The 60,948-nt window shown below is 38.0% G+C and overlaps 3 protein-coding genes across 8 annotated transcripts; all 3 read left to right on the top strand.

Moving 5' to 3' along the window:
* Window positions 1–564: 564 nt before the first annotated feature.
* LOC5522219 (G-protein coupled receptor 54) lies at window positions 565–37,647 on the top strand. 6 transcript variants are annotated; one of them, XM_048722633.1, is made up of 4 exons: window positions 565–1,723; window positions 11,989–12,087; window positions 35,822–36,156; window positions 36,393–37,647. In XM_048722633.1, exon 4 carries the CDS (start codon window positions 36,520–36,522, stop codon window positions 37,600–37,602), a length of 1,083 nt encoding a protein of 360 aa, XP_048578590.1. In that variant the 5' UTR covers window positions 565–1,723; window positions 11,989–12,087; window positions 35,822–36,156; window positions 36,393–36,519; the 3' UTR covers window positions 37,603–37,647. The 6 variants fall into 6 exon arrangements, with proteins under 6 accessions (XP_048578590.1, XP_048578591.1, XP_032223560.2 ...); XM_032367669.2 differs by lacking the exon at window positions 565–1,723 and adding an exon at window positions 5,871–6,184; XM_032367667.2 differs by lacking the exon at window positions 565–1,723 and adding an exon at window positions 10,025–10,769.
* An 11,687-nt stretch (window positions 37,648–49,334) lies between these two features.
* On the top strand, window positions 49,335–51,269 carry LOC5522350 (neuropeptide Y receptor type 1). Its single transcript, XM_032367418.2, has one exon. The coding sequence runs from the start codon at window positions 49,749–49,751 to the stop codon at window positions 50,808–50,810; it is 1,062 nt and encodes a 353-aa protein (XP_032223309.2). The 5' UTR covers window positions 49,335–49,748; the 3' UTR covers window positions 50,811–51,269.
* Window positions 51,270–55,372: 4,103 nt separating this feature from the next.
* Window positions 55,373–58,010, top strand: LOC116604731 (pyroglutamylated RF-amide peptide receptor-like). Its single transcript, XM_032367476.2, has one exon. It carries the CDS (start codon window positions 56,202–56,204, stop codon window positions 57,384–57,386), a length of 1,185 nt encoding a protein of 394 aa, XP_032223367.2. The 5' UTR covers window positions 55,373–56,201; the 3' UTR covers window positions 57,387–58,010.
* Window positions 58,011–60,948: the final 2,938 nt, after the last annotated feature.

The following is a 60,948-nucleotide window of genomic DNA, read 5'->3' on the forward strand; positions in this document are numbered from 1 at the left end:
TCTCTCTTTTTTTTTTTTAATTTAAAATAGTAATAATAATAATTATTAATTATATTGTTCTTAGTGTGTCATGACATCAAAAAAAAAAAAGGTATAGCGCCTTATGTACCCTCAGCATCTTGGATGTGTTTTATCTCTTCTGCACACAAGAAAATATCTAGAAAGGAATGCATTCACGAGTTGGCTCACACAGCCTTTGATTACACTAGGTTACTGAATCTCTCTGCAAATGTATGTGTTTTTTTGTGGTTATGGGCCTATATGTCCTGTGTCCTTGGAGATTGATTTAGATATAGTTACTAATTAGGGTAGACTACTTGTAGGAGTTGGAATTTTTTATTTTGCATGAAAACCCGGAAATCGCTATTTGGCCGCCATTTTGGAAAATACGGACGCAGAGGAGTGGGGCGAGCGATTTTTTCCCAAAAATGGCTATACTTTTGGCAGTTTGCAGAGATGACCTTTTTAAAATAGATTATAGAAACTCGGATTATATGCATATTTGCTCTTAGAATTGGACATTCAGAAGTGAAATTAATTAACAGTCATAGCTTTATCAGACATTACTTCACGTTGGTAATTTAACCGGCTAAAGCCAAATCCACATCTTTTCAGTTTAAACTTAAATCATAAATCTGGTTTGCTTTTTAAATTGGAATTTTTAAAATACTGTTTAGATGTACCGAGAAATAATACGTCAGTCTTCGTGATCCCTCGATCACTAACGACGTAATTACTTTAAAATACTTCAACGGTTCGTGATCAGAATGACATTTATAGATCCATAACAAGGGACCATGCAAGGAGGAGACTCGGAAATGTACGAACGACACATACAGCGTAACAAGATCTGAAAAAGAGTCGCAACTAGTCAAATGGTTTTGTATGGGGATGCAATAGCTGTAAGTATCGAGTTTTAGTTTCTAAAGCATCCGAACGTGCTTTTACTCTTAAACACCGGAAAAAATATTTGATTGTTTGCAACCATTAGCGAAAGGCAAATAGCACGAAAAATAGTACTCCATTTACCAAACTCACTAGAAAATAACTGAATAATTTCTTAAGATCAGCCTTATGGAAATTTAAATTTTCGCGCACTATCTTTCTAAAAATGGCAAAATGACAGAACACCTAGATTCCTAAATTTTACGGAAAGAAATTATGGGTGGAATAGCTATAATTGAAATAGAGGTGTATAAAGAGAGTGGGGAATCTAACAAAGGGCCGTGTTCATGTCGTATTTATGATTCGTGTGTTGCCTTTTTTCTGGTATTACGTGAATGGGCTAAAAGCGGTTGCTAAGCGGGTTTGTAGCTATTGCCGAAAGTATGGCTGTATTGTATTTGAGCGGCGAAAAAATCAATCCGAGACTGATAATGCATATTGCTTTGTCATGCCGAATGCGTACATGAAACATCAATAGCATGCTTTCTGCTTTTATATTGCTCTGTCTAGCCGAATGAGTAAACACCAATAGAAAGTAGTACCGTTTCCAAAACGAAAGGAAAAATTAGTGCATATATTTTGTTTATGGTGTGGGTCCTTCTGACGGCCGGTACAAGCCGGTTGAGGTGTCAATGTGTTAAGAAAATGTGAAGGACTAGAAACAAGCTCTTTGGAGAAGGGAAGCAAATGTTATAAAACATGACATGGCGCCTTTAAAAATTATCAAACATTTTTGGTGGAATGAAAGCAAATAGCAAGGTCACCTACGGATTTCGGGGTCGGCTTAGAAATGTACTAATGTACAATTTTTTTTCGGAATTTGTATTTCTAGATGTTTTTGTTACCACCATCACCATTTTCGGGAGATTTTTACGTCCGACATGCTTTTAAAAAGGAACCCTAGTATTTTCGGGAGCGAATATACAAGGGACATTACCTAAAAATTTCGCTTAAGGATCTTAGAATCGCTAGGAGTTTCATATGCCTCGGGATGAGTAACTAGATTTTTCGGATGGCTGTTATTTCGCCTAGCAAATCCGAACAGATAAAAAATATCTAGGAAAGCACTATAATGTTAAAAAAAAAAATAACTGCAAACAAATAAAAACGGTATCTTAACTCATTTTAGGCCGGTTGTGAAATTTTAGTCGTTGGGCGCCCTTGGGACATAACTTCTTAAAAAATAAAACAGCGTGAAACATAGACTAGAATTAACATGTTTCTGGTTGAAATGAAGCAAATATAAAACGGAACATGACGCCTTTAAGAGACCGTGAAACATGAACTAGAAGGAAGAGAAATCAAATACAGCAGGACATGACGCTTTTAGAATTAACGAGAGTTAAATTAGCACGTTTTGCGCATTAAGCATTACAGATAATGGTAGCCTTTAATAGTCCCGGCCAGGGAGACCACAAAAAATTCACTGAAATATAACACGCTCGAATCATCTCACAAAATTATGATGTACGCCTCTGTGAACAAATAGCTTTCAGCTGCGCTGACGGTTTCGGGAATTAGCCCTTCATTTTAGCAAAAAAAGGTGTTCTATGTGGGCTAGAAGTCTTGGGCCTTGCCATGCACAACCACATAGAACACTTTTCTTCTTTGGCGGAAAGTCCAAAAATTAGGCACTACAAAAGCGTGACTTCTGGACTATCTCCGAGCGCTCACCTGATCTAGAGGGAAACCTGGTCCCAATAGGGTTTCGCGCCTTTTGTGTATATTATGGTTATTACGTACTACGGACGCGAAAAAACAGACTGGCTAGCAGGTTTGCCATGCCCTGTACTCTCGATGAAAGGGTCAATGACCTGTTCTTCTTCTCCCTTATTCCTTTTTTTTTTTTTTTTTACAGAGGTGTGCAGCACATCAAGGGTAAGCGGGGGTTAATTTATTCCACCACGACCCTGCAGACCAATTAGTTTTTTTCTACAGTTTGTTTGAATTCTTTATTATATATATTCAATAACAACAACAACAAATCACAAAATAGAGTTATTTTATGAGATGACTCAGCATTTTCAACCGTCAAATGACAATCAAATATTTTTTTATCCTGTATAAGGGATTTCGAACGTTTGACTAAGTAGAATTAACTGGAACGTTTATCAGTCGCTGCTTTTCACTTATTATATATATATATATTTAAAATATTCAATAAAGATTGATTTTATTGTTTCCATCATCAACGTTTTCTAATAATAATCATTTTTCTCCATATAACGGACCTAAAGTCAGTATATGAATATCAAAACACTTAAAACCTTCAAATAGCGGACTATTTTAAAGCCCCTATATCCTTGCTAGACAAACTATGTCAATTTTAACTCTTTCAAGCAGACCCTTTATTAGCGGAAGACGAAGGCGCTTCAAACTCTCTGTATTTTTTACCCCATATAGCGAACAAATGAAGTGAAATATTTGTGAGTCTAATAAAAAATGATGACTAATATTCTTTTTTATGATAAAATTATGCGCGAATGTTTAGCATTATATAGGCGTGAGAGGCACTCGCCTCGAAAAAAAACGTAATTGGAGATACTATCTTCGTAAAAAAAGAAAAACATACAATAATTTTTCTGCAATAAGTTATATTTTTCTTGTTATTTTTGAATACCAAGAAACTGGATATCTCTTGAAAGGTATTTGATTTCTTTTTCTGGTTATGGTTCATATATCCTCTGTCCCTGGGGATAGATTTACATTGGATTTTTTTTATTTGGCAAGAAAAACCGGAAATCGCTATTTGGCCACCATTTTGGAAAATACGGTGAGGCGAGCGATTATTTTCCAAAATGGCTATACTTATGCCAGTTTGGAAAGATGGCCCTCTAAAGTGGATTATAGTAATTCGGATTATAGGTATATTTGTTATTAGAATTGGACATTTAGAAGTGATACAAATTAACTGTTATAGCTATATAAGACATATTTATTCACGTTGGTAATTTAACCGACTAAAGACAAATCCACATGTTTTCAGTTTAAACTGAAAGCATTAATCTGATTTGTTTTTAAAATTGGAATTTTTAAAATACTGACAAATGGTCAAATGGTTTTGTATGGGGTTGAAATAGCTGTAAGTATCGAGTTTTAGTTTCTAAAGCATCCGAACGTGCTTCTCCTCTTAAAAACCGGAAAAATTTATTTCATTGTTTGCATCCATTAGCGAAAGGGAAATAGCACGGAAAAAGTACTTTATTTACCAAACTCACTCGAAAATAACTAAATTATTTTCTAAGATCAGCCGATGGAAATTTATTTTTTCGCGCACTATCTTTCAAAATATGGTAAAATGACAGAACACCTCTAGATTCTTTTATTCTACGGAAAGAAATTATATGGGTGGAATAGCTATAATTAAAATAAAGGGGTATAAAGAGAGTGGGGAATCTAACAAACAGCCGTGTTCATGTCGTATTTATGATTCGTGTGTTGACTTTTTCTGGTATTACGTGAATGGACTAAAAGCGGTTGCTAAGCGGGTTTGTAGCTATTGCCGAAAGTATGGCCACCAATCTAAGCGGGGGTTAATTTATTCCACCACGACCCTGCAGACCAATTAGTTTTATTTTCTACAGTTTGTTTGTATTCTTTATTATATATCATCAATAACAACAACAAAAAATCACAAAATCGAGTTATTTTATTCGATGACTCAGCCTTTTCAACCGACTAATGACAATATAATATTCGTCATCCTGTATAAAGGGTTTTGAAGGTTTTTACTAAGTAGGATAAAGCAATTAGTGGTAGAATTAACCGGAGCGTTTATAAGTCGCAGCTCCATGTTGTTTTCATCATAAAGACCTGATGCCAGTATATGAATATCATCAGACGGATACCCTCCATATAGCGGACACCCTCTAAAGACCTAATGTCAGTATATGAATATCATAACACTGACAACCTCCATATAGCGGACTATTCTAAAGCCGCTATATCAATGATAGACAAACTCTTTACCCCATATAGCGGACAACTGGTTTGAAATATTTGTCATATGAAGAAAATGTTGTCAGAAAACTTAGTTTCTTTTCAGGGACCTTCTCAACTAAGTAAAGATGGTCACAGTAACTGTTTTTCTCTTCTGGTTACAAGTAATTAAGTTTACGAAGCGACTCTGGGGTACGCTTACCTTAAAAATTACAAGAATCATGCAGATTTTCCAAATAAGGAATTTATTAGTCTCCTTATATGGAAGTGATCGCTTTAGGCAAAAACGACAATTTTTGGCTCAATTTTCTTGATATGGAAGTCCAATAACAAATGATGACTAATATTTTATTTGATGATAAGACTGCGCGAATGTTAAAAAAATGAAGCGTGCGAGGCACCCCCTCGAAAAAAAAAATCATAAAAAACGTTTTAACTTCGAGTTATATTTATCGTGGTTAGGGGGGGGGGGGGGGGAGGAAAATGTTTTCTCAAGACAACTTAAAATTTTGAAGTCCCCCTTTCATTGTAAACATTTTGACCTCTCCCCCTCCCACATAGAACCCCCAAATTTTCTTTCTCTTTCCCTTAGAGACCTTTTTTTTCGAAGACCCCCTCTTTTTGGTGGTTAAAAATTTTCAATTATGAGCCCCCCCTTCAATATCTTCCCTTACCCCCCCTCGGTGTATTTAATGACTTTAATGAATTTATCCTGTGTCCCAGGGGATAGATTTATAGATAATATAGTTATTAATTAAGAAAACCTATTTGTAGGAGTTGGAATTTATTCGGCGATAAAACTCAGAAATCGATAATTTTTTTTTCCAAACTGGCTATACTTTTGGCAGTTTGCAGAGATGACCTTCTAAAAATAGATTATAGAAACTCGGATTATAGGCATATTTCCTCTTAGAATTGGACATTTAGAAGTGATATAAATTAACTGTCATAGCTTTATGAGACATATTGCTTCACGTTGGTAATTTAACCGACTAAAGCCAAATCCACATATTTTCATTTTAAACTGAAATCATTAATCTGATTTGTTTCAAATTGGATTTTTAAAAATACTGTTTAGATGTACCGAATAATACGTTAGTCTTCGTGATCCCTTGATCCCTAACGACATAATTACTTTAAAATACTTCAACGGTTCGTGATCAGAATGACATTTATAGATCCATAACAAGGGACCATGCAAGGAGGAGACTCGGAAATGTACGAACGACACATACAGCGTAACAAGATCTGAAAAAGAGTCGCATCTAGTCCAATGGTTTTGTATGGGGATGCAATAGCTGTAAGTATCGAGTTTTAGTTTCTAAAGCATCTCCTCTTAAACACCGGAAAAAAATATTTGATTGTTTGCATCCCATAAGCGAAAGGCAAATAGCACGAAAAAAAGGAACTTCATTTACCAAACTCACTCCAAAGTAACTAATTTCCTAAGATCAGCCGATGGAAATTTATTTTTTCGCGCACTATCTTTCTAAAAATGGCAAAATGGCAGAACACCTTAGACTCTTTCATTCTACGGAAAAAAATTATGGGTGGAATAGCTATAATTTAAAAATTAAACGAGACTAACCTGTAAGTCGGAGTTTGATTGTAATTCTATCTCGTCATCAGTCAGGAACGAAGGAGTCACATGAGAAGCATGGCTTGCTCTACTAGCCATTCTTTAAAGTGCCAAATGTAATTAGGGAAAATTTAGGAACGAATGGAGTCCGAGAGGGAAAATACCAGGGTAGGGCTTGTGGCTCCTTCGTTCCTGACTGATGACGAGATAGAATTACAATCAAACTTCGACTTACAGGTAAGTCTCGTTTAATCTTTAAATTCTATCACGTCATCAGGTTACGTCACTACGGAGTCACATGAGATTTGAAAGCCCTAGTTACATGAGGCTATGAATCGAGTCGATTCAAGTCAATGAAAATCGGGTCGTTTATTGTAAGTCGTAAAGTATCAAGCAACAAACAGGCATTTACAATATGAAAAACAAATCATGTTCACGTAACTGGCGTGCGTTTTATATAATAATGACAAGCTGGTAATTTTACAATTGTCTTTTCTAACTTCCTGTACAAACAAAGTGATCTATAAGGGATCAGCCAAAACTGTTCTCTATTGGTTTGTCATAATACTTGGCAAATGTTTGTGCGTTTTACCAACCTCCCGCCTTAAGTATGTATCTCAATGAAATACCGCTCGCTTTATCATAAGAGACGGACGCCGGCCTATTACCCGAGAACTGTGTAGTATCTATACCGGAGCTTCTCATAACATGTTTTGTCCACTTTGCGATAGTAGAGCTAGTAACGGTTTTACGAGGCTTTACGTAGCTAATCAAAAGCTTGGTGTGTTTCCTAAGATTTTTCGTTAATTCCAGGTAACGTCTAAGATACGTTACAATACATAGATTAGGATTTGACGGGTAAGCCTTTAATTGGATCGGCTCTAGATGCCTACCCGGCTTGGTAGTCTTAAGTGTTTCTCTGATAGAAAAAATTACTTTGTAATTTTTTTGGTTTTAGCTTCACCAAAAACAGCGCCCCATCCTTCATTGGAGGCGTCTGTGGTAAGCTCGGCATTAGGAGGGGGCCGTGAGATCACGTTGAATGAGTTTCAAAGATTATCACACCACCACTGTAACTCTCTGCGAGAATCATGTGAGATGGTCATACATTTGTCAAAATCGCCTTTGGCAACTCTTAGGTTAACAGCCTTAGATTTTTCGAGCGTACGATAATGCAAAGGCCCGTACATAACACCAGGAAACGACGATACTAGTTTCCCTATCGTACATGCAACGTCTCTGATTTTCGGCTTCTGATGCCGTAACAACGTATTGCAATTCCGCAAAACACCGGTTGCTTTCTCTTCGGTTAACGAAACCGTCATGCTCACGGAGTCGATAATAAAGCCCAAAAATACTAATCTCTGTGATGGCTGGAAAACCGACTTGTCCAGGTGAATTACAAAACCTAGCGCGTCGAACAGATGAAGGGTTTCGCTTACGTTATCAAGGGTTTCGCTTATCGTTATCGCTTACGTATACCAAGGCAACATGCCCGGCTCTGTGCAACACCGTGAGCGGTGGCTTAAGCAATTTCAGTTGGGCAAACAAGTATATTGATACAGTTTGTCATTCCATTGAAAACGAAGAAATTTCCTGTCTTCGTTAGCAATGCCTACTGAGTAGTAAGCGTCTTTTAAATCAACTGACGCCATGAAACAATCTTTTTCGACCAACTTAAGGTAGTAGCACTGGCTTTTTGGGGGTTTGTATTTTGAAAGTTCAAAACTTCCCAACGTTTAACATTAAAATATCCATATTTCTACAAATTATAAAAGAGTTATAATATAATGGATTCCTGTTATTTTTGCAATGTGATACCCTCTCCTAATTGGATTAGCCCTACCCCCCCTGTCTTAAAATCACTCGTTCACCTTTTTCTCTTTAACCGCGTCATTTTCGACCAACTTAAGGTATAGCACTGGCTTTTTGGGGGTTTGTATTTTGGAAGTTCAAAACTTCCCAACGTTTAACATTAAAATATCCATATTTCTACAAATTATAAAAGAGTTATAATATAATGGATTCCTGATATTTTTGCAATGTGATACCCTCTCCTAATTGGATTAGCCCTACCCCCCCCCCCCCCCCCCCCCCGTGTCTTAAAATCACTCGTTCACCTTTTTCTCTTCAACCGCGTGCGCTATGGATATAATTATTTCGGTATTCTCAAGTAACCAGTTGCATTGACAATTTGTAACTTGCAAACTGTTTTACCCCTTTTAAAATTGGCAAAAAAAATCACTTCAAAAATGAAGTGTTTAAACAGTGTTTAAAGTATCCATTTTGAAATGAATTTTTTCTGTGAAAGCGTTTAATGCTTTGAGATTCAAAATTAGCCGGTGGCTACCATCTTATTTGGGCCGAGTAAGTATGTCAGATATGATCTTACCATCAGTGTGCCCGGTGGGCTCAATGACACCTTTCTTTAGGAGCTTAGTAATTTCACTATAAATAGCATGTTTTTCAACCTCGTTAAGCCTTGAGCAATAGACATTGTGTTGTGTTGGAAGTTCGGCAAATTTAATTCTAAGTCCCATTACTGTGGACAATACCTCCTTGTCGGAAGTTATTTTCTTCCAGGCGTCTATTTAAAATACAGCCTTCAAGAGACCGTGAAACATGAACTAGAAGAAAGAGAAATCAAATACAGCAGGACATGACGCTTTTAGAATTAACGAGAGTTAAATTAGCACGTTTTTGCATGACAGATAATGGTAGCCTTTAATAGTCCCGGCCAGGGAGACCACAAAAAATTCACTGAAATATAACACGCTCGAATCACCTAACAAAATTATGATGTACGCCTCTGTGAACAAATAGTTTCAGCTGCGCTGACGTTACTGGAATTTACTGGAAGTTACTGGAATTTTCGAAAAAAGCGATGTTCTATGTGGGCTAGAATTGGGCCTTGACATGCACAACCACATAGAACACTTTTCACCTTTGGCGGAAAGTCTAAAAATTAGGCACGACAATAGCGTGACTTCTGGACTATCTCCGAGCGCTCACCAGATCTAGAGGGAAACCTGGTCCCAAGAGGGTTTCGCGCCTTTTGTGTATATTATGGTTATTATTTACTACGGACGCGAAAAAACAGACTGGCTCGCAGGCTTGTCATGCCCTGTACTCTCGTCGAAAGGGTCAATGACCTGTTCTTCTTCTTCTTCCTTCTTTTTTTTTTTTACAGAGGTGTGCAGCACACCAAGGGTAAGCGGGGGTTAATTTATTCCACCACGCCCCTGCAGACCAATTAGTTTTTTTTTCTACAGTTTGTTTGTATTCTTTATTATATATCATCAATAACAACAACAAAAATTTACAAAATCTAGTTATTTTATTAGATGACTCAGCATTTTCAACCGTCCAATGACAATCTAATATTTTTTTTCCTGTGTAAGGGGGTTCGAAGTAGGATAAAGCAATAAGTGGTAGAATTAACCGGAACGTTTATAAGTAGCTGCACCATGTTGTCTTCATCATCGATGATTCTTAAAATCATTACTTTTTAAAGATAAAAATTGATGCGCTGCCAATTATACCCCCCCCCCCCCCCCCTGCTGACATGGGATAAGGGATTTAGCATTAATGCTGACATTAAACAGAGGCGAGTGAGGACGAAACCCACTCGGGTAACTATATTTCACCCTGCCAGCAGAGGTCTTTTTTCTTTGTATTTCGCAAACTGGTTTCCGCGAGAAAACACACCAAGCCAAGCAAAATACATAGAATAAAGTCATCTACTAATGTAGGGGATATTTTTTTCGACAAACATAACCAGAAAGTCTGGGTTTTTCCCTTATTTCCGCAGTCTCAGCAGTTATTCGTTCTTTAACAAACGATCAGCTGTTCTTTGCAATCCAATTTGAGTAAATATAATAAGACTTGTCATGAATAAAATCGCCCTCCAAGGCGATCGCCTTGTCTCTGTAGCTCAATGTTTCCCTTTAGTTGATTTTTCTTCCAAAAATAACGTTATTAAAAAATATATAATTCATCATGTCAGAGCCATCGGAAGCTACCAGATACGAATGTGCTTGCTGTTTTACAGAATTGAGTGAAAAAAGTAATTGGAAATGCTGCATTTATCAATTATTAATAGTTCCATATCCGTGTCTTTCTATCTAAGCGATATTCCTTACAATTTATTTTAATGACATCTGCGCGCGTAACCCGTGTCTTTAAGCCAATCTTTTAATGGCATTTTGATGGCAACGAGATAAACAAGGTGTAAGTAAATGGATAGTGAGCACAATACGACAAGCAAAGAATAGTGGATATCCCTGGGGCACCGAACGGCCCAAAGGTAAGCGCTTATTTTGTTGTCGCTAGAAACGCAAGTTTTAACTACGAAGGATTTCATAAGGCCCCGCTTCCAACAAGAGAGAAAGCTGGTTCAGATCCTTTGTTCTATAAGTATAGCAAATGCTGCTATAGTCAAGTTAAAGTCAACTGGATAATAGAAAATAATATGTGTAATGAAATCAAATTGAAAAAGTTAATAACCGCGACAAGATAAGAAAGGTAATGTCCCGATGGTTGCTTCTCTGAATTGTATCCCAGCAAAAGCAAATAGATGAACAAATCGCCTCCCATCGAAAACATTGAGAGCCATTTAATTCTAATCCGCCGAGCCGTTTTCGTTTTTTTCCCTTAAGATAATAAGGGTGCACTATTACTGTGTTACGGCTGCAAAAGCAACATTTCCGAAAGTGGATTCTTTAGATTGATCTCAGCGCCATTGAGTCTTCCTACTTGGAGCCAGAAAAAAGGGTATTGCCAACATGTTTTAACTAATATTAGCCATTCGTATTACTATTTTACAACTATAACTGGTGTCATGTACAGATTTCACAAACTATTTCGAGATAACTTGCTCTTTATGTGTCTTTTGGCAACTCAATAGTCAGACAGGATGAAAGGTCGTTTCGAGTGTGTAACCATCTGCTGTAGCGCTTATAGCATTGCCTATTCTAATGACTAAAATTCCAGGTAACATCTAGTCACTGAATTTTCAGAAGGTAAAAATTGAGGCTCAAATTTCCGCATACAAGGAGTTCCTCTGACCAAAAGCTTAATTCCAAATTTAAAAGAAATTTAGAAGATATGAAATTTAGATATTAGCCAGCAAAGCTGGCTTAATTTCTGATTAGAGCCCGTCTTCTTAACGAGGAGAATTTATACTTTGCACATTTGAAAATTGCACAAATTGCACTTCAAGTCTCATATCTCGAAGACGAATCCATTAGAAAAATCACTTTTTAATATGTTGGCCTACATAAATGAGGAAGCTCTAAGCAAAAATTTAAGCTTAACTAGGTGAACCAGACCTTATTTAGGAAAACTTGCCGTGTTTTTGTTCTGTCTTTCCATTTCGTTGCGCTTTTGGTTTAAAGTATCCCTGAAAAGATAGAGTGGAATTCCGGTGACAAATTGAGCCCCCTGTATTTTTAACTTTTTTCTATATATATATATATGAAGCATTATCCTACAAAGCTTATTATATGTATTAATTGATGTTTTAGTTTAGAAGGCTTCCAACAGCTGAACCGAGGGCTTCCTGTGGTTAGCTTCCAAGAGACAACAAACCTAGCATCGAAGCCATGAAATAGAAACCTTCTGAGGTATCTTAATATTATGGTAACGCTTTTATTAGGGGCTGCTAACTAACATTTTGCATTATACATTTTTTTTTTTGTAAAAATACTCTCATCTACTTATCTATTCCTTTGATCTAAATCGCGGTTACGCTTTTTTTTCCAAGGGAGGGAGATAATTCTGACCCTCCTAAGAGTTTCTAGGAATTTCTGCCACACAGTCTGAAGTGACCATTAACCCCTGAAACGCCCAAATTTTTTCCAGATACTGGCACTTTAGCATTACGATATTATCCCGACTTTTAGGAGAATCCAGGAAAATTGCTGAGGATTTTGGGAGTTCCTAGAATCTTCTAGGAAACGGAATTACCTTGAGGTATTGAGGTGTACAGTATTTAGCTTCCATATTTTCCTAGAAAATCGCAATATGGATTTACGAATTTTATGAGAATCCAGAATATCATGGGAGATCTTGGAGCTCCCAAAATTATTTCATTTCGCACGGGTATAAACCATCCTTACAAGCGATGTATAATAAGTAGTTAGAACTTGTGTTTTGAACTTATGCATGGCAGCTTTTAACCACTTCTTTGGAGAACGTGTTGATGTATCAATTCACTAAAAACAAATAAGATTGTACGGCAAAAGACAAAATAGGACAAGAGTAAACAGTTTGAACGTTTTAAAGGGCATTTGTCAAATACCAAATATAAAACCTTCCTGATTGTTTTCTTCTTATGTAAAGACAATATAAATTATTAAAATTTAGAAAAAACATCTTATAAAAGTTTTACATTTCAGTAGCCAAATTTAAACAAAAATATCCCAAATCTTTATCTTAATCAACAGATCGATATGGATAGCTTTTTCAAACTTCCTAGAATGGCAAAATGGCGGTTGACAGACACTATGACAAGAACTTTGAAAAAATTATCAAAACATTAATATTAACGTGAACTTCACGTGAACATTCACAGAACTTCATTATTCAAAATTCCTTATTGTCAAGATTTAGATCCAACCACATTATCTTAAGTGTAATTAACAAGTGCTTCATCTGTTTGACATTCGTTGCAAGGTTTCTCTTTAGGTCAGTATTCACCAAACAGAAACAAGCTACCCTAGTATTTTATTCATTCTTATGTTAACAGGCGCGCATAAGGGAAGTTTTGTATAAATTGATTGTAAAACTCATCATATCAAACATGGCCTAATGGATAGTGTGCTTTAGTATTGCCTTATAAGCTTTATATTTCCCATATAAGTATATGTTTAATGTTGTACCTAGGAGACATAGCGGGAAAGCTGATCATATTATATACTAGCTGCAACCAAGTCTCTTAATTCAGTGTTTATTATGCTTAAATACCAAAGCCAACACCAAAGCTCTTGGATTTGGAGGAAGTAATTGATCATTATATCGACCACCTTCAGGATTCCTGAACCAACGAGGAACGCCTGGCGCTTTCGAAAAGTGGGTCACTTTTCGCTCGAGAGTGCGATATTTTTTACATTAAAAAGCCGGCAAAACCCCACGAAAACCCATCTTATGGCAATAAAACTTGGTATGGTTTGTTTCCAAGTCCTAAACTACTGATATATTGGTATAAACCCGGAAATTAAGAGTTTGATGCTAATGTCTATAAACATTACCTAACTTTTTATAATAACTGTTAAACATAGGGCAAAAATTTATATAAGAATTTATTTTAATCGTTTCAGAAAAAGCTATCTTGAATTTGACGACACACCCTATTTCAATTTTTAAAAACATTATTATCCTCACTTAATATCACTTGTCGCGATAATCTGTGCACAGCTAAGTATTCGTCAAAACAGCATTAAGAATACTCTCTGAGATTAAATAAATTCCATACATTTTGGCTGCCGTCAGTCAAAAGCATTGATTTTTTTTCATTGGCCTACCCTCTTATTGCCTTTAACCAAGGCATCTCACTCGTTAACCAAATCAATGGGTACAAAACATATTCCGTTTCGGAGTTGAGAAGCGGTTCTAGCTTTTTGGGTAAACGTTAACAATTATTTTTAGAATACTCCAAATCTTAGTAGGTAGATAAATCCAAATTAGCTTGCTCTAGCGTTTCTAGCCAGAACTATAAAAAAATCTACAACAACAGGGCAGTAATTGCATTGCTGTGTCCCCAGTATATTCTTACATATATTCATAGCCATTACAATCGAGTTCATTTTTCCTTCTGACATTTCCTCCGAAGGAGCATTAATACTATTCCATACTTCCTTGCTTGATTATGAATGTTTTTATCATGAATATATAGAATTTCAAAAGAGGTTATGGGAGATGTTATCGTCTTGGCACGTATAACTTCTCGGCTTCCTAATGGCTTAAGATATATTTTACTCCCATCCTTACTATCTTTATAAACAATGAAATGGAAGAAGACCATTATTGCAATAATTCGACCTTACCCTCTCAAAGCCCTTCAAAATAATGATACAGAAGTATGAACTATAAAGATTATTTTTAGAGGATTTTCGATCATTCGTTAGCTTATTAAACAGCCATAGCTTTTTAATCCCTTATAAAATACTTGTTTTAGTCCAAGTTCTCAAACTACGCCTTATAAAAAGCATATTAAAGATAAAAAGTGACACGGATCTTGTCAATCTATGTTTTCCAAGTTATCCACACAGTAAAAAAAAAACTAAATGCATACTGGGCGGAGATGAGAGACTATGTTTTAATTTTCAGCTCATTTTATTTGAGATTACATGATAAGTTCCCTTGTCGGCGATTGTTATCGCTTTTTTTTCTGTCTTATGCTACTGCCTAGAGTACAATTAGAGCAAATAGAAAGATATATTTGACTCCAAAATGTATGTGCGGCGACCTTAACCCATTGACGCCTGCCTATTTTTGAGCTGAATTTACAAAAAACAGACTGAAAACAGATACCTCCCCCCTATTCTGAGTTTTATACAGCCCGTCGAAGTCAAACACAGCTGCACCTAGTCAGCGGTATCCAAGCTTTCCAACAGTGCTTTGCGGTCCCCACTTTTAATCCCTTGTCGTTGTGCTGAAGCCAGCACAAGTTGATGGTTGCTTGTATTTTTCATCAAAAATACAGCTATGAGCATATTAGGAGAGTGTCTCAGGACATCATGAAGTCTTTTGGGGCATAATTGATTGCTTTGCTTATGGATATTTGCAAGCAAAGGTGGATTCATGATGATTTTTTCTTGTTTGGCTTTGCCTGGATTAGAAAATAATTTTCTAATGAATCACCACAGCTCTCCTAAGTGAGCTTGATCTCCCAGAATGCTTTGCAATACGTAAAGACATCTTCGTGGTTGTACAAGCCTTCAAGGAGTGGACATTGTGTTTTGAGGCCATGGAAATGTACCTGGAGGATCAGAATAAAGGTATCTATTTGTGTCTTGAGCTGTGTTTGCTTATCTCTCTCCCTTGTGTGGTATTTTGAGCGTTTTATTGAGAGGGGTGATTCTGCTTTTCTCTCCTTGTTCGATTTGGGATTTGTCAAAGAACCGGTGCTATTATTTGGCTTAAGAGCAGATGCCAACACCTTGGTTTGATGCATATCTGCAAGACCATTTATCCCTTAGACTGATGCCTGAGTATCTTCATCTTGTTGTGTTTATTTTGAATTTATAAATTTTTTGGGTTGTGGGTACTTCCCAAAGCCGGTACAGGCCGGTTGAGGGGTCAATGTGTTAACCTTTTGTAAAAAAAAAAAAAAAAAAAAAAAAAAGAAGAAAAAGAAAACAATGGTATACAGGTTTTTTTTTACAAAAATGATTTGTTTTTATTAAGTAATGATAGCCATTCAAAAGAGAAATAACAACTTACACAGGGATCACCCAATGCCCCTGGTGTAACAATAAAATAGTCCAGTTTTTATCTGATTTCTTTCATTCGCGACAGTAGGAACCGTTCAACCATTTAAATCAAAAGGTGCAGAACGTGCAACTTCGTGCAAATCAAATTTTGGGTTTGTCATTTGAAACAGAACTGATCATTAGGGAATCCGAATGCGAATGCAAACATTCAAATTAAACAAGAAATAGATAACATACATGGTCAAATGTTATTGAAACAGACAGACAATTGTTTTGTGACACTTACTGAGACCTAAACTATCTATCACAGGTGATCTAAGTGCAGCTTGACAAAGAAGCTAAAATGTAGAACATGATAAAGTTTTAATAATCGATGGGCACTGTTGAGGAATGAGCTTAATCATATTGCGATTTGTTTAAAAGACGCGTTCTTTTCCTCTATCTTACAGACCTCAAAATGACAAGCTAGAGAGCCAATCCTTTTGTTTAGCTTTAAGCCCTGAGTGCGCGTGCGCAATGAAAATACTACTAATACATTAAGCAAATTTAAGCGTCCTTGCAATCAAATGAAGTGCTCGTATGCACGTGTGCTGTTTAAACGTTCTGGCATTTCCAATGATATATTTGCAAGTAATTTTAAGGGCAATTTTCCCGATCAGCTTTGAGCATTTTGCCCGTGCTCGCAAACTCTCGCCAAGAACCGCATTCGGCGATAATTTAAGACGATAGGCAGGCTTCAAGTAAAATATATAGGTATGTATTTGGAAATACCAATTTTTCTTATTCTATTTTATATTACACCCGATATAGTATTTTGATTAGATTTCTACTTCTGTTTTTAGTTATCTGTCTTTTGTTCTTACTTTAATTTATGTCTTGAACATTTAGGTCATTCAGATTCTAGATCATTCTTATTGTTTTTCCAATTTTTCTCTCTTTTTTTATTTTACATTTCTCTTTTTTTATGGATTTTTATTTATTTTTTATCAATTTCTTTCCATATAGTATTTTCTTTTTCCCTTTCCCTTTCTTTTCTCTTTGCATTTTTTCCCTTTCTTTTCTTTTTTTTTTCATCTTCTTCTTTCATGAGTTTCTTCTTTTTCTTTTTTACGCTCGCACAGTTTTATTCTGTAATTCAGAATTAGATATCAAACAACCAGACAAAGTCATTAAAACCACTAAGGAAATCAACAACCACGCTCGCAGATTACTTATGCTCGTAAATAACTTATAGAAGTGTTAAACAATAGAAAGAACATCAAGCGGTGCATTAGACTATATTCCTCAAAAGGCTTTTAAAAAGCTCTTTTTGCAATTAAGAATGGAAAAAAATCAAACCTGGAAAATTGATGTATTGAATTTATGATAAATGTTTAGACTTTTTACTAAGCAATAACGGAAAACAATCATAGAAATATGCTTGAACGTGCTGGTATTGTCGTTTTACAAGCACTCTTTACAAGCTGTTAATTAGAGGGTCAGCGTCATTAGTTTTAAACTAGATCCTTTCAAAATCTGTCTGATAGTGAATTAGTATGGACACTGATATTATATAATTATCCAGATAACTTTTTACTTATTTTTGTACTTATAAAAACAACACGTAAAATAATTTAGGGTTCTCTCGGGACATTTATTCCGGTCTATTTTTTCTTTGTCTACATAAATTATATTTTTGACAGATTGACAGAAGGGAAGAAGGGGAACGCTTTATTGGAGGACTCTCCTATAGCGTGATTTGGTTTTAAGCACAGGAAGCCCGATACTAAAAGCCGCTGCGTAGGAGGTTATATTAGGGGCCAATGATGACAAATTTCAAACTTCACGAAAAACTTGGACCGCCATTAGCGTCGCATATCATTATCGAAAGCAGACAAGACCCCATACGTCAGTTTGTAATATTATACCAGGATAGGAAGCTTTCATACATTATGTAAAAACGATTTTTTTCTTTGTAGCCGACTTGTAAATTTTAGTATCGTTCTGTTCATTGTGTGAAAAGCTGATAGTAAGTGGTTGTGAGTAGGCCAGCAGAAGTGAACTTGGAACTTTATATTAAGAAGTTAAAAGGTAAGTCGAGACCTTTTATTGACTTGATAAAACCCGTTTGTAATGCCCGGAGGGGGGGAGCGATCCATATAAATTTAAAAACTCTTTATTAGGTTTTTTTCATCATTTTCGTAACCTCGCTTTTAAATTACAGCAAAGTAAAGGATAACAAAGCAAAAACATTATTTTTAAAATCTTTTTTATTTTTATTTTTTTCATTATTTGGCAATATCTAGATCATTCAATTATTGGATCGAATAAAGAAATGAGAATTTAAAAAAAATAAGGATAATGTTATCGTGACGTACTTGAAATACGATTTAACTTTGAAGCGAAGGAAAACAAAACAAAAGCTTTTTTTTACAAAAACATATTTTTTCTTTATTAGCCAATATCAAGATTACTCAATAATTAGACCAAGTAAAGAAATAAGAATTTAAAAAAAATTAGGATAATGTTATCGTGACGTAAAAAAAATAAGACGGAGAAAAAAATCCATTTGCCTATTATCCACCACAACTCGCTAGCGGGGATAACAGGAAATCGTGTAGAATTGATTTTTTTTCCTATTTTCAAATTTCACTCTATTATACGAAGCACAAGACAACCTCGACTTTGACACGGGTGGGATCGCCTCGATTTCGTGCGCCAGTGTGCCGTATTCACCCGAAAGATGAATATAAGGTTTAGAGCAAAACATTCGTAAAATGAGTACGCAGTATATAAAGTGCGGCAGATCACACGATGGCAGATTTAGCACAATATATTCAAAAGACGTATTTATTTTCATGTCGCATAAACAGGTATGCACTTTTTGTCATAAATCCATCGTTTAATTGGCTGGCTTTGTTTGTTTTGTTTATTTGTTTGTTTGCTTGTTTTTTTTTTTTTTAGTTTTTGTCGATTCTGCAGAAAACGTTAGGAAGGGAGGGGGTGATGATTTAAGAAAGTTTATCCATAAAAATTGATGTTTCTTTGTTGTTGTTGTCTACCGCTGCCCCTTTTAAATAAGAAACTGATTAATTCCATCAATTGGAATTCCTGCAAGCCATCAATTGGGATACCTGCAATTTTACTGTCATTTTTCAAGTTTGTCGCACCGCGAGGCCTCGTAAATTATCGAAGGAATACAATTTTCCACCTTCAATTGAGGTCCTGGAAAGGGAGTTTTTTTCTTTATCAAACCCCTAAAGTGACAGCGGTTTCTTCATTATGTTGACTGCTATATACTGTGATATTATGAATAAATACAAAAGCCCAAATAGTGGTGTTCGTGAACCAGAAGAATGAATACAATACACCAAAAACTTGGATTAGACTCTTGAAGACTTCTTCAGGGCAGACTGAAGAATGTGAATCGTTACAATCTTATTTAAATACATCAGAATAGTGGCGCGAGACGCAAAAACATTACAACTGACAAAAAAAATCGCACATTCTAGAATAACTCGCGCTATGGACAAATTACATGAGAAAATATATGCGTGCTTCGAATTCCAGTTTTTGGTGTACTGTGAAATTATGAATATACAAGCCTGGCATAAAAGTCTTATTTGTTGTTCCAGTAATACGAAAATCAGATGAATCGGATTTCGTTATACACGTGCCCATGCGCCTTACAATTTTGACCGAGTTACATAACATCAATAAATGAGCGGCCTACTCTCATTGGTTGGCCACGTGATGGTGGTTTTTCTAGAAAAAAAACTTTGAAATCTAGGTTATGTAACCTTGGTAGCTGAAGAGCCTGCTCCGACCGTTGTGTTGTTGTCCTTTAATACATCACGAACCCCTACGTAACTAGCCTCGAATTAATCCCTGGAATACGTAGATTAAGGATTGTGTAGTTATTTTTGTGCAATTTCAGTGATGCGGCTGATATTAGTAATTTCCTTGACACCGCTTTCGAGAACGTTTGTTGATTAACAAGAAAACACTGCCGACACAAATTGAACACGAAGATTTCGCCCTTATTCCTTGGAGACATCACGAACCCCTACGTAACTAGCACGACATGACTGAAAAACATGACGTGACGCGTCAAATAAGCCGATTTCACATCGAATAAGGCGGAGAATTTCTCTGAGTACTTAGTAACTTATAGCAAACGAAATATCAAGTGCGACTTTTTTTTTAATTAATGCGACTTTTTGTAAAATGTCATTGAAATTTGAGCTTTTCGTCTCTGAGCTGAACACAGGGCAATGATGATCAAGGAAAAATTATCATAAAAAGCCAAAATCTGGTTATGTGTACTTGGCCTCACGTTACCTGGATTGGCACATCACTTTGTTCCTTGATTGCTCGCAGACAGAAGGCTCTTACCACCCTCGGTAAAGACTCTCGCCTGTACAAAGAACTCAGGAATCAAGTGCAAAGAGAGTGTAAAGTATGCAGAGAAAGATACTATTCCAACAAAGTTGCTGCGCTTAAAGAGTCAAATATTTCCCGCTGGTGGCAGGAAGTCAAATGTCTGAGTGGCTCTGTTGTCTCAAATGAGTGGTGGCACCAGCTGATGGATGACTCTACCCCGTCGGTCCAGATTCTTGCTGAAAGATTCAATGAGTTTCTCCTTGGTCTTACGTCTAATTTCGCGCCCATCAGCCAGCAAGTTACCTGCTCGGGGCCAGTCCCCCCTTAACTGCTTATCACCCCTGGAAAGGCGTTTAAAGACCTAAGTCGCATCAAAGTGAAGAAGTCATCTGGACCTGACCCAGTCCCTAGTGTCATATGGAAGGAATTTGCCCCTGAACTGTCTGATGTCGTCTGCAACCTGTACAATTCCTCATTGATGGAAGGCTTTGTTCCCCAAGAACTGAAGGAGTCGATTGTCCATCCAGTGCCATAGTGCTCCCCTCCAAAGACTCTGAGTGAGGACCTTAGACCCATTACCCTTACTTCTCAGTTAGCTAAAGTTATGGAGGAATTTGCACTTGATTCGCTATTCGCATTCGTCAAGGATAAGCTTGACCCTAAACAGTTCTCTGTATCAGGGAAGTCTACTGTGCTGGCCCTGGTGTATTTTTTCCATTGCATCCTTGAATCGCTTGAAAGAGGCGAAAATTATGTGCGCATATTTTTTGCCGACTTTTCAAAGGGCTTTGACTTAGTCGACCATAACGTCTTAATGTCTGAGCTCGACCTCCTGGGAGTCAACGAGTATCTCCAAAATTGGATTGCTGCCTTTCTCACAGCCCGACCACAGCGCGTCAAAATCAGTGGGGGCGTACCACAGGCACTAAGCTTGCTCCACTATTGTTTGCTATACTTGTGAACAGGCTGGCGAGCACTTGGCCATATCGCATTAAGTATGTTGATGACACCACCATCTTTGAAGTGATTCCCAGGTGCTCGCCAAGTTATCTGCCATTTATTGCTAATGATATTTGCAATTTTGCTACGGAGCGTGGGATGAGGCTCAACCCCAAAAAGTGTCGGGAATTAGTCATTAATTTCCTGCAGTACCAGCCCTCGCCAGTTAATGCCCTGCAACTCATTGGCTCCGTGATTAAAAGGGTTGAAAGCTACAAAATCCTCGGCGTCCACATTAGCTCAGATCTATCGTGAAATAAGCACGTAGACTATGTAGTTAAGAAGGCAAACAAAAGGCTCTACGCTCTCCGGCTCCTTAAGAAATCTGGAGTACCGGTCCAGGATCTTGTTGCCATCTATTGTGTACTCATTAGATCTGTTGTGGAGTACGCAGGTCCAGTATGGGCTAACATAACAGGGTTCCTTGTCGACATTGTTGAGGGCATCCAAAAGAGGGCCCTCCGTATCGTTTTACCCCATCTACGATACAAGGAGGCCTTGGAAGCCAGCGGGCTCCAAAGTCTTGCTGACCGCAGGCGCGAGCTTTGTATCAGTCTCTTGACCTCCGCTAAGGAGCTAGAACCCCTTCGATCTGTAATTACTGGAGGCGTAATTAATAATGTGCATGGATACTCACTAAGATCCGGCAGTATGAATACCTACAAACATATTTCTGTAACTAAACGCTTTGGTGACTTTGTTACTTATCGATTTCTGTAATAGTATAACGCTATATGTGCTGGCCCTTTGCCTTAATTCAGTCTGTAATACTGCCATGGCAATTGAATAAAACCCCTATCTATCTATCTACTTATGTTTTGAAAATCAGTCCGTAATACGAGGAACCTATAGCCAATGTAAGAAATTTTGTCTTCTCTCTCTAACTGGAATTGCGCGTTTTCCAGGTTTTTTCGTCATGTCAACTAGCCTCGAATTAATCCCTGGAATACGTAGATTAAGGATTGTTTAGTAATTTTTGTGTGATTTCAGTGATGCGGCTAAGATCAGAAACTTCTTTCACGTCACTTCGAGAGCGTTGTGTTGTTTAACAAGAAAACACTGCCGACACAAATTAAACACGAAGATTTCGCTTTTATTCCTTCAATACATCACCAACCCCTACGTAAATGGCACCGAATTAATCCCTGGAATACGTAGATTAAGGATTGTTTAGTTATGTTTGTGCGATTTCAGTGATGCGGCTAAGATTATTAATTTCTTCCACGCCGCTTTCGAGACCGTTTGTTGTTTAACAAGAAAACACTGCCGACACAAATTCAACACGAAAATTTCGCTCTTATTCCTTTTAAAGTTATTTAAAAATAACTACACATACATTTCGAACATTAGCCCTTTCTGTCTTTTGCTTATTTTCACAGAAGCGTTAAGACAACTAGTTCAGCCAGCAAATAATCTAGGTTAATCCGGGCATAAGCTAATCCTTTTTTTAGGAACCGGCCCCGGGATTATGGGATTATTGACGCCTTCGATAATAACGCAACACTCGTTCGGTTTCGGTTTTTCTTGAATATCTGGTAGAGTATTTAAGATTTTGGTGTTTTTTTTGCTAACATCTAGAGTGCGCCTATTGTCATCGAATGTCATAAAAAAAATTATCCGTTAAGGTATATGGCTATTAAACCATCGCGCACCTGACGAGAGAGGAACGAAAGGTTCCTTTCGAAACAGACCTGTCGTGAAAAATGAATATCCTTGGCTAACTTTATACCATCCAGTTCCCCACACGTATAATACATTCCACTAACACTGTAGAGCACTAACTTAGGGTATTATCTGCCTATATTTGTGCTCACGTTTTTGCTAACCCTATTCAGACTGGGGGGGGGGGCTTTTTAAGCCCCCCCCCCCTCCGGGAAATTGCTATAACTTCTAAACCATAGCAGCTAAGAGGCTAAAACTTGGTGACTTTTCCTAGAATCTATCTGCGGACGTTTTGATGGCATTGACATGTAGTGTAGAAGCTCCATGTTACCATGGTAACAGTTTTTTCGCCGTTTTTCACCTCTTTTGACTTTATAAGTTTGTTTAGATGACTAGTTTCACAACAGCGCTAGAATTTTTTTACTTCGGATATTTGGGAGGAGGGGTGGGTAAATTTTGCTCTCTCAAAACTGTTGTTAAAAATGTCACTAGATTTACTAGATGATACTTTAAAAGCTAATATTATGCATTTATCATTACTGTGTGCATGCAAATACTTTTTTTGTAATAATTACATATTTTTTTTCTTTTGCAAAAATCATAAGAATCCAAAATGGCGGACCCAAGATCGCGAAAATTCTAAAAAAAAATTGATTATAAACGTTTTTATGGCCTTTTTGCATTGTAAAGCCGCAAAAAGGTTTGTTTTGACATATCTAAATGGTGTAAAATGATTTCAAGCCGATATCTGATAATTTAGGCAATATTTGAAAGAATATCTAGACATCGTATTTATGACGTCATTGTAACGTCATAATTGATCCGACACACCAAAATAGGGCGTGACGATTCTTTGCAGGCTGGTGATCATTGTCTGTAAGTTTGATAGTCATAGCCAAAGCGGTTCATGAAATACGGAGGGGGGCATATCAAAATTTGGGTGTCCTTCATACCCACTCGGCCGACCTCTTAGGAGCCTGGGTCTAAGGGCTTTTCGAGATCAGTGAAAAAAAGATTTGACCAAGCGATCAAGGTTTTCTAACAAATTTTGGCCGCAAGTCTCAAATTGACATGAATCAGCATATTTTCATCATGTTTTCAGGAGATCAGGGAACGGGAAAACTGTAGCTCCTCTAAATATGGGCATCAATGCCCATATAAGGCAATACATACGAAGGACACTATATGTGGGGAATATGTTTGATATGGGGGGGCGTTTTAGCCCACCCCGCAGTCACAGACAGCTCAAATAGCCCAGTCTGAATAGAGTTAAATGGTGGATTATACCAGACTATTGCGGATGTCTATTGCGTCGTTGCGCATCAGGCCTTTGTGCTGTTGGCTGGAACTTGAGCAGGTAATTATGGCCGCTTTTCCTCAACGAGTTTTGGTATTGGGGTGCGGCGTTGTTAAAGGTTGAAGGGGGGAAAATACCTCGAAAAATAGATAGTTTACCAAGCTAAAGTAATAAATGCGAAACGTATGTGGGTCTAACAGCAAACGAGTTAAAGACAAGATGGAGAAATCACGCTTCTTTATTTAGAATTGAAAGTAGGAGAAACGAGACCGAGTAAGCACATATGGCAGTTAAAAGATAGGAGAATCAATTACACAGTAAGTTGGAAGATAATAGCTAGAGCAAAGGCATTCTCTAAGGAAACTAAGAGATGGAATTTTTGCACTACAGAGAAACATTTTAAAATTATAAAGCTAGAGATGGTCACACTTAACAAGCGAAACGAGCTGGTTTCCACATGTAGGCATCGAAGTTCGTTAATTATTAGGCGATTAAAACGGCACACGCATAAAGTGCGCGCACCGTTTGTAACGGTTTTTCAATTCATGCACATTTTACGTAGATTAACATTGATGTCATCGAATGTTAGTTTAACTGAGGAGTGGACTAACGGCAGCGTTGGTCTACGAAATAGATTTGTGTTAAACTGCATCAAATGCACTGATTGTCCAAGTATTGTATAACAGCTCCTGTCAAGTTGAGCTAATTTGGCTCCTGGTGAAAGATTTCAACTTGGAAATATTTAGACATTTAGACATACTTCTTTATAAATTTGAAAATAGAAAACAAATACAGAAAAAACATTTTGATAACTACGAGACGAATAACAAGTAATTCTCTTTTGTGGACACAATAAGTCTTTATGGAGTTAAGAACAATCAGGAGCTGTTAATACGAGTAGCAAAATCGTACAATATTTGTTGCAGCATTCTGCAAAAAGGTTCGAAAGCGATGTTATCGCGTTTCCTTCGAACAAACTTTCGCAGCAATTTTTAAAATCAATATATAATCCCTTTCTGACAAGGAAACTTTCTGGCTGATTCATAAGCGCTTAATAATGTGTTTTTTGTTGCTGTTGTTGTCTGATACATATCGGCCTTTTTTCCACACACTATACGTCTTAAAGCCGCATTGTCACCAGTTTACTTCCGGAGGTCCGACGGAAACCTCAACCAGTTAAAGACAAAAGAATCTATTAAAATCCAAAATATTTAAAAGGCCATCCGCACTAAATTATCAATCACATCCTCAAAGAAACTTCCATTAGACAAACTGCTTTCAATATTTTGAAATATATTTCGCGTTTTCCGTTAAAAATCATTAGAGATTGTTACGTAATCGACCGTGAGTAAACTGGTAACAATGCGGCTTGTCGAATTAATCTTTATTCCACCAATTTTTCTGCTCACGACATTTTTAAATTATTTTTATATTGGGAAGCAAAAAAAAAGTGACCGTGAAGATCTTCCCTAGAAGATCTTCAGTCCTTAAAAGCCCTATCATCGCAAATATAGTTACTCTTTTTGATATTCATGATGACAAAGCTAATGATCTCGGCGATAATAATCATTTTATTTTTTATAAAATATTTTTTTTTACTCGCATTTTACCTCAAGTTTTAGTGTTTTTATGGCAAGGTTATTTTACAATACTATTATATATTTTATTTGTATCTTAAGTAAAATAATAACTTAATAATTTACATGTAAATAGCCGTCTGCCTAGAAAAACCGAATAGAACACAATACAGTTCAATTAGTCTTTATTCACCAATTTTTTCTGCTCACGAACTTTTAAAATTATTTTGTCATTGCCTAATTGTTTTATTTTTAAAATGCTTTCTTTATACAAGGCAAACATCACGTAAGTAGTATCTCCCTAAGAATGTTCCGCTTAAAAGAAACCAAAGAAACTTGTATTTGACAATTTAAAACCTGGTAAGCTACCTTTCCACGCTGTTTAAAAGCACAGCGTCGGCAATTGCTTGATCAGAAAAGAACAAGAAAATAAAATGATGGCGCAGCATCATAAATCTGCAAATAATTGTTGTGTACCCATTTTATGTTTCTCAAACTTAATGTATTGCTCCGGGGACCAAGCGTATTTACTATCTCTCGCCACATCGAATTTAGAGGATATCGTACGACATTGAACTGCCAATAAGATACTTTGGATACCATTAAGTTTGGGATATTAACAGGTTTAGAAGGGGATATTAGTGACAAGAGTTTGTGATTTTGGTATCAATACTGTCAAAAACAATGGAAAACGACTTTTTATCGGTTAACAAGCAACTAAGACGTCGGAAAATGAAAAAAAAATGATCCGTGTTTAGGGCTCAGTTCTGATATTTGTTAAAATTATTTTGTTTCATAGCTCTAAATAGGTAGAGATAAGCTAAATGCATTTTTTCTGTCCAATTGTATAAAAATAGATGGGCTGTCTTAGCGTATGAAGATAAATAGGTTGTCTTAGTGCATTAAGATATGTGGGTTCACCGCGCAAACGTTTCGTCGCCATTTGGTGTTTTTCTCGTCGTGGTTTGGAGGGAATTTTGAAATTTTGCCGAAGGAGTTCATTTCATGTCTAGTTTTTTAATTGATATATTGTTTTATGCCATGGCTTTTATCATTGCCGTCGTATTTGTTTAAACTCGCTATTGGGTACTATATTGGGTGAGAACACCTTATTGCACACTGGTTGTTGTTATACAGCAGTCTTACACATTGTTTTGCCGCTTTTTGACATTTCAAAATATTTCCAAAACCACGATATGGTGCCATCTTTTCGTGGTTTTTTAAGTCATGTGTTTTTCTCCATATTTCTAATTTCTGGTATAAAGAGAGGGGGAAGAGAGCTTCAATTTGGTATTGTCGACTCGCCAAGTGTTTGCTACGGTTAGTTTGTTGTCGCCTCAAATGCTAATTTGAGCTCCTTTTAGTGGCATATATCTGGAATTTTACCACCTTTATATGTGACTTGCACTCTTCAAAATGCTCGAAACTATATGATTCTATCGTGTGAATGAGACAGAAAACCATCAACTCTGATAGGCTCAATAACCTTTTGGCTTTCTTCTAGGTGAGTTATAAGGCATGCTTTGAAAAAAAAAAAGGACTATTGCTTTTCTTGGCTAAATTCTCTACTGAGCTCTATAAGAAATTGCATAGGCACTTTTTTTTCAATTTTATGGACTTTTCCTCTTTTCCTTTTTTTTCCTTTTTTTATAATGGGAAGGGTGAGAGACGCTCCCCGAAGCTAAAAAAAGTGACCGTGAAGATCTTCCCCTAGACGATTTTCAGTCCTTCTTAAAGCATTAACATCGCAAGTATAGTTATTCTTTTTGATATTCGTCATGATGACAAAGCTAATAATCTCGCCAAGAATAACCCTTTTATTTTATAAAACATATCTTTTTACTCGCATTTTCAAGTTTTAGTGATTTTATAGCAAGGTTATTTTACAATACAATATATTTTATTTGTATCTAAAGTAAAATAATAACTTTATAATTTACATGTGAATGGAGCCGTCTGCCTAGAAAAAGACGAATAGATAATAAGAGTATGACAAGCCGTGCGAGTAACCAAAAAGATATTCGTATATTCCTTCATGGTTTTTGCAAATATATTTACACTTATATTCAATAGGTCGGCACGTTAAATTTTGCTAGAAGTAGTTGTTTTGTTGTACTTACATCCTCATCTATACACTCTTGTGATGATTTAGTTGTTGATATTTTATTAGTTTATGAATGGCAGAAAGATTAAGTATTGTATAGCGAGCTCGCACAGTTAATCTTTTCAATAGCCAAATAACAGTCCCCCATATAGACGGTAGGACATAGCGTATACACAAAACAAGAATCAGTGGCGAAATATTCATGTAGATAAAACCCGGACTCCAATCGACAAAATAACACTACTCCCACACACATTTGGAACAAGTCAATAAGCGAAACTCACGAAACAGCGTATAAGTGATGTAAAACACCACTTTTTTCGCTAAGTTAACAAACTATCAAAGTAAATGAATTGTGTACATATATATCTTCGTCGGGGATAATCAAACGCATCGCCTGGATAGATTATGTACTGAACGGTGTAAGTGTTTACCTAACTAATTTTGATTTCAATGGATGATTAGCATTTGAATGAGTAAACAAAGGATTAGGGCCGCCTAAGGGCAGTCGAGGATGATTTACTTGAGGCAAAAAGGTTGTGAAAATTGCACTATCGAAACGATATTCCCTGAAACGGCAGTGAAAGGTGTTCCGGTCATAAGAAGGGCCTTGAAGCGAACAAAATATTTCAAAAGATAAGGTAATTTTACAACCTTATTCAGAAGCTATTTTTCTTCGTGTTGGGTTTATTTCAGTGGTTTCTCTAATCAATTAACCCTTTCAGATTTTTACGAGATTTATTTATTATTTATATATAATTTAGTTCGACATCTTTTAATGCTATTGCAAAATGTGTTATGTATCATACAGTAGTTATTTTAACTCAATTAGACTATTAGACTAATAGTCTAATTGAACATACGAAGTGCAGCCTCACGTTTACTTCAGGGTTACGTAAAAAAGCCGTTAACTCATACCAGCTGAGGCTACTCAAATTCTGCTTGAACTTAGACAGACCTTAATGTTCGTGCATTTGGTCTGGTTTTATATATACCTATTTCAAAAAACGTTGTCAGTGCGAAACGGCAAATGGCGATTGGCAAATGGCAGTTCTAGGACGGAAAGGGACCATGGGTCTCATTAAATTTCTTCTAAATGCTGAAGAATTTGGATAAATCAAACAATTATCCATTGAAGATCATCAATGTATGTCTCTGACATTGACAGACTCTATTTGACACCTTTAATTTTACGAATGATTATTACCCAGAAGCACCGTTCGGGTTTAGAACTGCCATTTACTATTTGCCATTCGCCATTTGCACTGACAACCTTTTTTGAAATAGGTGTATGTCAAGTCCTCGGACAAGACTCGATTTCAAAACCTGCATGACACAAACTTTCCGCCGTTGTCGTACACCCAGCACTCTTTGCGGGCGCTCCCAAGGTTACATTTCGTTGTTAAATTCCACCAATTATCCTGACGGTAGGAAATTCAAAACAAAGCTAGGCTCTAGACCACAGTTTATTAGAGCGGCGCGCGATGCATTTTTTGGGAGGTCCAAGAAGCGCACGGTGCATGACGGTTAGGATGCGGTTTGATTTGTCAGAATTTGCTTGACGACGGGCAGAATTCAGCCAATTTCTTTTTCAAATATGTTTTCAAATATGTTGCTGTCAGCCTTTTTATGGCCGTTTTTTTTTTTTCACTTTTTTGCGCACAAAAGGGACCCACCTTGTGTTCAATTAGACGACATTTTATTAAGCACCTTTGCTTAAGACTGAGATAAAGAAAAAGGAGAAGAAGAAGAAGACTGAGATAAAGAAAAAGAAGAGGAAGAGAGACTGGGAACTTGACGATCAGTTCGCTGAGTTTAGATAAAGGCTAACGAGTCAATGCTAGGCAATAGGAGAAAAATCATTAAGGTTAAGTATGGGCTACATTTCTTTACCCTGTTGGTTGAGGCGACAATACTCAACGTTTTTTGTTTTGTTTTTTTGTTTTAAACAGTTCAAAACTGTTCCCGAATCCGCGCCTGCGCTAAGACAATAAACCACCTGAGGTTCGCGGCCAAAGAAAGAAAGTGCTGGAGTCTCGAGTGTGGATGAACCACAAACCACGAAAAATTAATTTGATTGCCCATGCTCGAGGAACCACATTTTCTTGTCTTGCATAAATTTCATCACTTGCGATTTTTGGGTGATATTATCAATCAGAAATATATTCTTGATAATAAATGTGTATTATCTTAAAGAAACGATGAACAGGTTTTTCAAATTATTTCATAATGGTGGATTTTCAATTCTAATAGATTTATGTTATTCCTTTTTTTACGATTTTTGTGTGAGTTTAATCAGGCATATATTGATATGCGAATAAATGCTTAAATGAATTAATACGATGAAACATCGGGATGTTTTCAGTTAGAACCCCCTAGACAGATCATTGCATTAATTGCATTAATAATAAACTTGATTAAAAAGGAGCAAACAGCCTTTTTATCGATTGTAATATTGGTCATTTGTGTACAGTTTATGGTCAGTCGGCAGATAATTAATATAAAAACATGTTTTTCTTTTGGGAAGAAAATTAAAAGGAACAAATGACCACACATGGCAAGATGCTGGGTAAGGTGTAAGTTTACTTGCTCGAAAACAAATTATGAAATCAATATGATGGTGATGTTGACGAAAATAAGACAATATTAATAACTGATTCAAGAACTTGATGAAGATGAGATTGCGTCGCATGATTGCAACTTGAGGTTACAAGAAAGTAGACACTGTAGACTATAACGGAGGGTTTTCTTTGTATTTTGTATAGCCTATACAAAGACGTTCGTTTTTTTTTATTATAGACGGTTTTATGGACGTAGTTTAAAAGCATACGCGATTCTGGTGTTCGATTGTAGAACACAACGTACTTAGTACCAAAAAACTCAGTCGATAACTCTTCGAGTTACCCGAATGCATAACATAAATGTGCCGAAAGAACCTCGAGTCGCGGTCGCTCTGGTCACCTGACTTGACATAAAAAAAAATGACTCTCATATGAACATCACCTGTTTTAACCAGTCAATTCTGAAATCGATTTACCTTATGAGCACATATGGCGAAGTGAAGTATCTAATGGTAAGGTTTTCGTTTCAAAGCAGAACGTATCAAAAAGATCATATTCCAATTATATATTTTATTCTTGTTTTATTGATTGAAATTTGTAGTCTGTGATCTGTTAAGTTATCCAGTTCCCTAATATACTGTATCTATATCATGTACGTGACAAGATTACAAAGAAAAGACATTTGCATCTATAAGTTTGCTCAGAGAAATTCAGGCCGAAATAAACAAAGAAATTACTGCGGCCGTCACGCCAGAAAACAAAGAAAAAAAGCTTCAAATAAATATAAAATTCTGGGATCAATTGGGCTTTAAGGCCACGGCAGTAATATTAAGATACCCGATGTAATAAAAAATACCTGATGCTATTTATCGGGTAAAATACAAATACTGGATCGGGTAAGTAATATATTATTTAAAATATAACCGTTAACTAAAAGGGTAAATACCCGATGAAACATCGGGTATAAATACCCGATAAAACATCTGGTAAAAATACCCGATAAAACATCGGGTAAAAAATACCCGATAAACATAAATACCCGATAAAAAATCGGGTAAAACACCCGATAAATTATCGGGTAAAAAATACCTGATAATAAACACTGATATACGATACCCAAAAGCGGGAGCTAGTGGTGACATATTAACACATTAACAGCTTTATTAATTAACAGATTCTTGTGGGTTTCTTTTGATTGTACCTGAACGTGTGCGTGAGTCTATTTTTTGTGCGCGTTGAATTTGAAACTACTGCTGATCACATAGTCTATGCAGAATGTATTGCTTTGGGATTCGAACTGTGGCGTACTAAAACGGAAAAGTGTTCAAATATCATGGTCTTGAAAGGGGTTCTGATCCTACATTTCCGCTCAATTTTATGCCCAATTCCGCATCACACAGCTCTCTTGATTTCCCGTTAAAAAAAAAAGAAAGGTAATAAATCCTGCATCCTTCACCGTCGATTTTGTGCATGTCCGCAACCCGGGGATGAAATAAGAAATCTAAACTTTAGATTTCAGTGTTCCTTTCAGTAGGCTGGAATATTAACTTTTTCAAAGGTTTCGAAATGTTCATTTCGAATGTAAACTTTATAAAACTATCGAGAACACGTAAATCCATTAAATTTTATCTGGAAAGGCCTTTAAATATAACCTTTCTGAGACTATCCAGGACATGTTATTCCATTAAACGTTGCGTATAAGTATAGAAATGTCCATTAAACTTTATATTATATATTAAATTGTTATTAAGTTGTTTTACCGCACACGGTACTGCCGTGGCCCTAAAGCTCAATTGATCCAAATTCTGCCTATATTTGCCGTAAGCGCTAAATAAGTTTGCTTTTTGTTTATGATATTTTGCCGCTAAAAGCCTGAGCGCGCGCTAGTTTGCCACCCAAACAGTCACGTGATCTCTAAGCCCCTTATTAAAACGTTGATTTAAGAAACGTGCTTGAGTACGTTTCATGAAATTCGTGTCAATCAAAACTGAGATTTTCGAATTCTTATTTACGTAGCTTTTCTTGTATTCTGTTGTTGGCAACGTAGAAAATGGCGAAATGTAAGTAAGCTCAATGATTAGTTTTGTAACAACGCAAGCTTAGATTCGAGGAATTCTCACGTTGCGAAAAAAATATATTCATCCAGGCATACAATTTTGCTTTTATTTTTACCAACATCTTGAAGACTTGATATCTTTGCATGTTTTGCACGGCCCTGGATAAAATTCTCCGGGGAGGACGTGGGTACTCGACAGAAAAATCACATATCAAACATATTCCCCATGTACTGTATACTGTCCTTCGTTTGTATTACCTTATATAGGCATTGATGCCCATATTCAGAAGAGCTAAACTTTTTTCGCTCCCTGATCTCCAGAAAACATGGTAAAAAATGCTGATTCCTGTCGATTTGAGACTCGAGGCAAGAAGTTGTCAAGAAAAAAATTGATCGCTGCGTCAAATCTTTATCTCACTAATCTTGAAATGCCCTGAGACCCAGGCCTCCAAGAGATTGACCGAGCAGGTTTGAAGGTCACCAAAATATTGATATGAATTTAAACAATAAGGATTTTTATTTAAAAAGCACTAAGGGCTTGGTCAACAACAATTCTTACCCCTAGGAGATAGCACATTAGGTGTGGTCAAATGAATTTTTAGCTACTAAGTGATAGCATTAAAAAAAACAAAGACAGTTTCAGTTTTCCTGAATTTTATTGCGGTCTTGATATACTGCCATCAAGCCGTTTTAATTGGCTAACGGATCTGTTACCGACAATAAAGCCAGAAGTATCAACCGATCAGTTGACTTGTGGTTTATTGTAAAATAGGTTTTGAGCGATTGGGCCACCATTTAGCGTGAGGCACCCTTAAAGTTAGCAGAATCGGAAAAAATCCTCCTGTCCGAGCGTGAAAACCCCTAAAAGATAGCAGAATCGGAAGAATCACAAAACACCCCCTAAGAGATTGCAGTTTCTTAAGCAGGTAAGAATTTTATACCCTAAAAGGTCGAGCACCCCTGTCTACTTTTCTGGAGACCCACACCCGGGTAAAATTCTCTTTGCGTGCTAGTTTCGTATTTATTTTGGCGGCTATTTGTGTGGAACTGATTTCGTGAATGATACATTAAGGAATGGCAATAGGGAACAAGGTTTCCCATTGTGAGAGAGTCTTTTCGGCTCCGAATCTTTAGTTGGTCTCCTTTGTGTTTGCTCTAAATACATCGGGAACTTCAAGCCCACACATTGACAGATCCCGAGGTGCTAAGTCTATGTTTTTATAAACTACTGGCCTAATGTGTTTATCAGTATATTATACACCCTTGCTGGCTTGTATAAATGAAATACTCTTTTCTTATTTTGAACGCTTATAGTTTTTTTTCATTTCAAACATATTCCCCACGGATAGTGTCCTTCGTAGGTATTACCTTATATGGGCATAAATGCCCATATTTAGAAGAGCTAAAGTTTCCCCGCTCCCCGACCTCCAGAAAACATGGTGAAAAATACTGATTTCTGTCAATTTGAGACTCCCAGCAAAAATTATTAAGCAAAACTTGCTCGCTTGGTCAAATATTTTTCTTACTAATCCTATAAAGTCCTTAGACCAAGGCCTCCAAGAGATTGACCGAGCGGGTTTTAAGGTCACCCAAATATTGATATGCCTATAAAAAATAACATTTAAACATTTAAAAAAATAATAACAAAACGCCCGGACCACGCCCTGCGGAACCCTTTGATGGTGTGGGCCGTGCGAGCATGAATGATGCCTTTTTTTTCTAAGCGAATATTTTTTTTAAATTTATGTACGCTATTCATGCTAGACAAGAGCGTTCATAAAATCTTATTCAATTCATAGCGCAAAAACAGATGGTGTGCGCATAAAAGTGTTATTTTTTAACATGCTGACCCAGAATGAAGATTCATCACATTTTTGTGGTTAAACGAGACAACATACTGAGAGACAGCCTAAGGACAATGCTCATACTAAAAGGCAGGGGCGTAAGAGAGAAGCAATTTCTCAAGTATGTTTAGAAGAGCACATTGTTTTTAAAACAAGATTGCATGATAAGAAGCCAAGAAAGTGGAGTCAATTTCATTTGAAAGCATGCATCAGTCATGACGAAATTAGCCCTTGGCTTATCTCTTATCGCTTAAAAGTCATATCTTACAAATGTTATAACTCGATTTTTAAGTAAAGGCCCTTGCCGCCTCGGGGATATTTTGATAGTATTTTTGTGTCCTTGATGTATCCTGCAATCAAAAGTTGTTTTCTTTTTTAATAAGTCATGACTCAATGATTTTTCACTTCATGTTTTATTCAACATGTTCTATTAAATACACCTTTTTTTTAATATGAACGTCTAATTTTCAGGTGAGGCTAAGCCGTTTTTATTTTCGTAGCATATCAAAAAAATTTTTGTTTTCCCCAGACGCGGTCACTTCCATATAAAGAAACTAATATATTCCTTATTTGGAAAACCTGCATGATTCTTGTCATTTTTAATGCTGACATACCGCAGGTGCTTAGCAAACTTTATTAGTTGTGTTCAAAAGAGAAAAGCAGTGATTGTGACCATCTTTAGTGGCAATGGAGAAAGCCTCTGAAAAGAAATTCAAATTGCTCGGTACTAGACAAATACCCAGTGAATTATTAGGAAGAGAATTTCGCTAATATGATAAATAGCAATAATAAGGTTGTTTACTATAAGCACAATTTGATTCTGTATTTTAGAAAGCATCAGGACTAAAAAAAACATTTTTTTTCTGCTATCTGAGCCTCAGCCGAGGCTAAGATAGAGCCTCGGCATGTTCTTAGCATGTTCTAAAAAATTGGTGAAATCTCAGGTTTTACGTTCTTGTAACGGATTTTTTTTAAATAAAAAGTGTATACTGCTGTATAAGGCGCCACTTGTAAGATGCCATTTTCTCCGTACAATATAAATGTCGTGGGAGGTATTTGATCGAATTCACGATTGAGTCCATTGAAGTTAATTTAATTGAATGTGTAACAAAAGGTTTATAGGTTGTCAAAACTGGAGCAATGAAACTCCAATTTTCTTTAATCGGTTAACAGGAGAAAAAAATTGAAAATGTATTTCTCTGTTAAGAACAAAACTATAATCAACTATATTTCTTGCCAGGTGATATTGATTGGCTTTTAAGAATAGATGGAGTAAATAAGCCGAACCCAGGTATAGACCTTGTTTTTATCCTAACAACATATTTTCTGAGTACATAATTGGCTCTGAACGACCAAAAGCAATTAACGATATTTTCCCCTATGCTATGTATTGTATTAGCTATTCACGAAAAAACACCGGTTCTTGCTTTCCCATTAATCAATTTTACTTTGTTTATTCTAGATTTTGAGGAATTCTCAAATGTCTGATGCCCGGGGCTTGATAATTTGATCAGCAAGTCAGATGAACTTCCCCGATGCACGAAGTTTGTCGCGCCCACAAGAAATGGTGTAGCGGAAGACTTACTGCCGCGTATCAAAGTTCCAGAGTCTTCAATAAAACTCTCAATTAGCAAGTACATACAACACAACTTGAAAGAATCAAGATAAAATCGACACGTTTTGGCTTCGTACTTCAAGAGCCTCCTAAAAGCAGGCGGAAAGAACATTCAAGATTTCGATTGGTGGTAATTCAATGGAAACTGGATATCTATGATCTGTATCTTCATACTAAAAAGGGTAATGTACAAGTATAACCGAAAGCATAATTTCTTTTAATTTTTCTCTATCTTGAAATTTGCAAACAGCTTCAATAAGAGAAAGCAAACTTAACAAAATGTTTTTAAGATTTAATAACATTCTGTAAGATAATTCTTTCTATATTGGATTTTACCATTTGAACAGCCGTGGAAATGACGCACGCTCGATGTAAGCAACGTCAATTGATTTGATTTCATTTGGTTATTTCTTCTTAGCATCCGCTCATCGCGGCCTTTCAGAGAAACTAAGAAGGAAGCGGCTAAGCCCCCTGACGGGCAGCCTTCAAATCAGAATCCTATACCGCTCCGAGAAGCGACGGCGCGCTCAGAAACCACCTTTACGATGAGCAGAATGACTTTCGATGGAAATTCTTCTTATCTTGGGAACTTGTCGACTTTCCGAAATCTACCCGACAACGAATGTCTTGAACCTTCATGTGTACATTCGCTGAGCGCTCGTATTGCTATCATTATGTCGTTAGGGGTCTTGTTCCTTGCCATTTTGGGAGGAAATGTCTTACTGTGTTATGTCATCATCAGTAAGGGTCGCCATGGTAGAAACACAACAATAGTCTCAATTCTACATCTATCTGTCATTGATGTCATATTCACTATATGCAGTATGCCGTTTATGGTTGTTCAGTTGTATATACAGGATTCATGGGTCTTCGGGAAAGCTATGTGCAAAATGGTCTCTTTCACGCAGAGCGCATGCGTGATAGCATCCATGTTAAACCTTAGCATCATCAGCATCGAGCGATTTTCAGCCGTCTTCTTTCCATTTTGGACCATCTATCGGCGTAAAATTATTCGAATTGGGCTAATTGCCACTTGGGTTATCGCTATCGGGTTCTCGTCCTACTACCTGACAGTTAAAGACACAATGAAATTCGCAGGAAAAACCTATTGCTTTGAGAACTGGAGCTCAGAGAAGGAGCGGAAAGTTTTCGTTTTGATACAATCAGCATTATTTTATTTCCTGCCGCTGTTTCTAATGGCGACCTTACACTCAATGATGATCATCAAACTCCGCTGGAATAACTTCCCACAAGCAAAAGGGCCTTCCAGTGAAGCTCAATCTAACGAGCGTTATCACAGCCCTCTCAGAATGCACCTTCGTAAAAAGGCCCGAAATACACTCTTGTTAATAGTAGCCCTTTTTGCACTATGTTGGACTCCGTACCAGGCCCTAATGCTCTGGTTTGAGACCAGTGCGCATGTTCGGATTACTCCGCTGACACAACGGTTGTTTACGGCTTCCATTTGGCTTATGTATCTAAACTGCGCCTGTCATCCTCTGGTGTACGGGTTCATGTCTGCAAGGTACAAGAAAGCGCTTGCTGAAGTCACTCGCTCTGTGATAAGTAAATGGTCAGTCTGGTATAGCAGGAAAGACTCTGATCGCGTGCGCATAGATAGACCATAAATCAACAGGGACGTAGGCAACGAAGTAGAGCCGGAATTTTACAAAGAACAAAAGAATGTGGCGCATGTCAACCCCCCCCCCCCGACCACACTACACCCCCTCTCTCCCTCTCTCTCTCTCTCTCTCTCTCTCTCTCTCTCTCTCTCTCTCCTCTCTCTCTCTCTCTCTCTCTCTCTCTCTCTCTCTCTCTCTCTCTCTCTCTCTCTCTCTCTCTCTCTCTCTCTCTCTCTCCCTCTCTCTCTGTGTTCCAGCTAAGTTATTTGTCAATGAAAGTTTGGGCCCGTTTGTATATTCGCAAATGAAGTCTTCGCGAATCTCGTTCGCTTTAAACTATAAAGAGTTTCGTAAACTCTAAAATATATATCAACATCCTAGTAAACATGCATGCGCGTTCCCGCGAAATATTGAATGTAATTAGTATAACTGCCAGGTGCGTACACAGAATTGGCTAGGGGGGGGGGGGGGGGGGGGGGCTGTCAGCCCGCGTGCAGCCGCTGACTCGCGAAAATATCCTTTCGTAGCGTCTACGCAACGGCGTCGATTATCGTGTTCCGTGACGTCACGGCTTTAGAAGAAAAACCTATAATAGTCTCTGATTGGCCACTGACTTGTTCTCTTGGATATTTTGATTGGCTCAGATCAGAAGTTGAAATTACGGGCTCCCTCTGTTTCCGGTGTTTTATGGAGCAGTTCACATAAGGTACAAAATCTTAATATTAGTCAGTACAAAAAAAGGTATAAAATCTTAATATTAGTCTGTTTTAACTTTTTAAAATCATTTTGGTAATTTAAAATAGTGCATAAAAGATAACATTCAAATTAAAGTTTTGAATTAAAGGGTTCACTTGTTATGTGTTTTTTAAATTATTTATTTTTTGTCTTTTTTTAATCGGTGTCTATTGGGCGGCGGAGGCAAAAAATATTAGGAGTGGGAGGGGGGGGGGGACAAAACATATTTGTATTTTTTATCTCCGACCCCCCCACCCCCATCCCCCCCCTTTCTGTCTCTCCTTCAAAGGGTACTATGATATTTACCTTATTGAATCATTGACAACGTAAAAAAATAAATACTATATATTTTGTTTCGACAAAATTATTATAGGGGGGGGGTATGTTCCCCCGTCCCCCCCCCCCCCTTCTGTCTCTCTTTCAAAGGGTACTATTATATTCACCTCATTGAGTCATTGACAACGTAAAAAATACATTTTTTTTTTTTCTTTCGCCAAAATTATTGGGGCGGGAGGGTATGTTCCACCGTCCCCCCACCCCCCCCCCCCCCCCCCACAAACACACACACGGTCCCCCGGTTCTACCGCCCATGCTGTCTAAGTTTGGGAGTAATAAAATATTCCAATCTCCCCATCAGTATCTCCTGTGCTTCTGTGATCTGATTGTCGTCGGAATGAAAACGAGTAAAACGTCAGTCGCCTTGATCAGGCGAGAAGCTAGTAGATGAGGGCAGAAAGAACGTGATACCCCAAAAACCTTCCATGGTCTGCGCTCAATTCTAAACTACTTTTGTTAAAATAATTCCTTTTTGTAGTCCCAAGGAATTATGGGCAAGCCTAGAGTCTTATTTTGTAAACTAGCGAAAAGGGATAGTTGCTGGAATCTCAAATTAAAGATTTTAAATTATGTATTCTGGTAACTAGGCATTGCGATGACGTAGAACGGTAGGCTAGTTACTTCTTGTAAGAAATATGCTTATTTAAGGTCGCAATGAGGAGTACACTAAAAAAGAGTAACACAGGGGCGCAGAGCTTCCTGGGCATTGCGCAATAATGCACGTTGTTAGGAACGACGACGGAAAAAAAAGGTTGCATTTTATAACTGGGCCACCACAGGTATCCCAGTAACAAGCCTATAGTCTTATTTCTAACCTAGCGAAAGGGGATAGTCTTGTCTTCAGCGCACACGTTTCGTTTATGTTATTGATATTACACTATGCCGGTAGGCGTAAGGACTTGTGACACGGTGACACGGTTTCGTCCTTTTAGAGGTAATTCTATTTTGAACGTGCGGTTTCGTGGTAATATACAGCTACGCGGTTAAAAAAAAAAAATCGGTTTTTGTTAAATCCCCGAATGCCTGAACAGTGGCTACACGATTTCTTTGATTGTATTTACAAAACAACACGGCTAGACGCGATTTCGCAAGAATTTTCAGCATGCCATGACGGTATTTAGGAGTAATATAACGCGAGTATTGCAGTTTGTGAAGTGGCTTGTGAAGTGGTCCTTTCTGCGGGTAATAGACAACGTTCTATAAGAAAGACATTTTTCCTCACCACAATCCTTGTCTTACTTTATTTACTATCCTCTTTCACTTTTATGTGTATAGCAGTTTGTTGCAATGATTTTAATCCTTAGGTAACAAAACATGCAAGTAGGTGCTCTATATAAGAATGAACCCACTTATAACTAATCTCAAATAATCCCTCTTTATCCGCTGGAAGTCGAGGAGGTCGATTTACTCATTTACCAGGTGGAGGCGGCGGTTACACAGCGCGTCGTTTGAAAGGTCGCAGGCTCGAGGGACAGAGCAGGAAAGACATCCAGTTGAAGTAGGGATATGTGCTTTATTCAACACTAACAAGACATTAAACTTCATTTTGGAGTTAAATAATCTTATAGCCCGTGCTCAAATAAATTCTTTATAATAAAAACAAATTGTAGAGGAGGCAATCGAATTATGAATGGTCACTCATGTGAACTAGTAATTTATTCTACTAGTGATACATTTCCCAAAAAGATTAGGGTCTCAATTTGACAGGACAATGGACGTGTAATTTGAGCGATTGTAAATGTTAGCGTTCCTAGAAAAAGCGGACTGGACCTCCGCGCGGACGGGACCTACGCAGACCGGACCTTCGCGGACCTCCGCGGACCTCAAACTCCCCCCCCCCCCCCCCCCCCCCCCCGCCCCAGCAACAAAGGCACACAAACACTAGGGACTCCCACGCAAAATGTAAGCAAGCCTCTTTTTTCTCTTTCGACAAGTTTTTATTTTTTTATTTTAATAGCATGGTATACCTGTGTATTAAAAAATACATATATAAAAAAACGGTCAGCGGAGTTCCCGTCTCCATTTTACAGAGACCCTTCGAAGCGGCGGTTTTTTACTGTAGTGTCCTGTTTAATTAGTATCGTTGAGAGAAGAAGACACAGAGCGTGATACAAGAAGAACTTACGGAGCGTGATACAAGGTCAAGATAAGCAGAAGGAAAAGTATGTTTCCTATTCTCTTTTTTATCATATGCTTTGCTATATTTGTTTTAGTAACTTATGGAACGGTGTGCGACACTTGCAGACTGCAAACTGCAGACCAAACTTGCAGACTGCAGACTAGGGTGAAATTGTTGATATCGGGAATTCGATAATTGACGAGTTTATTTTCAGTTTTTTTTTCGGCTAAATTCCTCAAAATATTCTGTTATTTGCTGTTTTAGTTCGGCTAAAATTATTTACGCTCGTGAACGCCATGGGGAGGTATGTAGGTAGGATGTGTAGGTAATCAACCTACACATCATCGACCCTGACTCATGTAATAAGGGGGGGAGGGGGTGAATAGGGGTATGTAAATCCGCCGATCCGCTAAATTTTCGGGGCAAATCCGTGGATCCGCAAATATTTTTAGATCTGCATGGTTTGACGGATAAACAATAGCATCGATTGAAATTCATTCATCAGTCTGCAAGTTTGGTCTGCAGTCTGCAAGTGTCGCACATCGCTTATGGATGCAGTTTTAAATTGTGATCGCTTTTGGTGTTGAGAACGCTATATTTCTGTTCGTCGACTAACTAGGGTTTATCTTCCCTGCTTGCAGAGGCCTCTTCTCTGTATTTCGATGGGCTGGAGTAGCCCATCGAAATACAGAGAGCCCAGCGAAATACAGAGAAAAGAGGCCTCTGCTAGCAGGGAAGAGTTATCAACTTTCGTTCTGTTTTACACGTAGATCAAGAGAGCGCGGCAGAATGTGTTCCTATTTACGCGCGATTGATATGATTACGAAAATAAACGCACATAACCCACTACATAATGCGAGCCCCACATCCCCAACAGGGCAACTGATGCCTCCCCTTACAAAACGTGGACGTAAATGTCCTAATATTTGAGCATGGTTTGTGCAATTTTGCGAAGTCCTTTGACCTTAGGTCACGCTTGGATTGGCAGTTACTTTTGTCATATTTTCCTGAATTAATCTCAAAGTATTTTGACCTCACCTTTTGTCAGTGTTTCCGGCATCCTATGTTCCGATAATTTTGAGTATGTACAGTTATGCCAGTTTAAAAAAAAAAAAAAAAACATTTTTACGTTATTGTTTCACGAGTGCGATGTCTCGTCCTGTGAGAGTTCGATTTAGGCTCGGATTTCTGTGGTTTCATGCTTAATTAGGCATTTATATTTACTGTTTTTGCATCAACTGCGGGATACCTGTGTTGAAAATAGGTTTTCTTGTTTATATGTTGACTTTCTTTAATTGAACCATATTTACTGTGCTGAAATATAGTATATTGTACTTTTTCTTAGAGCACAATAAGAGAAGCTATTTTACTGTATTATTGTGAGCTTTCATTCATGTAAACTAGAGTATATGAACATCTCCTGACAATTTAGTTTTTATTACTATAATTGCCAAGTTGCCTGGTGAAAAGTATTTTCTTGCTATACTTATTTTTGATAGCACCCTTTAATGTCAAAACTTGTATTCATTTTAATTATATTTTCGTATTATCTTATGTATTCTAGAAGATATTTTTTCCCGTTCCCGTTTCTTTCAGTCTGTAGAGTATTAGCCTGCGTCGGGGTAAAGTTCTGCTGTCAACGCAGGCTATAGATTACCCTGGTTCCAGAGCCTTGTGCGTCTCTCTGTTTAGTGGCCATCGAGGTTGAGACGTCTCCACCTCGCTGGCCACTGAATAGAAAGACGATCGAGGCTCTGGGACCAGGGTAGCTATAGAGTATCAGTATCAATAAATTCTTTTCCGATCATGCTTTTTTTTTGTGCCTGCGTTGCGCATAGCGCTGGTCGCGTAAGTCGCTCAAACTTCAAGGACTTTAAAGGCAGTAACGCCTGTTAACAATATTGAAAAGGGCTGGGTCTAGCGTACCCTGAGTAAATCACTTTATTAGAAGGGAATATGGTTTTTTCTTGAAGGCGCACGAATAGTATTTTGTTAACCCCTTAGATTAGGAGTAATATTTTAAGTAAATTGATGTACGCAGTATTTAGTTAGAACAGCATGAAAAGCACTGTTTGAGGAAAGGAAATTGGGAAACCATTAGTGATGTGCCATCAAAATGCTTGCGACTGCTATTCTTCATTATCCAATTATATGATTCCCTTGGTCAACCGAGTATTCTGCCATTTTCTAGCCGGCTTAAGTGTATACAGATGAGAATATACAGCTGTCATTGAGTGAGCATTAGTCTCTCAGTCTGTGGGATAAATAGAAAGTAAGCTATTTGAAAGATAAGACCGCATCTGTTTCATCGGGAAAAAAAATTACTTGTAAAATATTAAGGTGAGTCTTTAAGGCCTCTCGCGGGTAATTGCGATCGATCTGATCTGTGGCGAATATATTCACCAAGTTTACAAATCTTAAATGAATATTAGATGTTATTAACAGGAGAGGCACGATGCACATGCAAATGAAATCGTAGTTTCGGGGGTTTGGTACAACACCTAAAATACTGTAGTTGCAAACCACTCAATTTTGCGTATATGAGGTCATTCCAATTTGATGTCTTATATGACAAGCAGACCACCGGATCGATTTCTCGGGAATAACGAACAAAATCGAGTGTTATTTTCTAGCTAACTCCTTCTAAATTGAGGCCTTCTTTTTGCCCCCTGAGTCTGTTTTTTTTTTTTCAGTCAGCGTTTTTAATAAAAATGGGGCTATTTTGATAAATATATAATGTATTATAAACCAAACGCTGTAAGTATAGCCACCGGGATTTTACCTAACGGGGCTGGCATATTGCGAAAATAACGGCCGGGAAACGGAATTTGGGTCCCCCCCCCCCCCCCCCGCCCCCCTACAGAACTCCGTATGAATTGTGTCGTAAAATTTGTAATCCCCAACATTGCATTTCAAAGGGAAATCAGCCATCCCTTTTATTCCAAATTAAAAAGAGAGAAATTTTCACCGATGCCTTATATGCTCTACAGGGGGCTTATGGTTGTAAGTAAGGATCGATGTGTATGGCTTGTATGTCTTGTGTCATGTCATGTTGATAATTCAATACATTGCGTGGGTTCACACCATCAAGGGAGGGCTATGTACTGGGATGGGGATGGCTTGTATGTCTTGTGTCATGTCATGTTGATAATTCAATACATTGCGTGGGTTCACACCATCAAGGGAGGGCTATGTACTGGGATGGGGATGGCTTGTATGTCTTGTGTCATGTCATGTTGATAATTCAATACATTGCGTGGGTTCACACCATCAAGGGAGGGCTATGTACTGGGATGGGGATGGCTTGTATGTCTTGTGTCATGTCATGTTGATAATTCAATACATTGCGTGGGTTCACACCATCAAGGGAGGGCTATGTACTGGGATGGGGATGGCTTGTATGTCTTGTGTCATGTCATGTTAATAATTCAATACATTGCGTGGGTTCACACTATCAAGGGAGGGCTGTGTACTGGGATGGGGATGGCTTGTATGTCTTGTGTCATGTCATGTTGATAATTCAATACATTGCGTGGGTTCACACCATCAAGGGAGGGCTGTGTACTGGGATGGGGATGGCTTGAGGGAATTCTAGACATAGGGCGAAGAAGCATGATACGCAGAAACGCGACGCCGGATTAACTTGCCTTAAATAAGATTTACAAGAAATGGACTGTGGCTGTAATGGATTATAAGATAATATATCACAGTTATACGTTCTAGTTATACGTTCTAGCAACAGTGAGAATAAATTGGTGGTCAGGTTTCTTTAGTTTTATGATTTTGTGGTTGTCGGCGGTTATTAAGGGAGTTTATTAATCTATAGTAGAAAAAAATAAGAAACCTCGAAATGATTTATGAGTTATTAAAAAATAGGTTATCATATGTCTTTAACATCATTGGTGAATGATGTGGCATCGGTTAAACACCACCGTTTTGATATCTCTCTATTACTCAGTACCCGCGGAAAACTTTAATTTAGTTACGAAAACCCGAAAAACACCCAGAGCTGTTTGTAAAAATAATAAGAGGCGAAAAATTGACTGCCCATTTCCTATTGTACCTCGACTGTACCCTGGTTTCAGAGCCTCGAACGTCTCTTTAGTGGCCAGCGAGGTCTCAACCTCGTTCGAGGCTCTGGAACCAGCGAGACTTTGCTGGCCACTAAATAGAGAGACGTTCGAGGCTCTGGAACCAGGGTAAACCGACTGTTGAATCGAGTAGTATTTCGTCTCTACTTAGACCTAAAACACTAATCAAACAGTTCGCGCAATTAGTTTAAAAATAGCCTTACTTGGGTGTCGACAGTAATGGTGTTTCTGATAATAGATTCTTCTTGCAAGTTCTTTATTTCACATAATCATAAGAAAACTTGCTACCGTATTTAACTAAAAAATTAATATAACAAAACTATAAAATTGCGGCACGGACGTTGTTTTCCCAGTGGCCCCATTTCAAGCAATGTAAATGTACAGTTGGACTGCAAAAAGATAAGCCGCTGTGTAGAGCATATAAAAAGGGAAACATTTTACTCTTTGTTATTCTTAATGATGTTTGCAGTCTTCCGGAGATTTATTCAAAGTCGAATATTTGTATTCTACGCAATTTCGTTCTCATATTCTTAGGAAACAAAATTTTCTTTGCAAAGACAACAGGAAACCGAATACTCTTTTCGCTTCTTTAGTTTCAAGTTCAATTGGATTGCAAGTACACGCTTTTCTCTATAATTCACGCCTCTTAGCTAATCTAACATAATACTTCTTCTCATAATACATAACCGTACTCATAAACAGGAGTTGTTTATATGGCAAAGCTGATTTAGATATTAAACAAAAACGTTTGAAAAAGGTAATCAAAACAATTCTTCACGATATCGAAACATAAAGAGGAGGAAAAATATCGGGGGGAGAGGGTTGGCGGTTGTTTGTATGGGAAGTGTCCCACTATTGTTGTGGATTGTAGGTCGAAGTCACTGCGGAGCTATCTAATTGTGTTCTACCAACGGAACAATTAAAAAGCGTACTCTGATTAAATAGTTAATGAATATTGGTATTGTGTCCTTAATAGCTCATGTACAGCCGTATTTTGTTGATCTCCAACGCGAAATACCTCCAGTAAATTTATTACCTAAACCATCTCATAAAGGCCGTCGATCCGTGGTTTCTCATGCTATGAAACCCTAATGAGATGTTTATCTCAGTAAGCATATAAAATCTGCTTGAATCACGATGCATTCCAATCCATCCTATAGCTAAAACAACTACATTATAGTTTTAATATGTCAAATAATATAGGTCAAGTTGTGTTTTGAAAAATGATACAAGTTTTGGATATCCACAACAAACACAAAACCTATGGACTTTAAAACAACAGGAAGATCCCCTTTTGAGAAAAGGAAATTGGGAAACGAGTTATTAAGTGAAATGCCGTTAAAAAGGTTGCAAGTGCTCTCCATTAAACAGCCTCTGTCGGCCGCCATTTTGTAATAAAATATTAAGCTTTGTTTTTAGATGTTTATTTCGGGACACACAATATGCCTTTCAATATTAAATGAAAACTATAACAAAGGCTGACAAGGGCACTTCCATTAATCAATTATACGATTCCGCGGTCAATTCGGTATCTTAAAATTAATGGTCTCAATTAGGGCCAGCTACATTATGCTCGAAAATTTGACCATTTACTTTTGAGCGTCACTCTAGAAATATCGCCATTATGCTCAAATTATGCTCGTGTCGTACCATTATGCTCGAGTTATGCAGTAAAAAAATCCCCCCTACCCCCAAACAAAACAGATGAGGTTGTCATCTGGTTAAGCAGCTGTGTTCTGGGCGGAAATAGTCACGAGATAGAAAGATCCGCATGAGAGATTAATTTGAAGTAAGCTACTTGAAATATTAGACCGAAAAGCTGTTTTGAGAAGAAATATAACCTGTGCAGAAGCGGTCTCGGTACGGAACACAGTCGCAAGAAGATTAAAGCACCTCAGCAAACTGTGATTAAAAGATAAGCAAAGCATTTGGCTGTTATCTTAAGAAGAATTACCTGTACAATATAAAGGTGAGTTTTTTTAAAATGAGAAGAAAAGATAACACTACGATAAAAACTACGATAACACTACGATAAAAAAGCGTTGGTGGAAGCTACCCTTAATAAAGAGCTTTCTTAAATCTTTCAGGAGTAATTTTACACCTACAGTGGCTAAAAAAAAAAACACTTTTTTGTGATCCAAAGAGTCCATGAGTAAAACGAACACAGATGCCATAGGAATTGGAACATTGATCGCCAAGATTTAAAGACAAGAAAAACCAAGATACCATTAAATCTGGCAGAGGCAAGAACACTTCGCCATAATGTTTTGAATGTTTTTTTTTTCCTTTTTCAATTTTTTTGGTTTATACAAAATTTAAGAAATTTTCACTGACAAAGTACCTACACTATAGCTCCCATCCTCGAGAATATGACCATGTAGGCAAAAATAGTGCTAAAATCATGGTAAAACAGCAAACCAAAATTTCTATTTTTTGGAAGCGAGGTCCCTCTGTTTGGGGGTATTGTCAATTAGCTAAATCAAATTTTGAGGCCTATTAGGTCTACTGGTTAAGAAAGACTAAAACATCAACAACGGTTCGATTTAATTCCAAAGACTTTCCTCTCTTATGGAAGACTTTAAAGCTGGATGGGATTTCAGTTTGCGAATAAATAAATAACAGTGGCGGATCAAGAATTTAGAAGGGGGGGGGGGGAGGTGACCATTTTGACAGTCTGTCGCGGTTATTTTTTTATTTTATTTTTCCCTTTTGTAAAAATAGCGTTACTTATTAAAGTTTTAAATTACAGAGAACCAAAAGCATAACAGTTCCTCTTGGCCGTCTCTATAAATGTAGACAGGGAATTAAATTCAACCAATTGCTATAATTATTTCGCTTTTGCTACCCCTTTGGGGACTCACGGGTCTCACAGTGATTTTAGAGCTAGAAATCGCTTCGACCGCACCCAATGTGCTAGCTTTTAGGGTTAAAAAATGTTTATGAAAAGTGCTATCCCTTTAGGCTTTTCTATTCCGGTTTTGGGCTTTTCTGTCTCGCTAGTCAGACCATATGTCAGAGCCATATGTTAGAAAACTGTGTATTCGAGTTGTAAAGAGCTTTCTTAAGTCTTTCAGGAGTAATTTTACACCTACAGTGGCTAAAAAACACTTTTTTGTGATCCAAAGAGTCCATGAGTAAAACGAACACAGATGCCATAGGAATTGGAACATTGATCGCCAAGATTTAAAGACAAGAAAAACCAAGATACCATTAAATCTGGCAGTGGCAAGAACACTTCGCCATGATGTTTTGAATGATTTTTTTCTTTTTCAATTTTTGGTTTATACAAAATTTAAGAAATTTTCACTGACAAAGTACCCATCCTCGAGAATATGACCATATAGGCAAAAATAGGGCTATCTAAAATCATGGTAAAACAGCAAACCAAAATTTTTATTTTTTGGAAGCGAGGACCCTCTGTTTGGGGGTATTGGCACTTAGCCAAATCAAATTTTGAGGCCTATTACAGGTCTACTGGTTAAGAAAGACTAAAACATCAACAACGGTTCGATTTAATCCCAAAGACTTTCCTCTTTTATGGAAGACTTTAAAGCTGGATGGTGTATCGTATCGTATCGTATCGTATTGTATTAAGCTGATTTATAATTCATGCCCTGTTTCGCCTAGTGCAGTGGCCTTGCTTTCTGTCACGAACATTGTCTAGTTTTCGTCCAGTGAATAGCATCGCAACACATCGAATTTGGCTATAACAAATGGCAATGCCTTATGTGCCTTTTTTTTTTCAAAAATGTTTTTTTTCGCCAAACAAGGGGTAGGGGGGGTTGACATGTCACCCCCGTCACCACCCCTGCCCAGTTCAGCCACAAATAGGAAACATATTGAAATGTCTTTTTCTAGAATTAAAAGTTTAGGTAATGGTGAATAGAGAAGCTTTCTCCCAGAGATCACGTAGCGTATGTATTGGACTTTTGTGACGTGAGAAGATAAAATTTCGTTCTTTAATTCGCATGATATTTCGCAGACATCAAATTTAGTTTGAGGGCACTTAAGGAGGCAGGCACTTCAGGTGAATTAATTTATTAGTTATCAATTGGCGCTTCGTGTTCTACAAACAAACCATGTCGGTAGTATGTGCGGGTCACTACGTATACAGCGCATTGAATAGGGGGTAAATAAAGGGGTTGTGGCGTTTTTAAGATTTGTAGGGGTTCTTCGGAGGTTGGGGGCTAAATTGGGATCATTTTAAAGGTAAGAAAGTATAAATTGGCCTAGTTTAGCGGATATCAATAGTTCCCTAGATGCACACAAATAACTATTCTGATTGAAATTCAAATGTTCAATACAGATAGTTTAAAGACTGGATTTAGCGATAGACAACGTCGTGCGATACCTCGGGTAAATAGAAATATTGCCTGGCAGACTCAACAACGAACAAATGGAGGAGGTTTTGGGTTTATAACTTTTAACTTGATAGCGCGCTCGACCGCCATCTTGAATTTTACTCGTTATAAAAATACTGAATGGAAGACCAATATTTTCGAGTTCGTTCGACGAAACGAAACCATAGCCTCCTCCTCACAGACAAAATGTTTACTTATGTTAACGTTAATCAATATTTATAAAGCACTAAAAGTTGACAATAATATGCGAAAATGCTAGTATACATTTTGATCTAATCACTGAAAAGTGATTATTTTTATCTGGCATAATCATTCGCTTATTTACTTCAATCATCAAAGTTGCGCGCGAGCCGCAATCATCAATTCTCAATATCAAGAATATTTTTTATAGAACGTGCCGACTTTAAGAACACTGAAATTACTTCCATTGTATTCCGTTTTGCTGTTATCGTTGTTTCCTCGTTTGATTTTACGTGATGGCATGAAATACTTTGTTTTCTCTAGGTAGTGATGGAACAAGGAAACAATTCATCAGCGGGAATACCAATCCAACAATGCGCAAAATGCGAATACACTCAGACTGAGCAACACATTATCTCTGTCGCATTCTTCGTTGTCATGGCAGCCTCACTTCTTGGAAACTGCCTTGTCTGCTATCTCATTTTGTTCCAGGAACACCTTCGTAAAATGGCCAACCTTTCTACTCTGAACCTAGCGATATCTGACCTGCTGATAACTTCCATCTGCCTCCCGATTCAAACCATACACGTGTACCTAGCGAAGGAGTGGATTTTTGGCTCAGCAATGTGTAAAGTCAGCCCTTTTTTTATGAAAGCAGCATCAACATCTTCTATTCTCAACATTTTTGTGAGCTCTTTGGAAAAATTCCTTGTGGTGTGTTTTCCACTTTGTTTTCAGAGAATCAAGAAGTATTTTAGCCTTAATATGCTAGCAGTATGGGTTTTATCTTTCGCTCTCCCAATACCGTCGATCATCTACAAACGGCTGGATTATTTTCCTGCATACAAGAAAATGCTTTGTTGGTCTGCTTATCCCGAAGGCATGGAATCTAATTTGTACGTCTTCCGAGTAATCATGTTCATCGGTCCCCTTCTAGTGACAATGCTTCTTCTTGGAATCACTATCAATCAGTTGAAAAGAGATAACCCGAATTTCTGCGCGGATTTCCGAAATTCTCGCGCCATGCGCAATATCCGTGTTAGTCGGCGCAAGGCAGCTAACGTGCTCCTTGCCAATGGCGTTTCATTTCTTCTTTGCTGGTCGCCGTTGTATTTCACTCATTTCTTGAGGGGGAGCATATTCAACGAAGAAACAGAGGATGTTATCCGGATCCGGAATATAACCCACACGGTGGAAACTATGTTGTTTTTCGCGTGTACCCTCGCGCATCCAGTAATCTTTTTTTCTATGACTCCGAATGGACAGCACTTTTGTAGAAAACTATTCAAGTGTAAACGTCAAAAGGAAAATATTTCAAATAACATGATACAGCTACAGAACCTTGATAAGAAATTATTGTCACCTTCAATGGATGAAGACGAGAAAACGTAAAATGCGCAACATCTGTGTGAGCCTTATTGCCACTAGCAATGCGACGTCGCCCATCTCGGAATAAGCGATCATTCTATTGTTTATGTTACTCGCTCGCATGTGAATTAACTTGACTGAAGTGCGCACTCGACGAGAAAATGTTTCTCAGGGGCCTCGAAAACATAAGTTGGTCCTCAATCACGCAGCACGCTGACCCGAATAAAATGTGGGTAGACTGTAAGACTATGTTGACGAAGGTCCTTGATAAACACGAAGAAATAAAAAAAAAACAATTAAAAAAACAAGATGTCCTAATGGATTAATCCAGAACATTAAATAAAAATGTTTATAGTCTTATCTCGCAATAATAGAATACAGATGTTCTCAGTTAGTGGACTAAGATATCAAAGAATCGCACCATAGCATGAACTGTGTAAGAAAACCTAGTTGAAATAGAAAAAAATATATTTGTGTACCATATCCGAGGGACTCTCATAAAAACAGACATGTTGATCGTCAGAAAAATCAATTTTCCCCTTAGGGATATTGCTTTGGGTGTGGTCAACAGTGATTCCTACCCCTACAAGACATCACCATAGCATGAACCTGTGTATCATAGCATGAACCTGTGTACCATAGCATGAACCTGTGTACCATAGCATGAATTTGTGTACCATAGCATGAATCTGTGTACCATAGCATGAACCTGTGTACCATAGCATGAACATGTGTACCATAGCATGAACCTGTGGACAATGGTATGAACCTGTGGACCGTAGCACGTACCTGTGTACCATAGCATGAACCTGTGTATCATAGCATGAACCTGTGTACCATAGCATGAATTTGTGTACCATAGCATGAATCTGTGTACCATAGCATGAACCTGTGTACCATAGCATGAACATGTGTACCATAGCATGAACCTGTGGACAATGGTATGAACCTGTGGACCGTAGCACGTACCTGTGTACCATAGCATGAACCTGTGTATCATAGCATGAACCTGTGTACCATAGCATGAATTTGTGTACCATAGCATGAATCTGTGTACCATAGCATGAACCTGTGTACCATAGCATGAACATGTGTACCATAGCATGAACCTGTGGACAATGGTATGAACCTGTGGACCGTAGCACGTACCTGTGTACCATAGCATGAACCTGTGGACCATAGCATGAACCTGTGTACCACAGCATCAACCTGTTTACCATAGCATGAACCTGTGTACCATAGCATGAACCTGTGTACCAAAGCATGAACCTGTGTACCATAGCATGAACCTGTGTACCATAGCATGAACCTGTGTACCATAGCATGAACCTGTGTACCATAGCATGAACCTGTGTACCATAGCATGAACCTGTGTACCATAGCATGTGGACCATAGCATGAACCTGTGTACCATAGCATGAACCTGTGTACCATAGCATGAATTTGTGTACCATAGCATGAATCTGTGTACCATAGCATGAACCTGTGTACCATAGCATGAACATGTGTACCATAGCATGAACCTGTGGACAATGGTATGAACCTGTGGACCGTAGCACGTACCTGTGTACCATAGCATGAACCTGTGTATCATAGCATGAACCTGTGTACCATAGCATGAATTTGTGTACCATAGCATGAATCTGTGTACCATAGCATGAACCTGTGTACCATAGCATGAACATGTGTACCATAGCATGAACCTGTGGACAATGGTATGAACCTGTGGACCGTAGCACGTACCTGTGTACCATAGCATGAACCTGTGGACCATAGCATGAACCTGTGTACCACAGCATCAACCTGTTTACCATAGCATGAACCTGTGTACCATAGCATGAACCTGTGTACCATAGCATGAATTTGTGTACCATAGCATGAATCTGTGTACCATAGCATGAACCTGTGTACCATAGCATGAACATGTGTACCATAGCATGAACCTGTGGACAATGGTATGAACCTGTGGACCGTAGCACGTACCTGTGTACCATAGCATGAACCTGTGTATCATAGCATGAACCTGTGTACCATAGCATGAATTTGTGTACCATAGCATGAATCTGTGTACCATAGCATGAACCTGTGTACCATAGCATGAACATGTGTACCATAGCATGAACCTGTGGACAATGGTATGAACCTGTGGACCGTAGCACGTACCTGTGTACCATAGCATGAACCTGTGTATCATAGCATGAACCTGTGTACCATAGCATGAATTTGTGTACCATAGCATGAATCTGTGTACCATAGCATGAACCTGTGTACCATAGCATGAACATGTGTACCATAGCATGAACCTGTGGACAATGGTATGAACCTGTGGACCGTAGCACGTACCTGTGTACCATAGCATGAACCTGTGGACCATAGCATGAACCTGTGTACCACAGCATCAACCTGTTTACCATAGCATGAACCTGTGTACCATAGCATGAACCTGTGTACCAAAGCATGAACCTGTGTACCATAGCATGAACCTGTGTACCATAGCATGAACCTGTGTACCATAGCATGAACCTGTGTACCATAGCATGAACCTGTGTACCATAGCATGTGGACCATAGCATGAACCTGTGTACCATAGCATGAACCTGTGTACCATAGCATGAACCTGTGTACCATAGCATGAACATGTGTACCATAGCATGAACCTGTGGACAATAGCATGAACCTGTGGACCGTAGCACGTACCTGTGTACCATAGCATGAACCTGTGTACCATAGCATGAACCTGTGTACCATAGCATGAACCTGTGTACCATAGCATGAACCTGTGTACCATAGCATGTGTACCATAGCATGAACCTGTGTACCATAGCATGAACCCGTGTACCATAGCATGAACCTGTGTACCATAGCATGAACATGTGTACCATAGCATGAACCTGTGGACAATAGCATGAACCTGTGGACCGTAGCACGTACCTGTGTACCATAGCATGAACCTGTGGACCATAGCATGAACCTGTGTGCCATAGCATGAACCTGTGGACAATAGCATGAACCTGTGGACCATAGCATGAACCTGTGGACCGTAGCACGTACCTGTGTACCATAGCATGAACCTGTGGACCATAGTATTTGTAATAAAGCAGGCCACATTTGCAATAACCTGCCACATTTTTAATAACCAGCCATATTTGTAATAGATAATAAATAATTTGTAATGTGACCTACCTTATTACAAATGTGGCCGTCATCACAAATATGGCCTACCTTATAACAAATGTGGCCGTCATCACAAATATGGCCTACCTTATAACAAATGTGGCCGTCATCACAAATATGGCCTACCTTATAACAAATGTGGCTGGTTATTACAAATGTAGCCTCAACACGCCCCTTCCAAATTTTACATTCTCCCCCCCCCCCCCCCCCCAGAAATTATCATAAAAACGTTTTAAATCATTTTTTTAGAATTTCCGCCATCTTGGATCCTTGTGATTTTTTACAAAAAAAACCTAGAAATATTACAGAAAAAAAGGATTGAATGCATCTATTACTGCTCACAGTAATAGAAAATGCTATAAGCTTTTAAAGTGTCATCTGGTAATTCTAGTGACATTTTTAATAACAGCTTTGTGAGAGCAAAATTTGCCTATCCTTCTAAATATCCGAGGTAAACGAATTCTAGCGCCGTTGTGAAACTTGTAACCTAAACAAACATTTAAACAGACATTTAAGCCTGAGAAACAGGACCAAAATACGAAAATACACTATTTTTAAGTTTTAGAGAAGCTTTTGTATGAAACTTACGGTTGCCATAGTAACATGGAGCGTCTTCTCGACAAAACGTCCGCAGATAGATTTTAGTAAAAGTCATCAATTAAAAAAAGCTTTAGTCTCTTAGCTGCTATGGTTCAGAAGTTTTGCCCTGAGGGGGCTCTTCAAGCCCCCCCTCCCCCCCCCCCCCCCAGTCTGAATAGGGTAAAAACTATGCGTTGCTGTTGTGTTTATTGTTCGCAAAAGACAGAAACTAGTGGGATGTTATTATCGTTTTCATACGGAAAAAGAATATATAAACACACTTATTCAGCCAGAAAGTTTCCTCGTCAGATAGAACTTCAGTTCCATTCAATGTGTTATTGTTATTTTTTTTTTTCTGTTTCGTCGCTTTCTGGCGAGATGGCCGCTGCCATATCTGTGTTTTGACGTGAATTTGCCACTCAAGTCAGTTAGTGCAAGGTCTGTCCTCCTGACTTAACCGCAGTCTCATGGGAAACTCGCTATAACTTTTTCTATTTTGTTAATTGTACAAAATGTCCTTGGGGGCTTTTTTGTGTTTTGACACGTACAATGTTTATAAAGGCCGATCTCGGCCCGAAATGGGGAGCGATAGCAGCAGGGATTCATGGGAACGTCTGCATCGGGACTGTTGACTTCTTCGAAAGATGATAAAAGTCTACAGTCATATCTAATTTATCTTATCCATTATCTTATCCAAATTCAGAGACGTCGGTGTACTTGTACCCTACCCCTCTTCATTAGCAATGTGGGAGATAAAGGTTATGATTATTAATACAAAGGAAAGGAAACATTTATTTATTTTGTTCTATGGTGAATAGCTCGCGAACGATAACTTTTCCTATGATAATTATGACCGGTATTACTTTTAGTAAGCGCTCAGATCTGCTGCTGCTGTTGCTACTGCTCGTATGTGTACAAAACCCCGAGGTGAGAACGTGACGAAATTAAATCTATGCAAATAAGCTTTAGTTTGGCATCGCATCTTAGGTAGCAGCATGGGTATTTTAATTGAACATAGAGATTAATATTTATACTAAGAAGGTAAGGATCGCTTTAGGGAATTTACCGGTCGGAAGTTTCGAAGTATAAAGACAAATTTGTCATAATAGCCGGTTCCTCCAAAGGATTGTGTTTTTTTTTATGGAAATATGGGAACATGCGGACAAGACAAATTGCGCATTTTCTAGCTATTAACGCTAGACTTAGATTTACTTAGTCACTTTAGACCTCTTATTGCAAAAGGGCGAAATTTAAAAGACTAAAAACAGAAATGACCAAAAGTGTTGTTCTGTATTGCTTTTCTATTATGTTTAAAAGTATGAATTGTGTTTAAAAGTAGGAAGAGATAATTAATTAAAATTAGGAAGAGAAAATCAGTGAGGGAATATAGTTTGCCCTTCTTTCCAGGCACTTCCAACGCTTTGCGACGTCGCATAGATTTTGTGACGTCACAGGGATTACCCAATCAAGCTCCAATCAGGCTTTTGGGCGATTTCACGACTGTTTTATATTTGTTTGCGAGGAAGGGTTTTTTGTATAACGGACAGCACACAGCTTAACCTCACACAGTTGGTAATAGCGTCAAGCTATTCCAGGGTATTCTATTGCCTCTTAGGATACAAAAAGGAAGAGTACCAGCACCGCCAGGATTTTTTTTCTAATATGGCGAATAACAGCTCACTTGGAGATACCAATTCAACTCAAGGACTTAAAATTGACTGTTTCTCGGTTAAGTGTTTCTTCTCAAGAAGCGAGAGGGTTGGCATAATAACTGGCTTCTTTCTAACGTTCTTGGCTTCCTTCGTAGGAAACTTCGCCGTATGTTACCTGCTAACACGAGCACGTCACCTGAAAAACTGCACAAGTTTTTCCATCTTGAATCTATGCATAGCAGATCTTCTAATCACCGTTACATGCATTCCTCTTCTTACTGTTGATCTCTACATCGCAGATGAGTGGTTATTTGGCGCCTTCATGTGTAAGACGGTGACATTCTTGCAAAACACCGTCCTGGATGCATCTGTGCTTATCCTCCTTACAATCAGCATCGAGAAATTCACAGTTGTTTGTTTTCCCATCCAGTCCCGTTTCTATCGCAAGTGGTTTCGCTACATCGTCGGAGTTTGCTGGTTTGTAGCTTTTATCGATGCATCCCATACAACAACCTTCAAAACATTGGTTACAATCAAATACAGTGGACAGAAAAAGTGTATTTTGTTATACCCTAAAACAAAGTATTTTAGTCAGTATTACGTGATTGCGCACTCTGTTTGCTTTTTCTTCATCCCTTTGATGTCTATGGTAGTCCTCCATGCCATAACTGTATCCTCCATAAGAAGAAGACTTATAGTTAAGACAAAAACCGACGACGATGATGACACATGCTTTTCGGCGAAAAACATGAGCATTCATCGTGCTAAGCTACACAATAACGGCAAGGTCGTTGTAATTCTCGTACTGATAGTTTTAGTGTTCATGCTATCCTGGGGCCCGTATCTTTGCTTGAAAATATGGCACGAGTTCACTAAGCCTGCGGCAAGCGACTTTGTCAAGTATTACAGTACTTTGAACAAGGTCTACGTGTTTTGTGTGTGGATGGTATTTTTCAACTCTGTTTGTCATCCGATCGTATATTGTTTCATAGGTAAACAGTACAGGGATGAAGCTAGAGCTTTGTTCCATAGGTTCTTTCCTAAAAAAAATTACAACAACAGTAGGCTGAGATTAACCTCGGTGCCATCAACGAATAACAGAAAGAGAAATTTCGAAGGGAGTCTTAACTCGCCACAGTGGAGACACAGTCAGCGGGATGTTACCGAAACTAAGTTAAGTAGTTCAACAAATTAGGAGGGATTTTAGGCTGGTTCTTAATGGTAGGTTTAGGTCATGTCTTAAAGTATCTTTTGAATACCAGCAGCATTCAGCTAGCTCGTTAATATATGGCTGAAATAACCCAGTTAATATATATGTGATACCAGCTGTCCGATGATATGTGTATACAATAAACTTTATAACAAGGGTGTAATACCTTACAAAGTAGTTTTCTAACACATGGCCTTCTTCCAATTCATTACAATCTGTTAAAAAACAATTGTATCACCGCTTAATGTAACAACTGCCGCTTAATGTAACGCTAACGCTTAATGTAACAAAAATCGCTAATATTACTTTTTTTAGGATGTTACATCAGGAAGATTGGGTGTACATTAAATATCTTAAAAAAAAAACAACGGTACCATCAAAGACCACGGTAGGGGGTTCATGAAAAAAAGAGTAAAATATGCTTTTTTTATTCTTAATTAAAATTTAGTGGTATCTTGTTTACAACAATATTGCAAATTATTCAAAACATGTGTTATTATAAAAGCGAAACAATTGTAAGTAAGTTTTTTTTTCTTTTTCTTTTTTTATCAAGCGTGTGTTGGATAATTAGTGCGTATAAATAAAGGAGTAATTGTGTGGTTAATCAAACATGTTGTAGTCATAAAATAGCAACGTTTGAATGTTTCCATATCAACCAAAATCAGGCCCGTACCCAGGATTTTTCCTGGGGGGGGGGGGGGGGGGGGGGCGGAATCCGAAAAAGTGGACCTTATTTTTCCGTGGGGGAAGGGGTAATTTATGCCTTTACAGGATCTCCACCGGACGTTTATTTTGTCCGATTTGGCTTCATACCAAGCTTATGCTTTATAGTTTTGTCTACAAATAGCACGTCTATTCAGGACCGAGAGTGGACCTTCGGCCGTTGTTGGGAGGGTGCGTTCGCACCCTCTGCACCCCCCTGGGTACGTGCCTGAAAGTTATGTAATTATAGAATTTAAACCATCCCGGTGTTCAAGCTAGAAGTCATTGATAATTATATCCTTACGTTGTTAGGTAAGCTTGTTGATGACAACTGTTATAAGCAGGAAGCAAATCAAGACAATAGGGGGGGCCATCAATTTCCTTTTGAATTTCGGAATTGTGTTTCTCCCATCCATCACAGCTGTTTCGACTAGACAAAACAAAAATTCAAGCTCTTTGTTATTTATCTTTAAGGGGACAAAGTCATTCTGTCCTTCGTTTTCGTTTCTTACTTGCATTATTTGGGATATACGTGCCAAATAATATAACAACAAATGTAGTTTTATCTTTGGCTTACAACATTCAATGGTAAAACATGCCGAAGTCGATGCAAAGGGATTTTTTTCTGGCTCTTGGCTGCAAAAAATGACAAAATGGCGTAAGACCGAGCTTAAGGCTGTTATGATAAAGCTTTTTTGTAATCAACAGGCTTTTTGAGGGGAAGCACGCTTTTATAACTGATTATTTTTGCTACTTTTTTCATGATCTATGGCAACTTTGCTCAATCATATCTCAGGAACGGATCATCTACAAAAAATATCAAAGCTTATTTTGCTTTATATTATGCAAGGACCCTATAGGCAAAATATAAACAAAATGTAAGCTAACACAACCATACAATTATAATTTTGCCATTTTTTGCTCCTGTCAGCCAAAACAAATAAATGACTGTGCCCAATGTCACGCCAGAGAAGAACGAAAAACCTTGAAATAAAAATAAGCCTTTTTCTGACGAAGAAACGTTCTTGCTTACACGTAAGCCCTACATAACAGGCCCGTACCCAGGGGGGGGGGGGGGGGGGGGGGGGGGGTGCAGGGAGTTTACACAACGGCCGAAGGACCAAACTTCGGTTCTCAATTCTCAATAGCGTGCTATTTGTAGACAAAACTATAAAGCGTTAGATCACTTTGGTATGTAGCCAAATCCGACAATAAACGTCCCGTGGAAAGGTATAAAAAAACTTTTCGTTTTTTGGGAGGGTGTCAGATTTCATATCAATATTTGGGTGACCTTCAAACCCGCTCGGTCAATCTCTTGGAGGCCTGGGTCTAAGGGCTTTTCAAGATTAGTGAGATAAAAATTTGACCAAGCTGTCAGGTTTTTTTGGACAAATTCTTGCCACGAGTCTCAAATTGACAGGAATCAGCATTTTTCACCATGTTTTCTGGAGATCAGGGAGCGGGAAAACTTTAGCTCTTCTAAATATGGGCATCAATGACCATATAAGGCAATGCAAACGAAGGACACTATCCTTGGGGAATATGTTTGATATGTTACAGAGAACTCCCTCCCCCCACCCCCGGAAAAATTAGGTCCATTTTTTCGGATTTCGCACCCCCACCCTCCCCCCACCCCCGGAAAAATAAGGTCCATTTTTTCGGATTTCGCACCCCCCCCCCCCCCCCCCCACCCTCCCCCCACCCCCGGAAAAATTAGGTCCATTTTTTCGGATTTCGCACCCCCCCCCCCCCACCCTCCCCCCACCCCCGGAAAAATTAGGTCCATCTTTTCGGATTTCGCACCCTCCCCCCCCCCCCCCCCCCCCCAAATAAAATTCCTGGGTCCGGGCCTGCATAGGCTGCTTTTGTTTTGCCTTATATGGACATTGATGCCCATATTTAGAAGAGTTTTAAGTTTCCCGCTTTCTGATCTCAAGAAAACCTGGTGAAAAATGCTGATTCCTGTCAATTTGAGACTCGCGGCAAGAAAAACTTGATTGCTTGGTAAAATCTTGATCTCGTTAATCTTGAAAAGCCCTTAGACCCAGGCCTCCAAGAGATTTATCGAGCAGGTTTGAAGGTCACCCAAATATTGATATGATAGGCTCCGAGCGCCTCGGCGGCCATGTTGGGAATTTGTTTTGTAAGTGTTAAAAACTCACGTATCGAGTATTATGACAAATATTTTGACAGAATACCTACTTCATGGGCAACATTGTAGAGAAATATCGGTTCAAAGCAATGGTAAAAATATGAATAACAGATACCAGGGAGCTTTCGTAACATGGCGTTGAACTTATTTTATAGTAATAAGAAACTACTAGTTTGGATCTATTCGACGTGAAAAGCTGATGTAATAGAGTCTCTGGTTTGCTATTTCGTACTACAGTATTACAGGGTAACCAGATCAGAACGTACACCAGTGACGTCACATCATATTCAATATTGTTTTGAAAGCTGTAGTTTGTCTAGCTCGCTCGGTCAATTCCTTATTAGGACATTACATACCTGTTTGAAGTCCGCTTCCATTATTTTTTGGCCTTTTTTGTCGGCGTAGAATTGTGTATGTCGCAAATTTTCACGTAAACTTGCAGGAATTCGTTGTTATGGCCTTAAAATAATTAATAACGTTAACACAATCAAATCATTCATCCTATGCGACATGTGCTGCGCATGTTCGCAAAGGAATCAACAGTGGTCAAATATGGGGAATATTGGCTATGTAAATGACATAGCCGAAGTTTAATACACATTAATAAATCTTGAATACAATTCATTGTATTCATTGTTCTGGTACGAGATCGCGACAGTTTGGGCTTTTTTATTCTATTCGTAGTTGAGGTGT

The sequence above is a fragment of the Nematostella vectensis genome, chromosome 15 (genome assembly GCF_932526225.1).
Source record: "Nematostella vectensis chromosome 15, jaNemVect1.1, whole genome shotgun sequence".
Lineage (NCBI taxonomy): Eukaryota > Metazoa > Cnidaria > Anthozoa > Actiniaria > Edwardsiidae > Nematostella > Nematostella vectensis.

Excerpts from the sequence above, each read along its gene's own strand:
- LOC5522219 (XM_048722633.1), top strand. The coding sequence starts at position 36,520 with ATGAGCAGAATGACTTTCGATGGAAATTCTTCTTATCTTGGGAACTTG.
- LOC116604731 (XM_032367476.2), top strand. The coding sequence starts at position 56,202 with ATGGCGAATAACAGCTCACTTGGAGATACCAATTCAACTCAAGGACTT.
- LOC5522350 (XM_032367418.2), top strand. The coding sequence starts at position 49,749 with ATGGAACAAGGAAACAATTCATCAGCGGGAATACCAATCCAACAATGC.